This window comes from Salvia hispanica, chromosome 2 (assembly GCF_023119035.1).
Source record: "Salvia hispanica cultivar TCC Black 2014 chromosome 2, UniMelb_Shisp_WGS_1.0, whole genome shotgun sequence".
In the NCBI taxonomy this organism is placed as follows: domain Eukaryota; kingdom Viridiplantae; phylum Streptophyta; class Magnoliopsida; order Lamiales; family Lamiaceae; genus Salvia; species Salvia hispanica.
The window spans coordinates 8546153-8611997 of record NC_062966.1 but is presented as its reverse complement, the minus strand read 5'-3'; the positions used below and the strand labels follow the sequence as shown (position 1 = coordinate 8611997).

The 65845-nt window shown below is 35.9% G+C and overlaps 11 protein-coding genes and 1 long non-coding RNA gene across 18 annotated transcripts; 4 read left to right on the top strand and 8 right to left on the bottom strand.

Moving 5' to 3' along the window:
* Nucleotides 1-11386: 11386 nt before the first annotated feature.
* Nucleotides 11387-14198, bottom strand: LOC125204888 (dof zinc finger protein DOF2.4-like). Of its 3 annotated transcripts, none has more exons than XM_048103650.1 (3): nucleotides 14033-14193; nucleotides 13028-13769; nucleotides 11387-11453 (listed from the first exon to the last, which is right to left on the bottom strand). In XM_048103650.1, the coding sequence occupies exons 1-2, from the start codon at nucleotides 14081-14083 to the stop codon at nucleotides 13053-13055; spliced, it is 768 nt and encodes a 255-aa protein (XP_047959607.1). In that variant the 5' UTR covers nucleotides 14084-14193; the 3' UTR covers nucleotides 11387-11453; nucleotides 13028-13052. The 3 variants fall into 3 exon arrangements, with proteins under 3 accessions (XP_047959607.1, XP_047959606.1, XP_047959609.1); XM_048103649.1 differs by lacking the exon at nucleotides 11387-11453 and adding an exon at nucleotides 12640-12832; XM_048103652.1 differs by lacking the exon at nucleotides 11387-11453 and having other exon boundaries at nucleotides 12640-13769; nucleotides 14033-14198.
* A 3384-nt stretch (nucleotides 14199-17582) lies between these two features.
* On the bottom strand, nucleotides 17583-22854 carry LOC125208311 (beta-glucuronosyltransferase GlcAT14C). 3 transcript variants are annotated; one of them, XR_007174092.1, is made up of 6 exons: nucleotides 22215-22854; nucleotides 22079-22154; nucleotides 21880-21995; nucleotides 19821-20385; nucleotides 18108-18246; nucleotides 17583-17763 (listed from the first exon to the last, which is right to left on the bottom strand). XR_007174092.1 is itself a non-coding variant. In XM_048107893.1 (4 exons), the coding sequence occupies exons 1-4, from the start codon at nucleotides 22714-22716 to the stop codon at nucleotides 19871-19873; spliced, it is 1209 nt and encodes a 402-aa protein (XP_047963850.1). In that variant the 5' UTR covers nucleotides 22717-22854; the 3' UTR covers nucleotides 19760-19870. The 3 variants fall into 3 exon arrangements, 1 of the variants encoding a protein (XP_047963850.1); XR_007174091.1 differs by having other exon boundaries at nucleotides 17583-18246; XM_048107893.1 differs by lacking the exons at nucleotides 17583-17763; nucleotides 18108-18246 and having other exon boundaries at nucleotides 19760-20385.
* An 877-nt stretch (nucleotides 22855-23731) lies between these two features.
* On the bottom strand, nucleotides 23732-26886 carry LOC125203362 (heat shock cognate 70 kDa protein 2-like). The gene is made up of 2 exons (XM_048101688.1): nucleotides 26557-26886; nucleotides 23732-25632 (listed from the first exon to the last, which is right to left on the bottom strand). The coding sequence occupies exons 1-2, from the start codon at nucleotides 26768-26770 to the stop codon at nucleotides 23900-23902; spliced, it is 1947 nt and encodes a 648-aa protein (XP_047957645.1). The 5' UTR covers nucleotides 26771-26886; the 3' UTR covers nucleotides 23732-23899.
* Nucleotides 26887-27310: 424 nt separating this feature from the next.
* Nucleotides 27311-27805, bottom strand: LOC125203363 (histone H4). The gene has a single exon (XM_048101690.1). It carries the CDS (start codon nucleotides 27759-27761, stop codon nucleotides 27450-27452), a length of 312 nt encoding a protein of 103 aa, XP_047957647.1. The 5' UTR covers nucleotides 27762-27805; the 3' UTR covers nucleotides 27311-27449.
* Nucleotides 27806-36352: 8547 nt separating this feature from the next.
* On the bottom strand, nucleotides 36353-36864 carry LOC125203343. Its single transcript, XM_048101665.1, has one exon. The coding sequence runs from the start codon at nucleotides 36825-36827 to the stop codon at nucleotides 36477-36479; it is 351 nt and encodes a 116-aa protein (XP_047957622.1). The 5' UTR covers nucleotides 36828-36864; the 3' UTR covers nucleotides 36353-36476.
* Nucleotides 36865-37214: 350 nt separating this feature from the next.
* On the bottom strand, nucleotides 37215-39968 carry LOC125205989 (pentatricopeptide repeat-containing protein At3g53700, chloroplastic). Of its 2 annotated transcripts, XM_048105235.1 has the most exons (2): nucleotides 37971-39968; nucleotides 37215-37892 (listed from the first exon to the last, which is right to left on the bottom strand). In XM_048105235.1, the coding sequence occupies exons 1-2, from the start codon at nucleotides 39801-39803 to the stop codon at nucleotides 37488-37490; spliced, it is 2238 nt and encodes a 745-aa protein (XP_047961192.1). In that variant the 5' UTR covers nucleotides 39804-39968; the 3' UTR covers nucleotides 37215-37487. The 2 variants fall into 2 exon arrangements, with proteins under 2 accessions (XP_047961192.1, XP_047961191.1); XM_048105234.1 differs by having other exon boundaries at nucleotides 37215-39968.
* Nucleotides 39969-40776: 808 nt separating this feature from the next.
* Nucleotides 40777-41570, top strand: LOC125203454 (histone H2A-like). Its single transcript, XM_048101798.1, has 2 exons — nucleotides 40777-41090; nucleotides 41175-41570. Exons 1-2 carry the CDS (start codon nucleotides 40878-40880, stop codon nucleotides 41418-41420), a joined length of 459 nt encoding a protein of 152 aa, XP_047957755.1. The 5' UTR covers nucleotides 40777-40877; the 3' UTR covers nucleotides 41421-41570.
* A 2372-nt stretch (nucleotides 41571-43942) lies between these two features.
* On the top strand, nucleotides 43943-44715 carry LOC125207189 (histone H2B.9-like). The gene has a single exon (XM_048106429.1). The coding sequence runs from the start codon at nucleotides 44065-44067 to the stop codon at nucleotides 44464-44466; it is 402 nt and encodes a 133-aa protein (XP_047962386.1). The 5' UTR covers nucleotides 43943-44064; the 3' UTR covers nucleotides 44467-44715.
* Nucleotides 44716-44755: 40 nt separating this feature from the next.
* Nucleotides 44756-47508, bottom strand: LOC125207188. Its single transcript, XM_048106428.1, has 2 exons — nucleotides 46800-47508; nucleotides 44756-45076 (listed from the first exon to the last, which is right to left on the bottom strand). Exons 1-2 carry the CDS (start codon nucleotides 47450-47452, stop codon nucleotides 45070-45072), a joined length of 660 nt encoding a protein of 219 aa, XP_047962385.1. The 5' UTR covers nucleotides 47453-47508; the 3' UTR covers nucleotides 44756-45069.
* A 1293-nt stretch (nucleotides 47509-48801) lies between these two features.
* On the top strand, nucleotides 48802-50936 carry LOC125203723. 2 transcript variants are annotated; one of them, XR_007173427.1, is made up of 3 exons: nucleotides 48802-48885; nucleotides 50396-50438; nucleotides 50660-50936. It is a non-coding gene; the product is annotated as an uncharacterized LOC125203723 (long non-coding RNA). The 2 variants fall into 2 exon arrangements; XR_007173428.1 differs by lacking the exon at nucleotides 48802-48885 and adding an exon at nucleotides 50083-50175.
* A 4874-nt stretch (nucleotides 50937-55810) lies between these two features.
* Nucleotides 55811-58053, bottom strand: LOC125207733 (soluble inorganic pyrophosphatase 4-like). Its single transcript, XM_048107200.1, has 9 exons — nucleotides 57873-58053; nucleotides 57292-57435; nucleotides 57177-57205; nucleotides 56913-56978; nucleotides 56732-56839; nucleotides 56582-56647; nucleotides 56393-56513; nucleotides 56231-56312; nucleotides 55811-56059 (listed from the first exon to the last, which is right to left on the bottom strand). The coding sequence occupies exons 2-9, from the start codon at nucleotides 57431-57433 to the stop codon at nucleotides 56017-56019; spliced, it is 657 nt and encodes a 218-aa protein (XP_047963157.1). The 5' UTR covers nucleotides 57434-57435; nucleotides 57873-58053; the 3' UTR covers nucleotides 55811-56016.
* A 4512-nt stretch (nucleotides 58054-62565) lies between these two features.
* On the top strand, nucleotides 62566-63105 carry LOC125206224. Its single transcript, XM_048105510.1, has one exon. The coding sequence runs from the start codon at nucleotides 62566-62568 to the stop codon at nucleotides 63103-63105; it is 540 nt and encodes a 179-aa protein (XP_047961467.1).
* Nucleotides 63106-65845: the final 2740 nt, after the last annotated feature.

Genomic DNA, 65845 nt, shown 5'->3' with positions numbered 1-65845 from the left:
TATTATAATTATATAATGTTGGAGAATCAATTGATTCATAAATCTTCGCGATATATATTTGAGGATGCATCCTTGAATAACTAAACGCCATGGAGTAGTCTTTATTTTTGGAATGGAAACAAATTATAATAGCATAGATTCGATTTAGTACTCAGCTATCAGGTACCTGCATGCCTTCATAAAACTCTTTACATCTATTTCATATTCCAAATATGTAACGAGCAAGATGATAAGGTTTATCCCGTGCAGCACAAATTACTTCGATAGGTATAAAATATCACTACAGAATATTGCGTATGCTTCGTAAATTAGGGATCATTTATTATAAAAAAAATAATGTTGATAGTGAATTATGAGTATGACCCATGAAAATATAATTCCTGATAAATTTCTTATTTTGTGTTGGAAGATGATATGAAAAAAAGTTATTTGCATTAATACTATTTGCTATTATATTATTTAGCAATGATCCATAATTTTATAAATTATACTCAAATTTACTTAGTACTTCCTCCGTCCATGAATAAGAGTCTCGTTTTTTCGTTTTGGTATGTCCACGAATAAGAGTCCCTATTCATAATTACCATAAATGGTAAAGAGACCCACATTGACTCATTCCACTTACATATCATTTAAAACTAATATATACAAGTAGGACCCCTATTCCACTAACCTTCTTCCACCCCTTTTCTTAACATTTCTTAAAATCCGCGCCATTTAGAAATAGGACTCTTAATCACAGACGGAGGGAGTAAGTTATTAAATGACAACATATTAAAATAATACTAATAATTATACCGAATATTCAGTATACCGCAATTTGGTATACCGAATATTCGGTATGGTTAATTTTTTATATCGTTTCCTTAACGTTATTACAATATAACACACTTTTACGGTATAGCGAAGTACCTTATGTATACCGTATTACCGTTATGCAAAAAAATCTACTCTACACACAAAATATTTAAAAGTAAGATTTTCGGAGATTATTTATTTTTAATTCTATTTTACATATAAATATATTAAATAAAATATAATATTTATATAATATTTCAACAAGGGTGTATTAGGATCCTCACAGCTCTTTAGTGTTAAGCTTCAAACAGATCACAGCCCTTGGATCCTTGAATTGGATGATTGTGATCAACTGCATTATTAGACTATAATGCTACATTATTAGTCGGTGTACATTATTAGAATGAAAATCTACCTTATTAGACTATAATGTTATATTATTAGTCGGTACATTATTAGAATGAAAATCTGCATTATTAAATGACACGTGGCATTAATCTAACCGTTAGATGACAAAATCGTGGGGCTGAGATTCAGTTGAATGATTGGACAGTATATAGAAAAAGGATCTGAATACATCCCTATTTGAACATATACCATTTTTTTTTGGTATGCACCAAGGATTCGGTGTACCGCGGTATAAAAATTATGGTATACCAAAAGCCGTTATTTTTTATATTTTTTCAGTACGGTAAATACATTATTTTGGTATTTTTTTCCACCCCTAGATACGACTTAATCTTTGAGGCCTTGGAAAGTTATGGGCTTTCTTGAAGTAGATTAAAGATTGGGCTTGCACCAACCCCTACTGGGATTGGCTTTGCTTCTACAGTTAATTTTCGTTATAAAATAAAGGGCTATTAAAACACAAACTTTCCATCAACTAATATTTTGACCACAAACTTTAAATAGGGTGAAAAATTACATTCACTTTTAATTGATAGTAAATTTTCCGCTCAATCTTAATCCTATGTGGCGTACTAGGACGTCTACATCGTATAACTGTCGGTTCTCTTAAGCAACGTAGTTTATATATAGAATGAACTTATAATATTGTAAAAAATACACAAACTTTAATTCGATGGATAGTTTAATCATAGTAAATTTATTACAAGTTAAAAGTTAATATATTTCTTTCACCACAAAGTTAATGGTTAAAACATAAATTTGCCAAAAATTGATGTATCTTTTGATTATTAGCCCTAAAATAAAATATATATTCCTTTTATTTACTATATTTATTTTATGCAATTAAAATTGCAGCCAATAATGTGTAGACCTCTGAAAATAATACTATTTCTTATATCTCCTTGTGACTGCTCTAATTATTAAGACAGTCACTACTTATGCATGTAAAACCTACTCTCGGAAAATCTAGCTTGTTAATCATACTGAATGGCAAATTAATGCATAATGGAGTATGTTGTAAACCCATACACATTTCATTTTTTTTCACCATGGTAGCCTGTTAAATGGGATCGGTAAAGAAGGGTTGTATTTTCATTGATAATTGATCTGTACACTAAGCACCGTTATATAGGGGCTAGGAAGAATAATACATGGTAAACCTAATTTTTACATTAATTACATTGATCTCATTTCTTCTATAGTTGGTAAGAGATAATCACTCTAATCTCCCTCCGTATCTTGCGTGATCTTCTTCCAACACTCCCCTCAAGTTAAGTAACGGGATTGCCGATACTCAACTTGCATAATACTTCTCGAAATGACTTCGAGTTCACGGCCTTTGTCAGGGTATCCGCCAGCTGGTCTTATGGACTTGACGTATGGCATCTCAACGATCTTTGCTTCAATGTTCTCTTTCATGAAGTGTCTGTCAACTTCAACTTGCTTCGTCCGATCATGTTGGACTAGGTTCTCTGATATGCTGATAGCTGCCTTGTTATCACATAATAACTTGCACATCTGATATGAATAAAGATCCAACTCCTTCATAAGCTTCCTTAGCCAAATTATCTCCGTCATTCCACTCTTAATGCCTCGAAACTCCGCCTCTGCACTTGAAAGTGCCACTACTTTCTGTTTCTTACTTCTCCATGTCATGAGATTGCCTCCTATGAAGGTAAAGTATCCTGCCGTAAACTTCCTATCGTTTAGGTTTCCAGCCCAATCAGCATCAGTGAATCCATGTATCTCCAAGTGCCCATGCTTCTCAAATAATAGACCATTATCCGCCGTCCCTTTCAAATATCTGACAATTCGCAAGACTGCCTCCCAGTGTTCTTCTTGTGGTGCGTGCATAAATTGACTTACTACTCCAACAGCATATGCAATATCTGGTCTGGTGTGGGATAGGTAGATCAACTTCCCAACCAATCTCTGATATCTTCTTCTGTCTGTCTGTTTTCCTCCTTCCTTCATCTGCAATCCATGGTTTTGAGCCATTGGAGTGTCTGCTGGCTTACAATCAAGCATCCCAACTTCAGCCAATAGATCTAGCACATACTTCCTCTGGTTTATGAAGATTCCCTTTTTAGACCATAGTACTTCCATGCCCAAGAAATATTTTAGAAGCCCTAAGTCGTTCATTTCAAATTCACTGAACAAGTTCTTCCTGAGTTCGGCTATTTCTTCCTCATCATCTCCAGTAATAATCATGTCATCTACATATATAATAAAACATGTGATTTTTCCATTCTTCTTCTTGATGAACGATGTGTGGTCTGAATTACTCTGCTTATACTCATACTTCTTCATCACCTCCGTGAACCTCCCAAACCAGGCTCGTGGAGATTGCTTGAGACCGTACAGTGTTTTCTTTAGTTGGCACACCTTTCCATCCCGGAAGTCGCTAGTGAACCTAGGTGGAGGCTCCATGAAAACTGGTTTTGGTAACTCCCCATGTAAGAAGGCATTAGTCACATCGAATTGATGAAGTGACCAATCCTTGTTGGCAGCAATTGAGAATAGTACTCTTACGATGTTAATCTTTGCCACAGGTGAGACAGTTTCGGCATAGTCCACTCCATAAGTTTGTGTGTACCCTTTCGCTACAAGTCGGGCTTTATACCTCTCTATAGTGCCATCTGGCCTCCGCTTTATGGTGAACACCCATCTACACCCAACAGTTCTTGCTCCTTCGGGCAACTTGCCTTTCACCCATGTGTTATTTCTCATTAGTGTCTTCATCTCCGTAAACATAGCATCTCTCCAATGTTTGTGCTTCATTGCTTCCTCCGCTGACTGTGGAATTTCTTCTTCTTCTTCTTCTTCTTCTTCGTACAGTGCAGCTTCGAATGCTCGTGCCATTTTTGTAAGATTTTCTTGCACAAAGTTTGCTACCCCATAACGGCTTTTCTTCCCAATTTTTTCTGGAGAGTATCGTTTTGGCGGAACACCTCTTGTACTGCGATATGGGAGAATATATCTCCCAGTATCGCCATCGACTGCATTTTCTTCGGGGGACTCTATACTACTAGGGTCAGTAGAAACTATATTTCACTGAGATTTGGTCCAGAAATTACCTCGGATATCGATTGAGGAGGGTCTATGGGTTGCGGGTGAGATGACTCTGGCGACGAGACCTGCTCAGCAATAGTGACAACTGGTTCTGTTAGATCCTCAATCGAAGAGTTTGGAAGTGGCACCACCCAATTTAGGTAGTCTGAACTACCTGGATCACTCTCCCCCTGACTACTAAGGTGGGTGTGGTAAAAGAATTCGATTTCCAAAAAATTACAATTCATGGTGGTCACCACTTTTCAGGTGGTGGGATCAAAACATCGGTACCCTTTCTGGTTTAGTCCATACCCAATGAAGACGCATTTATTTGCACATGGGGACAATTTTGTTCTCTCGTATTTTGGGATATGAACATAGACAGTGCATCCAAAAACTTTGGGTTGAAGGTTTAGGTGTTGGGGAATTTTGGTCTGTTTGGATAGAATGTCAAGTGGAGTCTTTTTGTTAAGGATTTTTGCGGGTAGTCGGTTCATGAGGTAAACTGATGTGGCTACGGCCTCTGGCTAGAAATGTTTAGGGACGTTGGATTCAATCATTATGGCTCGGGTTATTTCAAGAATTATCCTATTTTTCCTTTCGGCTACCCCATTTTATTATGGTGTATAGGCACAAGATGTTTGGTTCATTCCCCTTTCCTTACAAAATTGGGTCATGGCACTATTAATGAATTCCCTCTCATTATCTGAACGAAGGGTTTTGATGGTGGTTTGAAACTGCATTTGGACCATTTTACAGAATAACGCAAATTTATCAACAACTTCAAACTTATGTTTCAAAAAATAAATCCAGGTCATTCTAGTGCAATCATCCACAAATATGACATAATATCTAAAACCACCCCCTCCCACAAGCGGTGCAGGACGCCACACATCAGCATGTACTAAAGCAAATATGGAATTCATTCGAGTGTTTGTAAGTTTAAATAATTGTTTGTGGCTCTTGGCCAAAACACAAATCTCACACAAAATATCAGTAGATTCCTTGCTTCTCAGCGCAACGCCCAAGAATCCTCCTCGTTCGAATATCCTGTAATATACGAAAATCAGGGTGCATCAGTAGAGTGCAATTCAATTCCTTTGTCACATGACTTATAGACATCAATCTCTGAGATGAAGTCGGAACATATAAGCAATTTATGAGCCGTAAAGTAGGAGATATCTCAATCGTCCCCGAACCCTCAACAGTTATTAGCACCACACTTGCAGTTTTAATGTAGGACTTAGTCACATCATTTAGGACAATGAAATCATTTTTATCCGGAGTCATAGTATCGGTAGCCCCACAATAAAAAATCCAACAATTGGTCATCTCGTTCTTATTTTGAACATGATATGCAGCGGAAATTTTTTCTAATGGTGCAAATGGGTTTTCAGATATAAAATTGCACATATGAGGGTCTATATGGGATTTATAGTTCCTAAAAGGTTCATTTTCGGATTTATCAAGGTCTGGGGGCGGTTCCTAAACACATGGGGTACTTTTTTCCATAAATCACAATTCTGGGGAGGCATTTGATATTTACGAAAAAATAGGGTTTAGTTTAAAAACACCAAAACCTTTACCTCCTTTGGAGCAGCCACTCCTCAAAGTCGCTGCCCCTCTCGTCACCGTGCGTCTAGCAAAATTCCCGGCTCCTCGCACATTGCCGCCACCGGCTGGAGCCTCCGGGTGTATCATGGTCCCCTGTCCGGCCATTCCCCCATGGTTTCCGGTCGAATTCTGCCGCGGCTGTCCCTCTTCTCCCACCTTCACCGCCATTTTCGCTTGAGACTGAGATGTTTTCGTCTTTTGTCTTTCTTCCCACCACTCTGAATATCCTAATCTTTTGAAGCACGTCTCGTATGTGTGTTTCTATTTTCCGCAGTGGGAGCACCACAATTTTGATGTATCCGGTCGGCTGGTAGCTGCAGGACGCGAAGAACTGCTCCGGTGAGGTGGGCGGTGGCTTTGGGCAGCGAGTCCACTCCCGATGTCCCCAGATGATGAGTTGATGGTATTGCCGCCATTGATTTCCACGGTGGGTGAACGCGATGTCGGTGGCATGATTTAACGTCGAGTTGCCTCCGTCTTCACCCATCCATAGGCTTCCTCGACTGATGGGTAGTATCCCATTTGATCGAATCGTACTCCGGATTCAATCCTGCCTGAAATTTGAACAACCTCTTCTCATTTGAGTGGACTTTGTACTGTCCTACTCCTTTGTCGCAGCACGTGATAGGTTTCTAAGTCGAGATCTCCCTGTCTGATTGTGATCGCCTTTTCTTCCAGGTCGTAGATGAAGTACTTGTCGCCTCATTTTCGAACGTCACGGCAAGACTCTCCCACAATGCCTTCGATGTCTGATGGTGGGTGAAATCGACGATGATATCGTCTTCGATATTGTCGACGATCCAAGAGAAGACCACCAAGTTGTTCTCTTCCCAGTTCTCATACCCCTTACTGCTCGGATCTGGGTGGTTCTTTTGGATGTACGAATAAGCACATCTTCCTCCTATCTTGACTTTCATTAGTCTAGACCAAAGTGGGTAATTCCTCCCATTCAATTTGAATGCCACAGTGAGATTCTTGCAATTCTTCAAGTTTGTGGTTTGTTCTGGATCGGGTTTGTTATCGTCGATGTCTGACATGTTTCTGATGTGTAGGGTTTGGTTTCTTGATCAGGTTTCTGTATCAGCTAAAAACAGGTCGAGAAAGGTATTCTTTGGCTATGATGAGAGTTTTCTGAGCCAAAATCGTTCCTGCTCTGAAGCCATGCTAAATGGGATCAGTAAAGAAGGGTTGTATTTTCATTGATAATTAATCTGTACACTAAGCACCGTTATATAGGGGCTAGGAAGAATAATACATAGTAAACCTAATCTTTGCATTACTTACATTGATCTCATATCTTCGATAGTTGGTAAGAGATAATCACTCTAATCTCCCTCCGGATCTTGCGTGATCTTCTTCCAACATAGCCCAAACAAATTGTATCCTCAAACACATTAATCATGGTTTTAGCCGTTTCAAAGTTTGGTCTACATAGCAAAACACAATTGGAATCCTTAGACATCATTTATTTATCCTTATCACATAAAAACCAACAGAGTATTGAAATTTATGCTTCACAATAACATTTTAAGCACACAATCACGACATATGCAAAATCTATTGGCAAGTTGAATAACACACTCAACTCCAACCAAATGGTTGTACGCTGACAAAGGCCTGACATATCTGAAGTCCCAGGATCACATATTGCATGCGGGATATAAAAATCACTGAGATTAGTCATAGTTAGAGAGAACAGACTCAGATCCTTGCATTTCGAAGGGAATTTATTTTGAATGTCAATGGACATCTCAACTCTCAACTCCAACCTTGCATCACCAATATTGTAAGTATAATGTCATCTTTAGGCCTCGTTTGATTGTCATGTTAGGCCTTGATAGTCCCTCTTATCCGTTCTTTGTTGTTGTTTGGTTGTCTTGTTATTACTATCTCAAAGTCAAAAAATGTAAAAAGTCTGTTGAGGCCTGGTGGACTAACTATAAATTAGAGAATACACTATACCACTCAAATGATGTGATAGTGAACTATTTCTCTACGATAGTCATTATTGCCCCTTTCACTCTCTCTCCGACTACTCCTCTCTCACCCACTTTCACCCTCACTTTCTCTCTTTTCTTCGAGGCAGTGATGAACTTTTTGTTTTGAGCCTCTTCTTAATCCTCGAACTTGTTCAATTTATTTGGTAGGGCTTGTGTTAGTAATTTGGAACTTGCTTCGGTAAGTTGGTCAGATTTCAATTTATTTGGAACTTGCTTGGTGGTTTCCGCTTCGTCGTTATTTTGCGTGATTTTGCAGGCAATGATAAGTTTGACAAAGATACGAACTTCTACATGTAGAATTTCTTGTCAAAATTCAGATTGAAATGTTTTCTTTTGGGGGGTTCATTTGCCGAATTTTTTATTTAATCATTAGGATTTTGATTTATGGAAAATCAATTGTTGCTTAGGTATTGGACGAAGGGGAGGCTTGAGAATTGAAATAAAAAACATGGCTATGAAGATGCTGATATAAGCAAGGAGATTTTACAATAAAGAACTTGTTCAGTTTATCTGTTTTCGACTTCTTTGATGCCAATTTTATTTTTATTTTGAATTGGCACGTTGGGAATTTTCTATAATTTTTTGTGGAACAAAAACTGCAAATTAAAATCTTGGCATAATTTATTTTACTTCAATGACATAATTTTATTTTTGATTGAATTCTTGTTATTTCTTGACTTTAAATTCATTTTTGGCAACTGAATCTGGGATAGTGGGAATGCAGATTGCTTGTTAAATTATTTTGATTATGAATAATCGATCAATTAAAATTAAACAAATTCTCAAAGAGAATGTTAATTTAGCTAGTTGGACATAAGGGTATTTTTGTCATTTTATTATACATTCATGAAAACATTTTGCATACCAAACATCATAAAAACTCTATCTTAACACTATTTTTATCTTCAGCCCGAAAATTGTAACTTAAGTTAGTTTTCTTGCTATTTCCAAACCAGACAATCAAACGAGCGCTTATTATTTTCACTCATACCATGTTAAATCTGATTTATTTTCTTTAGTATAGGATGTCTCTTCATATTGACATATAGAGAGTTTTGTAAAAATAAATAAAATAGTACTAATAAAATATAATTATGTTCCTAAACTCCTCAAATCTATCGGCATGCTATCATAATTTCTATCTTATCACTAGCCCTGGGTGTGTGTAAGAAACCCTCTAGCATTATATAAAACCATGCAATTCGCCGAAGATCAAATCTATGGTGATAAACATAGATTATAAGAACATAAAACTTAATGTGGAAGCATACTCGACGACTCCATGGAATGATGTTCGGATTGATGTGGCTTTTGGATCAATTGTGATCTTCCGGACGATTAGAAACGTTCTTGACAGATTATTGTAGAGAGCCCATTACAAAATTCTGAGACTAATGTTCTAATATTTGGGGACAGCTACCATCCATTTTAATACTAGGTTCTTTTATTATCAATTTCATCCTTCCACAAGTTGAAAATAACAATATGGTACCAACACTTTAAATCCATAACAAATACTCCTAAAGAACACTTTAATTGGGCCAATATTATATGACGAAAACAATTGACTGCTAATTATACAAGCTTTTGCATTCTTCCGAATAAAGCAAAAGAAGGCGCGTCCTCAAGAAAAACAAATTAGGAGAAGAAATGTTTTTCATAAGAGAGATTGTTTTGATGGCGTGCATGAAAATTGTTCGACTTGTTGTGCTCATATTTGGCTCCCGCTAATGGTGTGCTCTCTTTATGTAATTATTGGGGACCGAATTTTGAGATTTCTTTATATCCTCTGATCTCTCTTCTAAAACAACTGTTGAACGCTTTTTTGGGGTTCGGGAATTGGAAGGAATGATATCAAAAGCTACTTCAAAATTGGTGTCTTTTGAGAATTGTGTCCCACCTCTTAACTGCACTTAATCACTTACAAATTCAAACTAAAAGCATATTCCCCAACATCACCATTATTCAGAAATCACTGGTTAATTTCTATCTCGGTTTGTGTTAAAATGACAACACTTCTTAGGCCATCCACAATGAGCATCGTCCGTCGCATAGTCCACCGCTGCAACACCCCGCCCTAAGCCCAATCCTTAGCCCGCGCCCTATACATCGTCCGCGGACTATGCACACATTTTTGCATAGTCCGGCCTATCGTCCGTCCCATTGCAGGGGGTAAGGACGATAGTCCGGACTATGCACACATTTTTCAATTTTTTTTTATTTTTTTGTATTTTCTTCTATATATATCACCAATTTTTTTTACTTCATTTCACACCTTTCACTCCACTCTCTTCCCCATCTCAATTTCTCTAAATTCAATAATATTCCGACGATTTCCACATTTGCAAGCATAAAATATAAAAAATAAAAAATAAATACTGACAATAGGATATGCCTTTAATTTGTGGTGTTTTTATATTTTTATTCTTGCTAATTGATATATTTGCAAATATAAAAAATAGGATTAATGAATTTTTGTAGTGTTTAAATATTCAAATAATAAATAAAATGCTTAGTAAGAGGTGTTGTCATTTTAACGCACCCCTTTCTATCTCTCTTTATATATATGTACGAAAATAAAATTTCTTGGGGACATGTAGAACTAACCTCTAGGTAGATATTCTGATAATCTTGAGGAATCACTCAAAAAGCATTAACATTATAGAGGTGGATCGGTGCTAGGATGGTTAGGAGCAGTGACGTATCCAGATTTTTGATATGGGCGTGCAAAAAATAATTACTAACAGTTTAAAGTTTTAAATTTTAGCTAATCCTTTTAGTTCTATTTGTTTTGTTTTTACAATTTTTCTATTTTTTTAAATGTTCTCTCTATTTTTTTTATTAAAAAAATTGAATTATGCACATAAATACTTTGGTATTAAGACTATATTACATAAAAGATAATTGTATTATTTATTAAGAAGAAAGTAAATACTACTATCATATATTAAATATAAATGAGATAAAATAAAATTTGACAAGAGTATGTCGATGTATATTGAATTAATACAAAATTTTAGGAGAAGTTGTTAGCAATGAATGGAGAGAATATATATTAAAAATAAAATAATAAACGAAAACTAAATAGGAATTAAATAAATTGAGTTGAAAAATATTGCTTTGAATAAATATAAAGTCTTGGAAGAAGTTATCGGGAAAGAAAGGGCGGAAAGAGGATTCAAACCTGGTCCTCCAAGTCGAAATATGTGTTTCTGACCATTGGGCTTTAACTGAATTTTGCTTTTATCTCCAAGTATAATACTCTCTCCGTCCCGGATAATTCGTCCCAGATTTCCATTTCGGTCCGTCTCATATAATTTGTCTCATTTCACTTTTACTATTTTTGGTAGTGGACCTCATATTCCACTAACTCATTCATACTCACATTTTATCTCATTTATACTCACATTTTATTATAAAATTAATACTTTAAAAGTAGGACCCACATGCCACCAACTTTTTCAACTCACTTTTCATTACAATTTTTAGAACCCGTGCCCGGTCAAAGTAACCCGAATTATCCGGGACGGAGGGAGTACTATTAACTACAGGTTTTGGGGGTCCAACAGTACCCCCTTGTTCCTATGTAGATATGCCACTGGTTAGGAATAGGATAACAACACTGTGTTGGTAAATGACATAAGTAACTCGTGACACCTCTGCCAACAATGTCTCAAGTATAAGACAACTTATTTATATGCCAATATATATATTGTCTCCGTCCCATAATAAGAGTCACATTTTGTCATTTCGGTCGTCTTACAATAAGAGGCACATTTCACTTTTACCATAAATGATAGGTAGATCTCACATTCTACTGACTCACTCACATTTTATAATAAAACCTATATAAAAAAATAGTCTCATATTCTACTAACTTTTACGGTCCACTATATTTTTACATTTCTTAAAACTCATGTCAACACCAAATGTGACTCCTATTGTGTCTCCGCATCAATATTGATGAATTGATTTTTAAAGTAAAAATTTCAAAGTAATTAAGGGTAATAAACATGAATTATATGGAGTATAGTTAATATAAGTAATTTAGGGCTAACTCAAAATGAAATACAACTCAAATAAGAGGAAGGAGGGAGTATATATATTGGTGGGGGAGGGTGGTAATCTAAGCAACACTAAAGATCTTCTTCAACAAATAAATTTCCTTCTTAGAACATTAAAATTACCTATTTATAGCTAATTAACTCCACTTGGTTTTTATGTAAGAACGTCGAATGAAAACATGCATCCATACATAAAGCTTACTTCTTAGAGCAAAGAAAAAGCTCTATCAAAATATGATTTGTTGGAAACTACATAAAAATGAAGCTAAAAATCATTGGGATGCAAATTGAGATTAGGTCAGGTAATTATTCAAAATACGTGAGTGTTCACGTGCGCGCTTGATAAAGGGAACCAACAACTAGATGGGGTGTCATAGAAATGAATCTCTCTATCTCCTTATAATACCTTATAAAAAAGAGGATTATCCAATTTCATTTCAGGGGAGTCAAGATTACCTTTAATTTTAAGAGGAGATTTCAATAGGACTAGCTAACAAACTATAGTATTTTGTTGGTCCTAAAATTAGTCATGATAAATGTGGTTCAAATTTTAATAAAAGTGATTAGTGTATTTTGTGTCTGAAAAATTTGATAGGTCTTATGATTGAAGAAGGTAAATAACTGATGTACAAAGAATAATTTATTGTAGGATTATATATATATATATAAATAAAAAGACTCACTTTATATTACGAGTATTTTAATGAAGAATTGAAAAGAGGTCATATATTATAATTCCAATGTGAAACAATATGAAATATAAGGCGGAGTAATATAAAATACTCTGCATGGGTAAAACAAGGTCACCCAATTCTCCAAAATTAAGCTATAAACCTATCCTCTTCCATTACAAGAAAAAGTTGGGTCCAAATATGAAACTTGTCATATTATATGAACCTGAAATTAGATCAGATTTCATAAAATTTTAGTTACACAAGACATTAGATCTCCAATCCAACTAACACAAAGCTACAAGAAATCTCACATATTCTGGATCGATCCATCAGTTTGTCTAAAACATTATCAGGCAGCAAGCACATACATATTTATATTAAGCTGCACATTTGGATAAATAGAAACGAAGAAACCTACCAATTGTATTGCAGGTGGATCAATTCTACAATGGATTGCTTGTGGAAGAAGAGCAAAGATCTGTCCAGTTAGCCATTGGCGGGGCATTCCACTGCTCATTTATTAAGCTGTGCTCTGGATTTTCCTCCATTTTCACCGGCGGCACCATTGGGCTAGCCGATTTCGGGCCGCCTTGAAACTGGTACGACCCTTGGGATGATGATGCATCAAGACCGCCCAAGAAAGGGAATTGCTCCATGCCAAGTAAATTTCCGTGAAAACTTGCGGAGACTGCTATCCCGCTGTAATTCAAGTTCATATCGGCGGTGAAGTTGTCGGTGAACTGTGCTAGAGGAGACATGCAGCGGACAGGTGGAAGAGACGGTGTTAGCCCTAAATTATTGGTCATTTTGTCGCTGGTAGCTGGAGATTTGGAGGTGGAGGACTTGCTGCGTTTGTTTCTCCGGCAGCCTCCGCCGACAGGGACGGTGCGCAGGGCGCCGCCGCGGGTCCAGTAGCGGCGGCAGGTCTTGCAGAAGTGGCGCGGCTGAGAGAGGCTGTAGTTGTTGAAGTAGCAAAATTTTGTGTTTGTGGATTCGCAGCGAGGGCATTTCAGGGATGTTTCCGGCATCGGTATGTTGGCCATCCGAGCTCGCTCCGCCATCGAACCGGGCCGGATTGAGCCACCTCCATGTGGCTGAGGCGGAGGCGGTAAATGTAAAGGGTTGGCGCTGGTGCTTGCAGCTATTTGATGATTGTGTTGCTGCAAATAATTATGAGAGATGAAAAGAGAGAAGCAGATAGCTAGCTAGAGAGATAAAATGAAAAAAAAAAAAACATAGAGGTGGTGGTGGTATATTCAAAAAATTAAAGAGGTAACAAATGAAAAAAATAAAGATCAGGAAAAAAGGGGGGTTGGGAATATGGTTTTTGAATTTTTGCTTTTTTAGCAAAGAAGCACAACCGTGGAAGCATATGATATCAAAGAAGGAAAGCAAAAAAAGAAAGAAAAAGAAAAACATCTACCTGATTCCAGTTAGATGGATCAAGATAAGCAGGAATTGAAGAAAAAACCATGGTTCTTGATCTTTCTCTCTCTTTTGTAAAGGTTGTTTGGTTTTTGGAGGTGTAGTGGAGAATCACATCAACTGGAGGGTTAGCCCAAAGGAAGAATATAGGAGCTAAAATAAAGTGAGGGGCTTTATGCTTGTTTATAGAGAGAGAATACTTTAAGTAGGAGTAATTTGTTTTCACTGTGTCTATATTGCTTTTTAGGGTTTCAGTTTCTTAATTACTTAGCCTTTAAGCTTCTTTTTGTGTGGAGATTGCATGGAAAAAGTGGAGATTTCTTTTATGCGAAATCATTGAATAATTCAGGGAGGGAGAGAATATTTTGATTGAGAGCGTGGGTGCCCAGCATTAACACACTACTTAAGACTATATATATTTGGTTTGACACAAGCATTAAGCAAACCATTCTTTGTGGCTTAATTCCAGTGTTACTTTCTCTGGAAATTAATTAATATATCTGTAGGAATAAAAGAATGCATATGAAATTTTTTAAAAATATCATAAAAAAGGAAAAAAAAAAGGTCAGTCTTGAGGGTTGAATAAACAGTGGCATTTCCGAACAAGATAAAGTTTATTTGAGCTGGGATGCTTCCCCACCCCATTTCTTTTCTTGCATGGGAGTACTATCACATGATACTACCAATTGCACCTACCCCCAACCCCAACACACATGTATATATAGTACATCATATATATATAGTGTATGTTTGTGTGTAGCATAAATTCTCACATTAATTATTGGTGAAAATTTATGTTCCCAAACACACCCTAACTAGAAATGGCTCTCTTTTCGAGAATTAGAATGTTTCTTCAATATGTTTATCCCTTTCAGATAATCGAAAAATATTAGTCCTAGAGTACCACTCCCTCCATCCCACAGTAGATGTCACAATTTCCTTTTTAGTGTGTACTTCAAAAGATGTCATATTTACTTTTGTGAAAAAATTGTCTCTCACATTAATATAAATATATTATTTTCTCTCTCTACTTAACACATAAAACAACACCTCCTAAAATCTTGTGTCATTCTCCAAGTGTGACATCTATTATGGAACGGAGAGAGTACTTAAGATGTTTATTTGATAGAGTTTTCTATATCCATATATCTCTAGTTAAAAGATGCGTGTTTTACACTTTTACTTAAAAATAGGTTCATTAAATTTGAGTTGGACTATTAAGTTACTTGGCAGTCCACTGAGAAAGAATCATTTTGGAGGTGATAATATAAGAATATGTTGTCTAACTATAAGAAGCAATTAAGAAGTAACGGAAATTAAAATCCAATATAAAAACTTCCAAGCCTAATTGATTGATATTCTTTTATGTTCCGATAAACATGAGTATTGTTAATATCATGAATAATTCGGCTTTTGGGGGAGACGGTATATATTATGGGTAAACTTTTTGAATGATCTCGATTAATTGCAAGTGACTATTCTGTGCATATTAGAGAAATATGGAGGGAAATGTTGAAAAATATTGGCAATTTCAAATTATACAAGTATTTTTATTTATTTTTTTGTTGAGTTGAAAGAAGAGCGAGGTCGGAATTTTTACTCTAATCTATCACCTTTATAAAAGGAGAATATATACCTCTAAGGTATAGTAAATTTGACTTGACAAAAAGTAGAAAACAGTGCAGTCGTAAATTCAAAAAATACAAAGACAATGAATTATGAAACTTGTTTCTAGCTTGGGTTCAATTCAATTATAGCTCTATTATTGGCATTTACAAGTACAACAATATAATGCAACACTTTTGTACAAGTAACTAATCTTGATAGCTTTTCTAGTACAAGTAAAATTATGTAGCACATAAGCAGTACCTTACTCTAGTTTTAAATTTTCCTTTTATTTTTATTTTTTCTTATAAAATTAGATTTTACTTTACTTATATAAAGGCCATCATAAAATTAGGCCATCACAATATGAACGAAATTGGAGTTGAATTATCTATAAAAATGTGAGTTTTCATTTCCCTTGTCTCGTCTCCTTGAAGCATGGTGCTCGGTTCGATTTACTGTCTTATCAGATATCATCAAATTGTTCATCACCATATTTGTACCGTCATTCTCCTACACGATTTATCAAACGAACAATCACATTCGTTTGTGGCATCATTCTATCAGTCAACGACTTTTCAATCGAACAAATTAATCAAATCCGTTTAGCGCCATTCTACCCTCCACAATTTATCAGACGAACAATCACATTCATTTGTGGCGTTCTTCTACCTTCCACGACTTATCAAATGAATATTCGTCCTCGTTTGTGGCGTCGTCATTGTACTAGCTAGTCCACGTTATTGAATTTATTCAAGTTGGGTGAACAAGTGATCAAACCCAAATTACAAGGCACATTGAATTTTAGGCATGTTGCATGGGAGGAAATCCATTGCCTAAGTGCGCATGCAGAGTTTGATGTCATTGAAACTATAAAAGTGATAGAAATTTGGATGCGAATGCGATTGGCTTCATGGCATGGGCTCACCATTTCTTCAAATATGAAAGAGAATAGACGCAGAAATAGAATTGTTGGTATGGTTACTGTTTTTTAACTATGTGAAAACTCAAAATCTATAACTATTCAACACTTTTTCACTACAACTCCCAGCTTGTAAGACCATCATGGAAACCTACTTCTCACTTGTCGGACTATCAACTGTCTGAAAATACATTAATAAGCTAAGCAAGTTTTTTTTTTTTGAGTTATCACTCTGTTTTGGCACTTTGCTGTTGCTGATCTCCTCTCAAGGATAGGGTGTCACACTCATCTCCTCTCTTGTCATTTCTCAGATTACCATACACTTTGTGAAACTATAGACTTGTCAATTGTATACAACATATCATTACATATTTATGACTGTACTATATTATTTCCTCAACCAATAAACTCAATGGGTCTAATTAATTAATGGAGCAGACACTACACGGATTGGATATGATCTGTGCACAGAAGCGTTACTAAATCTTCTTCCCATCAATCTCTTAGCAAAAATTGGCTAATACTATTAAAGAATAATTTCTCAAATATTGAATGACAAACACCTTGCATATAATAGAGTAGCAAAAAGAAAACCAATAAGGGTTCTTCAATAACTGATCTCGTTCAGGAGTTGAAAAAATATAGTAGGGACAAGGTAGGCAATAATAGTAGTAGTAGCACAGAGGAGTATGTTTGGAACTTGGAAGGGCAGTGAATAGTCACATTACAAAGCATAATGTTCTTCTTCTTTCTACCGGTAATAAACACTCATAACCTAATACACAAAGGTGGTGTTTGGTTTACTAGATAAAATAGTAGTAAGATATAATCTAGGATTAAGTTGTGAGATTATTTAGTAGGAGGGGGTTGGCTATGACAAAGTACCACATGACTATCCATCTAGGATTAAGTCATGAGATTCACAATCTCTTTTTGAACCAAACATGATACAAATTTAATCATGGGATGTAATCTTGCAAACCGAACACCCCCAGAGTAAAATGGAATAGAAGACAGGCACTACATAAAATTCATGACTCATTACATGAAGAAGAAGATTAATTAGAAAAATATACATACTCTTAAAATCTGATGAAGACTAATTAATCTAACTCTCCCAAGTTTATCAAATGTGCCACTTGAAATAAAGAGAACATATATTAAGTTTGATTACATCGATTACAATAATACATGCTTATTCCCTAGAAATCAACACAAGACAATGAAAAGTTATCAAGCTCATCTCAATAGGACAAGTTCAACGTTAGACAATATCTCCAACCATACACGAAATTTGATTTTTTTTGTGTAAAAAACTTCTCCAATCATACTGCAAATCCAAACCAATTTTTGCGTTTTTCTATGGAACAACATCAAGTATGGGTGTGTACTATAGCTACTGCAAAAAATTTGTGTAACATCCATGCAATGGTGTATAAAATTTAAGTTTGATGTAAATGGTTAGAGATGACCTTATAAACAAAACGCCTCACGAGTAATCAAAGAGAGGTATAATTTAAATTCAAAAAGAAAATAGAATTGATACCGAAAAACGTGTTGGTAGGGTTGCTGGTGACCCGATTCTTAGCCGCGTAAGCAATTAGGCGATGACATGTAAGCAGTTGTGCTGCATGCAAGACTCCCACGCACGAGTAGGTCGTACCTCACGCTGGATCCATCGCCTTCTACACTCGATTTACACACATTTGTAAGCATCATAGTCATAGATGAACTCTACTCTTCAACTACTATCACTCAATGTCTCAACAAATTGGTAATGTGCAAACATTATCGACAGTGATGGTGGTTTCTTCACCTACGCAACCAAATATTGCATTAACTTCCGTTATTTTTCATCCACATTTTAATTTAAATATGTCAAGTTTTATTCGCTCTATACTACCACATTTTTCTAGCTTGTATTCCTTCTGAAGCCTATTCAAAATGAGACATTTTTTTTGTGTGAGTTGACCAAGAATGTTAATGCCTTTTGAGCGCAGCTTTTCAGTTTAAGTTCATTTCCCCATCCAAAAAAATGAGACATTTTTTAAGAAATTATATTTTTAATGAGAATATTATTCTCTTTATTTTATTTATTTCAACTAATCTTCAATTCATGTGCATTAAATTTTGTTGCTAAAAGTCGATCGTAATTCATTATTGGCCTTTTCCAGGGAGGTGATCATATAATAACTCATATTTATGGTGATAACCTAATAAACTATCATTCTATGGACGAAATATATCATTTTATAGAACAGAATATTATTTTATTGATTAAAAGTATCATTTTATGCATGCTGAAAAAATATCATTTTTAGTAAAAATGATATTTTTAACCCATTAAATAATAGGTTATTAGGTTATCACTATAAATATGGTTATCATTCTAACGCACCCCGCTTTTTCCATTTGTAGATAGTAGTACGATTTTGTTCTACTAAATATTACACATAAATAATTGTTTAGTGTGCACAAAATTGAATGGCGAAAATTTGAAGGGAGATAATTCATTGTTGGTCTTTTCCTTTTGTTGATAGGAATTATTTACCTAAAAGATATAAAAATTCCTCATTAAAATATTCAACTACATTTTTCTCTCTATTTATTCCACCTAACGGCTCTTCCTAAAATCTCGAGCTACTCAAGAATATGGACATCTTAAGTGGGACAGAGGAAATAATACGTACGGATATAAGGTTTACTTACTTTGGCCGTAATTGAAAGGTGGAAGTAGTTTTCCATGACTTCTTGTTTTATTCAATAGTCCTTCATTATTATTGCTTGTATTACATCCAACATGTAACGCTTCAACCTATTTACTTTAGCTTAATACTCAACTACCAAAGGTCTGTAATATATGCAAAACTCAATCTTATTGCCGAACACAGAACTATCCTACGGAGATCATTTTTAGATAAGATGAAGGTCATTCTTAGACTGATTTTAGGTCATGATAGTAAGCATGACTTGAAATGATATAAGTACTAACAATGATATCCGTATTTTTCAAATTCGGATTTTATAAAATGACTTAAAAATAAAACAAACTAAAAATAACCTAAAACAAACTAACGATGATAGGTTCGATATTTCGGCAGTAGAAATTATTTCGACATTGATTCAAACCCCAACTACCAAATCATATTTTAGTGCAAAATTAATAAAATATAAGACTTTGATTATGGACGAAGGGAGTATGCAATGATGATATTATCAATTGAAAAAAAATTACTTAGGGAAAAGGGAGCACATTTACCTCTTTGTTTATCGACAGGGGCTTCATTGTTTGGACAAGGATAATAAAGATTATTTACATTGTTTTCCACGAAATTGATCGTTATCGAGCAGGTGAGTCACAAGCATCTCCAACCTTTTCGAACTTGAAGATGGTTTAGTGACATCTGAACTAGCATAAACCAGACAAGAATCCTCCTGTTTACGCCCATAGCTAGCCATACACCAACCCCCAGGAGTAAACTGGCTGGCTGATCTTCTCAGTAGAACTCTGTCGATTTTATTAAGAACAGCGTCGCTCCCAATTTTATGAGCGAATGGGGCCCCGCTTTCCACCATCCTCTCAAAGTCGTCTAGGGTCAAATTCACGGGCTGTTCCCTCCTAGTGTCCTCCCACTTTATGAAGTGCAGGTCGTGGTTCACCGTTGTGTTCTGATAGTGCTTGTGATTGCACATCACGGTGTGGAAATATCCCTCTGACGCTGAGAGGAAATTTGTATAGTACATGAGGAGAGTGCGTGGGAGATTATCCCATCCCCAGATGCAAAACTCGAGAAACGACCTTGAAAGAACCACCCAAGCAGAACCTGAGAAAAAACAAGTTAAAAGAGAAACTGGCAATTCCTAAAGCAAAATGCTATGAAACCAACACACACGATTGTAAGGCCGATGGAGACAAGTTATTGAGTTCTGTGCATAAGTGTTGCTGATAGGAACTCTGGTGTTGCGAGTGTATGATTAGTTATGGAGCATATTAAGCAATATAAACAAGAGTGCACAGTAAGATATATTGCGAATTGGCCGTGTAACTTGGTTCTAACTTCAAGCTAGCATTAGTCGATACAGCTCCTATAATAGTGTAATTTAAGAATGATTTACAAATTCCAACATTAGCTATGTGAGTGTAACATGACCTTAATTTTTTGGGGATTTGGTGGGACTCATAACAAGTCTTGCTTCTACATTGGATATACAGTTGTTTCTACACTCATCTTACCCAACTTTGTGTCGCAATAACAAAACTAAGTAGTTTTAGTTGTAATAATACTTGTACCCAAAGGATGCTATAAATTTACAAGTCACCTAACTTGAACATGAACAATAACAAACAGAGAAGCATAGAAGCACACAAGTTTTGAGCAAAATTGTTATAAATATCCTAATTTTAGGTGTTGTAGAAGCTAAATTGGTAGCCCCTATACAAGACTAAAACAGCACAAGACTGTTTTTGCAGTCTACCTGCACAACACTTTGTGGGTTGCTTAATGATATAGCTATAGTAACTGTTTCACAAGCTAAAGATGAATAGGCGTGTATATACAAGATTATCCATCCTCAAACCTTCATGATATAAAGAAGTTATATAAAAGAGATGAAATTTGAAAAAAAAAACAACGTAACATGGCTGATTTGGTATCTACCATTAAATTGAACCAAGGAAGAAGTATATTTTTATTTATTTTAAACAGTTATGAGCTGGTAGATTTAAAAACATAAGAGTTTAGAAAACTGATGACCACACAAGAGGATGCAGTTTCTCATCAAGAGCCCCCATAAGACCATAAGTAATTACATGATATGCCAAGCCTGGGAAAGCAGCTGTTTAAATATAACAACTGACGGATAATTGTCTTTATCTTTCTCATAATATGCCAAGCTCACTACAGCAAAGTCTATACTATAACTTATAGCTAAAGAATTTGGTAAATTATAGGTATACACAAGACTCAAATATTAATGTATATCTAAAGCAAGCAGGAAACAACTGATCATATTGATATTTTGAGGTAATACTAATACCCAAGTGATGGGATAGGATAACACAGAAATCAAATGCAACTGATAGCATAGAAGGATCAAGTTTTGTGTCAATGCCAAGAGGAAGCATTGCCAGAGCTTTATAAATATTAGTAGTATTTGATTATAATTAGTAATTACATGATTTACATCACACACTGTATCTCATTCTCATTCATAAGATATAACTATGGGCTTTGATATTTATGGAAGTTATTAGACTTGAGCTTTATACACATAAAGTAGGAAAATCAGTAGAAAAGTGTAAAAGATTTCAGGAATACCAGTGAATAATTTGAAAGAAGCAGGCAATGATCTTTTCTCCTTGGCCCAGAAAACACCAGATTTCTTTGAGTGATACAATCCAGGATCAATTATTATAGGCCTAGCTCTTTGGTGTCTGCAAATAAAACATAAAACTGAATTATAAAAAGAGATTATTAAACACCAATACAAGTGAATGTGTACAAGTTAAGTGCTCACTCTTTCCAACCAAAGTCACTAGTATGCTCAATGAAATTCAGATCCCTAGGCAAGTAGGAGAAAATGTGCAGCAAATCTGTAACAAAAGTGACAAATAAGAGATATGATCTACAAAACCAAACACCAAAAAGCTCACCATCCTGAGGCATAAGCGGATAATCGGAAGCACCAAGGTTAACAAACCAATCCCAGCGCTTGGGCTGCTTGAGAAGAATGGCGATGGCGTGCAGCGTGGAGGCCATCTCCGTGGGGCCCTTGGGGGTGAGCAAGTCGCCCTTCCCCATCACCATCACATTCCTGAAGCTCCGAATTAGTGGTGCAGACTTGACATACTTGGCGAGGTCTAGCCTTTCGGAGTCGGAGGCCTCCAAATCGAGATGAAGGAGATAGTAATTGCGCGGATGGTACGAGGCCTGAAGCAGCCGCCTCAGGCTCGCGCCGTCGCCGCTTGTGCCGGAAATGAAGTAGGCGAATCGCGGCAATTGGGGGAAGTCTGGGAGATCGGAGATGGGGGTGGGGAAAGAGGAATTATTGGGTTTGAGGTGGGATAGAATTGAGATGAAGATGAGTATGAGGGCTGAAATGGATGCGAAAATTAGGGGCAATGAACATTTTCGGTTGATATGAGCTCGTTTCATTACTGAATCATGTGTTTTTTTTGCAAAGTTTGGCGGAGTGGAGAAAATGGGAGAAATGGAGTGATGAAAACTTGGATTAGAAGGGAGAGGGAAGCAGTGGGTCAAGTGTTGCTGTGAATAAAAATTCCAACAGTCTCCATATTGAAAACAATGTTGTTGATATTATCTTTTCTGCACTACTTATTACTATTTTTTTAGTATATTCCATTTTATATTTCTAAATTTTTAGTAAATTCCATTTTTTAAAAAATATACGGCCTTTTTATGATTTTAGTTCAAATATTAATTTATTGCTGTTTTATGATTTTAGTTCATATATTTCTTTATTGATTTTTTAATCCTAGATAAACAAAAACGGTTTGGAAATGGAGCCCTGCCCCACTCACCTATATCGCAATCGGTGATACGGAAATCTGCGTCAATATCATTCGAAGAAGGCTTCAATTTCGCTTGTGGCTTGACGCGCCACAATTCCCTCAGCATCTGCTGGTCGCGGCCAACAAGCTTCCGCTGCACAAGACTCTTTCAGGCCCATGCGTTGCCACAACCGTACTTACTAAGGATAGTGAGTCCGTCTACAAGGTCTTATAAATTAGTTAGACGTTATCTTTTAGGGAGGCGGCAACTGGAATCGACCCACAAACACAATTCATAGTTAAAAATGTATCTACATTTAATCCCATCAATAACATAACATGTCATCACTTCTATCAATAATAATACTTTTCACATATATTACATCAGTATCATTTACCTCTTCAGAGCCCCAAATCTCAATGGTAGATAGATAGTAAAATGGCATCTAATTATACACATCGACTTAAATTGCGTTGCATACACGATAATGCTAATTGTCCTGCACGAATACATCCTTCCAAATCATGTTAACAGATCCCGTGCTACACGCAGCTTCGTTCAAAAATCATTAATACTACTGAGGTATGATAATCAACCAAAAAGAACTTCTAAGACATGCACTCAAGCAGCAGGCAGAATGGCACAAATGACACCATAATTAAAACCGAAACCTCATATGCAATGCAGAGGTAAATATTTCAGGCAAAACCATAGTTGTGTGAATAATAGCAATACAAAGAAATATCAAATGTTAGGTACCAAAATGCCTATCAACAAAAATTAACATATAAGATATGATAATAACCAAAGAGAGCAACCATAGGGTTTAGTCGACCTCCTCAATCTTAGGACCAGCTCCACCCCCTCCACTGGGAGCAGGAGCATCATCATCATCCATGGCAGCCTCTCCACCTGCACCCTGGTACATCTTGGCTATGATTGGGTTGCAAATGCTCTCCAATTCCTTCATCTTGTCTTCAAACTCATCCGACTCTGCCAGCTGGTTAGCATCTAGCCACTGGATGCCCGACTCAATAGCATCCTCAATCTTCTTCTTGTCTGCTTCAGACAGCTTTGAGGCAATCTTCTCATCCTTGACAGTGTTCCTCATGTTGTAGGCATAGTTCTCAAGTGCATTCTTTGACTCCACCTTCTTCTTGTGTTCTTCATCTTCAGACTTGTACTTCTCCGCCTCATGGACCATCTTCTCAATGTCCTCCTTCGAGAGCCTGCCCTTATCATTAGTAATTGTGATCTTGTTTTTCTGCCCAGTAGTCTTGTCCTCCGCAGACACGTTCAAAATGCCATTGGCATCAATGTCAAAGCACACTGTAATCTGGGGAACACCTCTAGGAGCAGGAGGAATTCCTGAGAGCTCAAATTTTCCAAGCAAGTTGTTATCCCTCGTCCTCGTTCTCTCTCCTTCGTATACTTGGATCAGGACACCAGGCTGGTTGTCAGAGTAAGTAGAAAATACCTGCTCCTTCTTGGTTGGAATGGTAGTGTTCCTCGGAATCAACACAGTCATGACACCACCTGCTGTTTCCAAACCAAGAGATAGAGGAGTAACATCAAGAAGCAAAAGATCCTGAACCTTCTCATTACCCTCACCACTCAATATAGCTGCTTGGACAGCAGCACCATATGCTACAGCCTCATCAGGGTTGATGCTCTTGCAGAGTTCCTTCCCATTGAAGAAATCTTGCAAAAGCTGTTGAACCTTAGGAATTCTAGTGGAGCCACCAACAAGAACAGCATCATGAACAGTGCTCTTGTCCATCTTGGCATCCCTCAAACACTTCTCAACAGGTTCCATGCACTTCCTGAACAGGTCCATGTTAAGCTCCTCAAATCTGGCACGAGTAATAGTGGAGTAGAAATCAACACCCTCGTAGAGGGAGTCAATCTCAATGGTGGTCTGAGCAGTGGATGAGAGGGTCCTCTTAGCTCTTTCACAAGCAGTTCTCAATCGCCTCAAAGCCCTTGGGTTACCATTGATGTCTTTCTTGTGCTTCCTCTTGAATTCCTGAACAAAATGGTTCACCATTCTGTTGTCAAAATCTTCACCTCCAAGGTGAGTGTCACCAGCAGTGGCCTTTACTTCAAAGATACCTTCCTCAATGGTCAGAAGAGAAACATCAAAAGTTCCACCCCCAAGATCAAAAATTAAGACATTCTTCTCACCAACACTTGTGGCCTTCTTGTCAAGACCATAGGCAATTGCTGCTGCAGTAGGCTCATTGATTATACGCATCACATTAAGGCCAGCAATTACACCAGCATCCTTGGTAGCTTGACGCTGAGAATCATTGAAGTAAGCTGGAACAGTGACCACGGCATTCTTCACAGAAGAACCAAGATATGCCTCTGCAATCTCCCTCATTTTCATCAAAACCATAGAAGAGATCTCCTCAGCTGCAAATTGCTTATCCTCACCCTTGTAGCTAACTACAATCATGGGTTTCTCAGCAGGACCGGGAATGACCTTGAAAGGCCACAACTTAATATCACTCTGAACGGAGGCATCACTAAATCTCCTTCCAATCAACCTCTTAGCATCTACAATAAGCAAGCAAAAATGTTGATATTAATTTCTGAAATATTGGAAGACAAACACCATACATACAAAAGAGAGAAAAATGGAACCAGCAGGGTTGATACTGAAATTTCTATTTTCATATATTGGAAATAAATGGCAGCCAAAAGATGGCAAAATTAGTTTCACGCTATGGTTGGAAGGCCAAGTAAACAGAAAAAGAAACTCAACCTAATAGACGGAGAGGAACATGGAAAGGATCGCATATCAGAACAAGCAGTATAACATGAAAACCAAGTAAGTATCATGACCAGTTACACCAAGAATTAAGCACAACTTGATAACCACAAATCTGCACTCTGTAAAAAATTTTAACACTACTCTAACTAGTAACTATGCCATGTTAATCTAATGTGCAGACGTGGAACTTCAATTAAGAGAGCATATGTTAAAAATTATGAACCGAGTACATAAATAATAATGATGAGATTAACAATATTATATGCTTATTACCTTGAAATCCAAACAATATACAGTGATATTCAAATTCGTCTCATATGTTAATTAACCCTCACACTCGACATGAAAGGCAACATTTGGCAGTTTCTGTATCAGATCAAGGTTCAAATACTAACATTCACAAACTCAAACAAATCGCACACCCTCAAATAAAAAAATTACAGATCCCCAACTAACAAGACATATTCAGCATAACGTTACACCATATCTGGTATAAGTGATCCAAACAACGAATAGATGCTGAATTGAACAGTAAATATCAAATTCTAGCAGCAATGTAAGATCCAGTATTGTTACAAACCAAACGCAACAAGGAGAATCAAACATATTACCATACAGAGATCTACTACAGTGATACATAACACATCAAAACAGCAGAGCTAGATGTTAATTTAATATTTTCAAAACAACATATTAGTAATTCTTACCGAAAACAGTGTTGATAGGGTTCATGGCGACCTGATTCTTAGCCGCATCACCAATTAGCCTCTCAGTGTCAGTGAAACCGACGTAAGACGGCGTGGTCCTGTTGCCCTGGTCATTGGCGATGATCTCCACACGGTCGTGCTGCCAGACGCCGACGCACGAGTATGTCGTGCCAAGATCGATCCCGATCGCTGGACCCTCTCCTTTTCCGGCCATGGCTTTCTACCACTAGATCTGATGAATTCGGCGATAGAGAAGAATATGGTTTACGTGAGAAGAATAACAAAATTGGGGCGGGTTAGGGTTTTACTTTCGACGAGTATGAAGTGAAAGTCGCGAGAATTTATACCTATATATAGTGCATGCAAAGCTGAGGTTCACATTCTAGAATGTTCGAAACAAAGAATTAGTTGTCAGCCGTTGGATGGGTTTATAAGGGGAAATAATCAACGGTGATGGTTTGATTCAACTTTTCCAGTGAGTTTTGATTGGCTGATTGATTCAGAGTTGCCCACCACAAGCAGAGCCTTTTCCTTTTTGCCCTTCCGCTTCTCGGATATTTTTTGTGGCGTAGAGTGTTGTTAAAGAAAATACAGATTTGGAATTATTTAATGCAATATTTTAATGAGACTTTTTCTTTTATTGACTAAATTGGAATGCCAACTTATGCTAATTATCTAAAATAAATTCTGAAACACTAATTTGTAGTCTGAAACAAATCAAGCAATTGAGTAGACAAAACATTACTCATGGAAATAAAAAGAAATTCGAAAGAAACATTCATTTCAATTTCAAATGAGATCTGAGTAACAATGATACTAAAATCTAAAAATTTGGAAACAGCATGACACTAAAATCCCCAAATTCTAGGGCATTTACAAGCATTTCCAAGATCTCAGCCGCCAAAGCCGTAGAGAGTGCGGCCCTGCCTCTTGAGAGCGTAGACAACATCCATGGCGGTGACGGTTTTCCGGCGAGCGTGCTCAGTGTAGGTGACGGCGTCGCGAATTACATTCTCCAAAAAGATCTTGAGGACGCCGCGAGTCTCCTCGTAGATGAGACCGCTGATGCGCTTGACGCCGCCACGACGAGCCAGGCGGCGAATGGCCGGCTTCGTGATCCCCTGGATGTTATCTCTAAGCACCTTACGATGACGCTTAGCTCCACCCTTTCCCAAACCCTTTCCTCCTTTGCCGCGCCCAGACATTTTCCTTTGATCGAGATGAAATCTTTTAGTTTTGTGTTGCAGTAGTTGGTGAATGGTTCGTTCAAAACTCGACTGCGTTTATATAAGAGGCGGGTGGAATTGGATTTTACTGACAGCCGTTGGATTAAAGATTTAAGGAACGGCTACAGATGGCAATCCGTGTTAACGTTGATGGGCTTTCTTACACCGTAGATAAGAGACGGATCAAGGGTGGGTAGTTGGCAGATGGATGCTTGCTGCGGATTATGGTTTTTTAATGTTAGAGAAAAGTAGATTCATCTACGAAATTTGAATATTTCGAAATGGTCCACTCTACTCGTGGGTGGGAATTTCAGAATCCAAAATTCAATTTTTTTAATAACAAATGTAACATTTTATTTAAATAAATCCAAAGTTATTACATTATGATAAAAATCAGAATACTATACAATCGATACTTGCTATGATAGTATTAAAATATTAATCCAATTTTATAATAAGGCTTTATAATAAGTCGAGAAATGAACAGTATTATTTTATTAATAAGGCTCTTTTTGTTTGTATTTGTGGTTACAGGGTCGCGTTAAAGGTAATATTAATTATCAATAATAATTGATTACTTTTAATTATGTGTATTTAAATTATCAATATAAAGACATAATTTTATCAATATAACATATAAATTTAAATATCAACACAATGACGTAAATTTATCAACACAAGATAATTAATAAAATTATATATCTGTGTTGATATTTTTAACATACAAAATTATAATTAGTTATAAGTTATAGTTATTATTGTAAATTAATTGAAATTAGTTAATAGTTATTACTGTAAATTAGTTAGTATCTATACAATATATAAAAAGGGAGTTTTGGAGATATTTAAGAAAATAAGGGGAGTTTTAGGGATATTTAGGAAAATGCCCTTTTAAAATAAATTTTATTATTTAAATATAAATATAAAAGGCCATTTAAATATTTGATTAAAAGAGTGAGTGGGCGGTTTTAATTAAGTGGAGTGAGTGGAGATTAGCAAAGATAATTTGATTCAATTGGCTGAAAAGATTTTAATCGAGATCCTTTATATGCAGCTTTACGGTTTCTTTTGTGATATCCATCATCTGAACTTTCTAAGTTTCTTATGCATGTATATAAACTATTGTCGGACTAAATGCCGTCCTCACCTCTCATAGTCTAGAGCATCTAGATTGCAGGAGAGCTACGTTAAAACCAAAAAGGTAGGTGGCATACTGGACTTCAATCTTATGATGCAAATATATTCCTATTATTAGCAATTGTAATAATACTATTACTCCCTCCGTCCCGGATAATTCGGGTCACTTTGACCGGGCACGGGTTTTAAGAATTGTAATGAAAAGTGAGTTGAAAAAGTTAGTGGAATGTGGATCCTACCTTTATATATTAGTTTTATAATAAAATGTGAGTAGGAATGGAGTTAGTGGAATATGGGGTCCACTGCCAAAAATGGTAAAAGTGAAATGGGACAAATTATGTGGGACGGACCGAAATGGAAAACTGGGACGAATTATCTGGGACGGAGGGAGTATTTAGGAAATGAGAAGAATACGAATAATATGTACTTTAATAGGTATACAACTTTAATAAATTATACTCCTTCCGTCCCTAATAATTCGTCATCATTTGACCCAACACGGGTTTTAAGAAATGTAATAAAAAAGTGGGTTGAAAAAGCTGGTGAAATGTGGGTCCTTCTTTTATATATTATTAGTTTCATAATAAAATGTGAGTGTGAATTGAGTTAATGGAATATAGGGTCCACTACCAAAAATGGTAAAAGTGAAAAGTTACAAATTTTAAGGAACGGACGAAAAAGGAAATAAGTGATAAATTTTCAGGGACGGGGGGAGTAGTATATTGGATATTAAGTTTGATACCATGCTAATCCCAACCTACTCATACAAGTTTGAGATGTGGTCTTAGTTGAATTAAGTCTGTGATGGTCGGAAACCATAACTTCTTGGTGTTTGTAACAAAACCATAAACATGTCTAGACATATATGTAACAATAAATTATTCGCAAATTTAAAATACATATTCAAAATATGATCAAATAATATACGGAGTATATATAATTAAATAAATATATAAGAAAAATATTCCTAAGATTGGCCAACCCTACAATTTTCTATATAATCTTTTAAATCCAAAATTTATATAGTAGATTGAGTTAATGTTTTTAAATTTATGACTGTTTTAATTAATTTTGTAATGTCAGTGACAGTTTGAAATCCGTGAATGAGTTCATTCCTATTGAAGTTGCTCCAACATGCTCTCTGAATTTTGATATGATGATGTTGGGGTTGGTTTTCTCTCAAGTTCGTTATGTTTTTTTCATTTCTGCAAATAACATTCGATTTGCTTACCATAATCGATGATGATACCCAGGATAATCGAGGCAATGATGGTGGTGATCAGCCATGGAATCAGGAGAGGACGCTGCTAATGTATCTGTAGAGGAGAAATCAAAATCGGCTACTACGAGGCAGAATGAAAAGCTCTATGCTGAGGAAGGGATGCAAAATACAAAGATGAGAAAAGCAGATAAGAAAAGGCGGAAAAACGAAAACCAGACGAGTACAATGGAACACGATTGAGTCACGGAAATCCTCCGCCATGGAAACTGGTGATGAAGACGAAAGTCACGGAACAAAGAAAAACATATTCGAGCTACCTTGTGGGCTAGACTTTGGATAATGAATAGCTAAAAAAGAAGACAAAAACAATTTTGAAGGCATTTTTTGCCAATGTCACAACCAAAGAAAAATGGGTCGGATACTCTTATATGATTGCTGAAATTTTGATTTCATGAAGATAAACTAGCTCCAAATTGACAAATAGTCCTAATTGGCAATTCATCTATTGTTCACTTGATTGTTTGGTCTGCTATAAATGGGGTTGTCTTCAAAATTTGTATTTTGCCTTTTTTCAAAAGCTGGCATTTGTAGTCTTCTCATTCCTATGCCAAAGGAATCTGAAAATGTAAATATGTATTAGTACAAGAAGTGTACTATAATTCATGAGAAAGATAAGAGTCATAAAAATAAAATCTTTGAGTAACATAATTTCGAAATTATGTGAAATTAATTCTGTATGCAAAAAGTGAAAATATTCCCAAAACTGTTTTTACTGTAAACAAAAATAGAAACCCTATTAAATACAATAATTTTTCCTACAATCAATTGAGTTTTTAGTATCAATATATGTAATCTAATTTATATTTTGGTAATTAAATTGAAGATGCAGTATTACATGCTTCAGATCTTACTCTAAGTGGATATGCATTTTAAGTATGCTATGAGAAAAGGAGTAGAGGATAATGTAATATTATGATGTATAGTGATTTATATGCATCCATTAAGGTAATACTCCCTCCGTTCCATATTAATGGAGGCGAAACTTTTTGGCACGGAGATTAAGAAAAAATTGTGTTAGGTAAGTTAAGTAAAGAGAGAATAAAGTCGAAAATGAAAAATGTAGAGAGATGAAGAGAGAAAAAAGTAAGAAAGAATAAGGTAGGTGTGGAAAAATGTGTTGACTTTTACTAAAAAAGAAAATGACTCTATTACTATGGAACGTACCAAAATGGCAAAATGACTCTATTATTATAGAACGGAGGGAGTATATAAGACCTAAATCTTTATATCGATTTTGTTTGATATGCAGAGAAAACATTTGATACCTTTTTCTGTTATATGTTGCTGAAGTAGAGTAGATCTTAGCCAACCACGCATTATTTGATTATATAGTTTTTATTGGTATAATGAATTGTTATTGTATTTATTTTTGGGTTTAGAACTTGATGTAACGATTTTGTTTCTCATATCTTAAATATGAATTCACAATTTTTAGTAAGTGCAGATAGAAAATTAGTTGGGATTAGTTGGGTCGTGCTATGCGCGGGGGAGATAGTGAATCACAAATAGATAATTGTGCTAAGATTCAAAGCTCTACATATTTTTTTTGTATTATACAAACACTCAAATGTTTGAATTCATGTTCATTTTTAGCAACTGAAACCTAATTATGCATATTAATGTTGATATAAATTTTAGAACAATATGCTTAGCATTAAATTTAAAGTATTAACGTACACACATAAATCACACTAATTCATCCCCGCCCCCCCCCCCCCCCCCGGCTAACGACATTCGTAGTAATCAAAGAGTACATGATAAGGTATCTATATAATCTATATAATTATATCTATATAAAGCCACGATTTTTTTGGGGGAAATCAGATGGATTTTCACTCATTTATAATACTCCACATCTAACCAAGTTAACCAATAGTTATAAGAATTACTTAAAAAACTGCTTTTACATCTTTTGACCAATAGTTAATAGTACTAATGCAGGTTATCAATCATTCAAAGAAATCAAATCAGTTTGCAAATTCTGAATTTTCTTTATTTTAGTTTATGTATAGAAAATAAGTAGACAACTTAGATACAAATGATCTATAAATATTAGTTCGAATGATTCTCTCTTTACCATCTTACAGTTTTTCTCTCTCTACGACTCTACCTTATGGTGGATACAGTAAGTTGATGGAAGCTTGGAGGAAAGCTTGCTTTGAGCCTATGTTGGCCCTCCTTCGCCGTTTCGGAGCAAGATCAAGCATGGTGAGTTCGCCTCATTCTTATTAATTAAATAGTAGTGTTGTTTTTGGTTGCTGTAGTGATATTTGAATGAATGAACTAAATCTACAATAATAATTTTTTGGTTGATGCAGTGAGATTTGGAGAAGTGAGACAAATAGAAGTTCTGTATCAGCGTAACCTCCACTTCGTCACCATTGCTTTACTACAGAGAGTTGGAATTAAGTTTGAGATTATTTTTATCATGGGCTAGGCTTAATATGTATATGTTGCTATAATAATAGTCTGATAATCATTTATAGCTGTAAATCTGTTTTCATATATTTAACTCTATAAAATTTGATAGGTTTATAAATTGGTGCAAAAATGTTTGGATGCATCTTAAATTAAAAGATGGGTGATTTAAGTACAAAGTTGTGTATCGTAATTTAAATTCTTTTGATATAAATTGAATACAAGATGCAATATCTTGATGAAAAATGCCATTAAATTGTCTCACTCTCAATGATGTATTCCTACTATGAGGCCCTTATAATTTATGTGTTTCGAAGTAATATACTCCTCCCGTCTCAAGATAAGCAAGTCATATTCCTTTTTTGGAATGTCCCACTATAAATGAATCATTTTTCTTTTTAGCAAAAAAATCTGTATCCTACTTTATTCTCCACCTACTTTATATGGAATTAAAGAACAGTTTTTCGATTAAAAAGACTTATATATATGGAACCGCGCATAGCACGGGTCGAAAACTAGTTATTGAAAACCATGAACTTTACAGTAGCGTATTGTTGTATACTCCTTTCATCTCACATTAGGAGTCCAGATTGATTCCGACACGAATTTTATGAAATGTAAATGAAAGTTGGTAAAAAAAATAAGTAGTAGAATGTGAGTCTCATCTATCATAATATAAAGGAGCAGTTTTTGTGATGCCACCGTGGCACCATTTGGGCGGGAAACTAGCATTAAAACTTACAATCATAGCTATCATTCTTGAGCAATGCGAAAGGTTTTCTAGAGCAATAAAATAGATGTCATCTTGAGCAATGCATAAAGTAATCTAGAGAATTGTAAATAGCAGATTCATCCGTCTAGCATGTCCTTTATAGACTAAATAAATGAGTATAAATTTCTTTAGAGCATCAAGTACTCCATCTTAAAATTCTTCTATAAATAGAGAGTGAATATGTGAAAGATATTTATGCTATAATAAATAAAGCAGATGCAACGGGCTGGAAATTTGAGGGTGATTAGGTTTAAACGACGAAAGACGGCTACACAGCAGAGAATGGTGGAGGAGATTGTCCGCTTTAGAAGATTTGTAGGGAAAGCAGGGAGGAAATCGGGCAGCATGAACTGGGTGAAATCTGGTGTCGGTGCGGTGGCTGCCGGTATTCGACTGATGGCGAAGCAAGGAAGGCGATGAAGGGGATTTGCTGTGCGGAGAAGTGGGTGGCGATCCAAGGAGACTTCTCCCGGCTGATTTTCCCTCCTTGTTGGGAAATTGCTGTCGTGCCTCTTCCTTGGTCTCCAGCGCTGCCCCGGAGAAGAAGAAGATGTTGATCAATTTGCTCTCTACAGAATGATGTTTTGAAGCGAGGTTTTCAGCGCGTCGCTCTTTAATTACACCCCATCCGATCCATTTCAAGTTTCTTAATCGGCCACTAGAAGTGGGGGGGTCGCAGAGAGAGAAAGAGGCAAATAGGCGAGGAGGGAGTGGAATATTTGTTGTATTCATTTTTGTTTATAAACTTTCCCAAATGTAAGTATTCTTCTAGAGACATTCCATTCAGCCTAACATATCGAAAAAACATTGTAATGTGATTAGGTGGCGCTGAGATTTCAGGATAATATGTGGATAATGAGGTTTTAATGGTTTAGCCCCTTTTGTAGTCGGTTATGCTGTTTCCTCTATCTTAATTTCTGTAGAAGCAGAGGGAGGGATTGACGGCGTGGGTCGGGGATGAAGGAGTTGTGTGCTGGAGAAGGAGATGGTGTGTGGCGTGTGGCGTGTGGGTGTGTTTTTTTGTTTAACACCATTTTAGTAGTTAAGTATTATTTTTTTCGCTTTAATCGTGTTTTCAGTTAATAATTGCCTGCCCATTTTTTTTAATTAAATCTGGATTATTTATGTATACTCTCAAATATTTTTATTATATTTTGACTATAATATTTAGTCTCAAATACTTCCTCTGTCCCTCAATAATATGCACTATTTTCTTTTTAGTCGTCCACAAGAATATGTATTTTCTAATTTTGGAAAGTTTTTCTCTCTAAGACTATCTCTAACCATTTACACCAAACTCAAAACCATTTTTGAGTATACGTCACACTAAAAAGTAGTTATACTTCACATTTACACTAAATTCAAAAGCTACACCATTTTTGAATTTTTGTCTCACAATATTTTTTCAGTAACACCATATTTGGTGTTGTTTCACAAAAAACACCAAAAATGAGTTTAAGTTTGGTGTATGGTTGGAGAAGATTTATAGACCAAAACTCATTTTTGGAGTATGGTTGGAGATGGTCTAATGAGGTGAGACTATTCTCCACTAACAATACTTTATTTATTTTGTCTTTCTACCTCTCTTACTTTACCAATTTGTATTAAAACCCGTGTCGATCCTAAAGTGCATATTCTTTGGGGTCAGAGGAAGTATTTTTTACTCTCTCTGTCACACAATGTTTGTTCCAGATTGATCCAGCGCGATTTTTAATAAATTGTTTTACTTTTAATTAAATGAAGGTGTGTAGTGGAAGAGTGTATTTAAAATTAAAATGGATTGAGAGAAGTACAAATGACTTTTTGTTGTTATTTATAAATGTTTAAAATTATTTATAATGTGTTGAATACTTATTTTAGTTAGTTTATATTCTTAATTATAAATATATTTTTATATTATTTACACTATATTTTCTATTTAAATTATTTAGTAGAGTAGTTGTTAATATATCTTCGAAATTTTATTGTCCCGTGCATAGCACGGGTGGTAACACTAGTTTTTATAATAATTGAGTTTATTATAAAATGTAAGTGAAAAGAGATTAGTGAAATGTGATGCTTATTACTACTACTATTTATGGAAAGAGTAACCCAAGACTTCTAATGGATTACAGTCTACCGACGAAAAAAATTGCTACAATTCAATACCGACAAGTAGGTATGCTAATGATAGGAGAATAAAAGGTGTAAATTATATCAACATAACTTTATTTCTTAGTATAATTTACTTGCCATTGAAAACAGTTTAAATTGAGACAAGAAAGATAAGAGAGAGTAAGAGTAACCACATTAGGGCCGGCCCCGGTGGCCTACTGCTGGACGAGGGGAGCCGGGGCGGGGGTGTGCAACCGCGTGCACTGCGTGAAAGGGGCAGTGGGGGTGGTCTCGCGGCGACCGCCGCCTATTTTCTCTAATTATTTTCGTCCAATAATTTTTATTCTAGTCCAATTAAAAATAATGTGATTCGTGGTTGTGGCGTCGTTGTTTATTGGGTTGGACAAGTTTTTGTGGTTGTGGCGTGGTTATTCCGTCTTATTGTGGACACTCTAAAGTAGGTAAGCGAATAATGTACAAGTGATTAATGGTCTTGGCTTTTTCCAAAAAAAAAAATGAAAATAACCAAACTTCGTTAAGATCTCAAAAAAATAATTCAATTTAATTGGGACGGATAAGAATTTTTTTTTCACTCACAATTAAATTGAAATTAAATCAATCGAGTGTTTGTGATTCCCACCATTCCAATACCACCTTCTTTCTATGTACATGGTAACAATAGATATTATTCTATTCTTAATTAAGATGGAGAAAATTAAAAAAAAAAAAAACTTCATTTTATGAAAAATTATGACATACTTTTAAAATGATTCTAATGGCATTTATAGATTCAAATTGGCCGTAGAGCCTAAGCTTAATATGATCACAATGGTATTTTACTCCCCTTCAACTAGAAAGATTACCACATTAATAATTAATTCAATTTTACTTGAATACAATGGTAACACAAAATAAACCATATCCGCACATATGGACGGAATACATGCACAAAAATGCCATACATAACAGTTAACCAAAAAAAATGAAGTGTTTAATTATCTTGATCCTCTTCCCATAATCCCATAGCTTTGACAACAAAAGCCGAACAAGCAACAATGGTGGCTGCGAAAATAGGCGGCACAAACATATCGATTCTCGACCGCTTAAAAAGCGAAGCATGGAAGCACAAATTCTCAGCCGGAACATCTAACGGCAGCCTAATGGAGGCAGCCGCTCCACTGCACGCCTGCGATGTTGGATTAACAGCCGAAACAAACGCTATCTCCGGGGTGAAGGACGCCACGGCCACCGTCGCCGTCAATATAGTCGTCCACGTGGCGGCGTAGACTAGCACGGGCCACCTTGGACGCGGCAGCAGCCTTTCCAGTATTGAGTTTGCCATATTTAGTGCACGAATTGTTGTTGTTGTTTACTAGAATGAATAGAATAAATAGATAGATGATCGTGGACCTAATCTCAACTAATTTTAGGAATGGTTTGATTTGTTAGTTGAGTTGGATAGGGTAGTGGCGAATGGCCCTCTAACTCACTCCTCAATATCCACCCTCTCTCTCTAAATTAATATAAGTAGTACGGAGTACAATTTAAAATTAATTTAATTGTGTAAAAAAAACAACAACAAAATTGATAATATAAATTTCAATTGTGCATCCTTCAAAGAATTTGTTGATAACCCTTTGGTTTTTTATGTTTTTGTGCTTTTGGTAACAAGTGAAAAACGTGAAATAATCTCACTTGCTAAATGGATCATCAAGGAGAGCAAAAGCGATTAGCAAATCAACTGGATTTCAATTCCATCAACTGTGGGTACCCATAATTTAATCAAGATGAAAGACTGACATAACATACCAACAATTTATAGAGTTTAGTGCAAGTCAAATTACAGCAACACTTCATTGCATTTGGATACCAACTTATATAAAACATTCCGACTGTTTCAACACAAAAGCCTCGGCACCTCAACCGTTTCCCCTAACCTCTCAGGCTTCAGCACCAAAATTTCATAACCTCTGCAATTCAAGAACTCTACTACCAACGTTTATCATCGCCAGTAACTTTTTCTGGGTTTTCGGCTCTCCAAAACCCGGCCAAAACCAGCCAACGCATCTGAAAATTTACGGATTTTAAGGAAACCCCTTATCATAGCTGCCTCATTCTGTGAAAATCTTGCTTTCACCATTATCTTGTCAACGAGTTTCACTAGTGTCTCCTCCATGTTCAAAGAACAAAGCCCTTCAGCCAACATATTGAATGAAGAAACGTCCGGGAGATAGCCTTTCTCAGCCACTTCAAGTGCAAAATCAACAGCTTCGCCTATGGGGCCACCACCAGAGCAGAGCCCCCGGAAAACAATCTTGTACGATATAGCATCGGGAGGATCATTCTTCTCCTCCATTTCCCTGAAGAGCTGCATCGCTTCTCTCACTTTTCTCCTCCTGAAAAGCACCTGCACCACAGGATTATAAGCATGCGGAGTCAAAACCATTCCTTTCATCTGGAGGCTTCTGAGAAGCCTCGTAGCAACCTCGACTCTTCCAGCTTTACACAGCCCTTGAATCAAGGTTCCATATGTCACCACATCTGGCTCACACCCGTTTGAAGTCATTGTCTGCACAATATCCGCAGCCTTTTGAATATCTCCTTCTCTACAAAAGTAGGAAAGGAGGGAATTGTAAGTGAACTTATCTGGTTTCAGCCCCTCCATTATCACCTGGTCCATAAGCTGAGCAGCCTCATCCACCCTCTTGGCCTTGCAGAGACCATCAATCAGAGTGTTATACGTGACCAGATTTCTCGAGACCCCTTGAAGTTCCATCTGATCAAAGATCTCCTCTGCTTCTTCAATTTTCCTGATCTTGCAGAATCCATCAATCAGAGTGTTATAAGTTATCACACTTCTTGCACAGCCACTCGATTCCATATCCTTAAGTAGCCTCAGTGCTTCCTCAAGCTTGCCTTTGCCACACAGGCAGTCAATCAATATGTTGTAAGTGAACTCATCTGGTTCACATCCTTCCATCTTCATCTCGGAGAATAACTCCATTGCAATGTTGAAGTTGCTGGTTAAACAAAGACCTTGTATGAGAGAGTTAAAAGTCGATACATCAGGAAGAATACCCTTGCTAGTCAAGCTGCGTGCAAGCTCAGTAGCTTCTTCTACCTGATTGTCTTTACACAAGGTGCTGATTATGGCATTATACGTGACAGCATTCGGAGAGCAATCTCTCGAAAGCATTTGATTGAGAACTTCCATTGCCTCTTTGACTTCACCCTTCTTGCAAAGTCCAGATATCACCGTGTTATAGGTGAAAACGTCGGGATCAAACCCCTCTTGCAGCATCAAATCCAAGATCTCTAGAGCATGGCTCACATGCCCTGCTTTGCACAAACCACTTATCAAAGTATTGAACGTGAACTTATCTGGGCAAAACCCCTCATTAACCATCTTTTGCACAAATATCAGAGCCTCCTCGATCCTGCCCTCCTTGCAGAAGCCGTTGATCAACACATTTATAGTCACACTACTCCACTGGCACTGAGCCGCCACCATTTGCTCCCTCACCCTCAAAGCCCCCTCGAGATTCCCTTCCTCTATGTAACCCTGCATTATTGTGGTGAATGTCTTCTCATCCGGCGCTAAACCATACTTAGGCATCTCCTCCATCAACAAAATCGCAGGCCTTATCTGATGCGCCTTGCACAAAGCCTTTATCAATATATTGAAAGTCGAAATATCAGGTTTAACGCCACTGTTAATCATCTTAGAATGCACACTTTCCACTAATTTCAACTTATTCCCATCAACAAGAACATTCAATAGAAAGTTATAAGCATGAGTTCCTGGCCTCACTCTAAATTCTTTCTCCATCACATCAAGCACACTAACGGCTTCATCATAAAGCTCAAATTTTGCATAACTACCAATCAAGATAAAGAATACGCGCTCTACAACATCAATATTCGAGAGCTTCATATGATTCAAAACTTTCCTGATGGAATCAAAGGACCCCACACTCCCTAGCTTTTCAAGAATCTCCTCGTATATAGGCAACGCGGGCACGAAATTTGGCTGCTCCGAGGCCCACTGGAACAGGCGGAGGGCCAATTTTTCATCCTTCTCGTCGCGAAGGCAATCCAAAAGTTGCTTTGGAGTAAAGTCCGGCGACAGTAGAGCATTAGATATAGCCGAGGGGACGGCAGAAGAGAGCTTTGCCGACGGCCGTTTTGCTGAATTTCTAGAAAATTGAAATGTGATTAGGTATGGTGGGCTTGAAGGATACGAAGCGAAGCGGTGAATGAGATTGTGGGAAAAAGTCCATGGGTGGCACTTGAGGTTGAGAGAAGGAGAGAAAGCCATTGCGGCAATTAAACAAACATCTGGCGGGGTAGTTGGGTATGTTGGAGAGAAAGATAGTCGGATAAGCTCGGGCTTCAGCCCACTGTAAGAAGCACGAAATTCTCGATTTCGACGGCGAAAAAAAGCGTAGAGTTAGAGGCGATATTTCAGTTGATTTCAATGTTGCCGATTAGCAGCAAATGGATAACTTTTCTCCCTTTAATTTCTTTTTTATTTTTATCAATATGGAAATCTATGTCAATGTGACCAATTTCTAAAGACTAGTTTATTTGAGAAAAAAACCAATATAAAACATATGAACACATATATAGAATATAAAACGTGCATAATATTGTTATCATATATTAATAATTTGTATATAAATTTTTTATATTTTTGGAACAATAAAACATAATTAATACATATTTTAATTCAAATTTAAATTAGCTACATTTATTATTATAATATATACTTAATACATCAAATTACTAATATTACTCCTTGTATTGATTTGATATTATTCAAGTTTTATGTGCCAGACACACCATTTATTGAAATAGTAATATGACAATTTCCTAATGCAATGTTAGCATTTTATCTTTAACTCATCTCAATTTTCACATCACTATCTCTATAATTCATTTTAATTATCCGACACATTATTGTTGGTGTTTAAGCACGCGGCAATTGCACTCGACAACGCCCGCTTGGGCGGCATTCGGCGGTCTCCCCTCCCCGCAATAAGCATTGATCGGACTATTGATTGGCAACGAGACTCGTTGCGAATGCTCTCACTTTGAAAAGAATGAAACAAGCTCAACAAACGCTAATCCCCAACGTGCTGGCTGTAAGAGCAACATTTGATTGGTCCAGTTCAAGTCATGCGGATCGCCCCCCTCTTTATCCTAAGCCGTTGATAAATATAATCCGACGCTCCAAATTTCCCCCCTTTTTCATCTCATCTCAATCCCACTCTGCTACTTAAACCAACAGCAGCGCCAAGTAAATTTGACACGCACCGCATCTCGCTCCACCTTCGCATAATCACATTCTTGTTCTTCGAATTCGCCGATTACATTCTAGTGGCTCCAAGAAATGGAAGCAGGAGGAGGTAAACTGAAGAAGGGAGCTGGTGGCCGGAAGGGCGGCGGTCCAAAGAAGAAGGCGGTCTCCCGGTCCGTCAAGGCTGGCCTCCAGTTCCCCGTGGGAAGGATCGGTCGGTATCTCAAAAAGGGCCGCTACGCCCAGCGGGTGGGTTCCGGTGCCCCCGTTTATATGGCTGCTGTGCTTGAGTACCTCGCAGCTGAGGTGCTCCCCTCCCCTCTCTCATGCATTTAAGCCCTAATTCAACTAATCCACATTTTAGGTTTTATGCTGGGTATTTTATTTCAGGTGTTGGAATTGGCAGGGAACGCGGCGAGGGACAACAAGAAAAACAGGATAATTCCGAGGCACGTGCTGCTGGCGGTGAGGAACGATGAGGAGCTCGGAAAGCTGCTCGCCGGAGTGACGATTGCGCACGGCGGAGTGCTGCCTAACATCAACCCGGTGCTCCTTCCGAAGAAGTCGGACAAGGCTGGGGCCGCTGAGAAGTCGCCGTCCAAGGCTGGCAAGTCACCTAAGAAGGCCACTGCTTAGTTTTCGATGATATGTCAATGTTTTTTTGGAGATTGGGATTGGGATGTTGTAGAGGTTGATTTGCTGTTGTTATGTAGGATTGGATGTGTTTATAATTGTAGTTGTATCCTGCTTTGCCATCACTCACCAAATACTCCATTTCTTTTCTAAGCCTCCTCTCATGTTATTCAATACTGTTTAACAACTATGTTAACGCATACGCGCATATTTTCTGTTGTTGATTCATATGTTTATAAAAGAACCTGATGTTGGAATTAGAGATTAGTACTCCATATCCGTATAAATAGTATTATCGAAAGAGTGGTGTTTAGTTTGAAAGAAATAAGACAGACGAGAGGAATTTGGGTTAGTGTTTACCCATCTTTACCAATAAACGCTACAAAGCTTTACAATGCAAACATCTATATGAATACTCCTGCATATGCTTCAAAAATTGTCGGTTTTGTTTTACATGCAAAGATCTATACCAACACACCTCCACACAGTTCAAAAATCGCTGGTTTTAAATAAATCTTGAACTTGAACTGGCTTGGCAAGGTGTTCGGCGGTTTTGGTTTTGGTTCTAGTTCAAAAAACCACTGGTTTTGGGCATGCCCATATTTAATCGGATAAATTGTCATCATATGACGGATGAGAGTACGATATCCCACCTTCATTAAATTCGTAGACTTTATTGCAATAGTTACAACGTGCATTAAATTCTGATGTCATCTCTTGAGATAGCGGATCAACACTAATTGAGACATTCTTGTAATGTTTAACAAATAAAGAAATAATTGATGATAACTTAGACTTTTTTACTGCTTTGTGGTACGGGTGGAGGAGGGGGATGTATGTCCTGAACAAGAAGAAGATATATTGAAATTGAAGTATGAGAATGAGAGTTAAAAATAGAGATTGAGAAGATTATTCATTGTCAACACAAGAATAGGATGAGTAGAAATAATGGAGAATGAGTATTTATAAGAGAAACTGGCTGTTTCTGACCACTTTTCTGCAACACTACACTGGAAAAGCTTGAAAAAGCCTACATCGTAGCCTGAAACCTACTTTGAACTGTTGAACCGGCAAACCGGCGGTTTCGGTTTCTCAAATTCTTGAACCTGAACCAAACCGTCCGAAACGCCGAACTGTTCGGAGGTTCGTAACCGTCGCGCCGATTCCGAGTTATGAACCGGCGATTAATTGCCAGTTCAGTTCGGTTTGTGCAGGTCTATATACGAATAAGGAGGTGTTTGGTTAGGCTTTTTTGTTTCACTAGAAAAGGAATAACTCTTGTTAATGTTTCTATTTTCATGGCATTCATGTTACATAACAAATGTTTGGTTTGACCATTATCATTTATGGAGTTCAATTTCCTATGTTTGGTTTAACTTTCCTCTTTTTTTAAACAACCGACTCTTATTTTGTAACATGAAGTTTGGGCAGTGAGCATAACTAAAGGAATGACTTTTAATTAGGCGGGCCAAAGCAATTAATGCGGGCCTCGCAGAAACGGTAAAATGCAAATCAAACAATAGAAATGGATTGTATTGATACATTTAATGCTACTAAAAGGCAAACCATGATTAAAGTAAAGTAATGTAGCAGGCTAAGTGTTGTATAGTCACATAGTAGTATTTTACAACACAAAAGACTCAAAATCACCAACACAAGATCACACACATTAGATTCTGCTATGAAACAACCACACAGAACTTTAAAAAAAAATATGATTCGATTGGTAACAGTTCTTAATATCACAAAGAAAACACATTTCAAGCTCCTTTAGCTTGTCAGACTTCAAATCCAAGGATCGTAGTAGTTGACATGTGAGGTCAAACAATAAATCGGAGGGAGAATGAGATTTAGAAAACCCGAATTTTAGAGAGAAAGAGGGCAAACGTGATCGAAGGATGCTTATAAGGACACTTGGTCTTTGAGGCCCAAACAAAAAGACATCAGAGCAGGTCGGACTGGAAATAGGGATCAGTAATGGATTTGGGTAATGAGCTTGCAGTGTTGCGCTGAGATTAATCACACAAGTATACTATTTCCTCCGACTCTGAAAAGTATGAATATTTGATTCGACATCTATGATTGGTAAAGTAAAAGTGATTAGATATTTTATTTTTAGTAAAAAAAAATGACTCATCTTAGCTGGAAATCGAAAAAGAATACGAATCAACTTAGTCAGTGAAGAGAGGAAGTATTACCATTCGGATTCATTTAGCGACAATTATTCAAAACATTCATAAAAATTACAAATTCGAAAGATATGACGTACTATAAGCATCACTAAAATATTTGGCTTTATTAAAATATAGTACTAAGCTAACGTCATTTCTACGTTTCCTTTAGAGTTAATAATTATCGTTTTTTAATAGTCTTGTCTATAATTTTCAAAGATGAAAATGTAACTCTATAAAAACCAAATGTATTTCTTAAATTAGACAATTGCATTTTGATCGGATTTGTAGGCGAGGTGAATGGACAATAGACATGTAAAAGCCAACAGAAGGACCCAAAGTAACGGATCTTAAATCAAATGTAATTCCGTACGGCAGATATCGAAGCCTCTCTATATAAACAATCCCAGCACCACTGCAACGAAATCAACTAACTTCTTTCCCCTGAAATCAATCATCCCCACAAGTATCCTGAAATGGCGCCAAAGGCGGAGAAGAAACCAGCTACGGCAGAGAAGAAACCGCCGCGGCCAGAGAAGAGTGTTGGGGCGAAGGAGGGCGGTGGGGAGGCCGGGAAGAAGAAGAAGAAGGTGAAGAAGAGCACGGAGACGTACAAGATCTACATATTCAAGGTGCTAAAGCAGGTGCACCCGGACATCGGCATCTCCAGCAAGGCCATGGGGATCATGAACAGCTTCATCAACGACATCTTCGAGAAGCTTGCCATGGAGTCCTCGCGTCTCGCCCGCTACAACAAGAAGCCTACCATCACCTCGCGCGAGATCCAGACCGCTGTCAGGCTCGTTCTGCCCGGCGAGCTCGCCAAACACGCTGTCTCCGAGGGAACCAAGGCCGTCACCAAATTCACTAGCTCTTAGCCTCCTCATTTTTACTCTCTTCATTTCATTCATTCCATGGATTATATATCAACATTCTGGATTTCCAAAAATGACATTCCTAATAAAATTAATTTCGGATTACCTGGAATTCTATATGTTTTGGTTTTGATTAGGTTGATACAATGAACATGGCATTAAGGTAAAGGAAAACAAATCAAGTATTCATAGCTTTTATTGAAAGCGTAGATGACACATGCTGTGTACATCATAAACAGACTGAAACCTAATGAGGAGATTGAGTTATGATATAATGTGATGAGCCATTGCATTCCAACAAATTCAAGCGCATTTATTTACGAAATTATTACATAGATGAGACAGCAATATAGTATTTGAAAAGCCACTTGCCATTAGCAATAAGCAAATTCAACATGGTCTAAAAGTAATAGCATCTGGTTTCTGCTACTCTTGTACTGTAAAAACAATAAAATGTCGGAAAGTACCCGTCTCCAGAAGCATCCAATTGGCGACACAAACTCAACGAAGACAAAGCACAAAACTTCACCACAATGAAACTAATCCATTGCTTCCATCTTCTTTTCCATAAAACGGTCATGATTCTGATTTTTATCAATCTCCTACCTAGAACCTGCCATTGATGTAAAATGCAACATTGAACATTAGGCAACCGCAAATAAGCTTCTGAAAAACAGCTATGTGCCCAGCTATTAAATGAAAAGGCATGAAATTGCATGCATGCGGAGTTCAGGAAATCTCATCCCACAGAGAGATTGTGCATTTGTATAAGAAGTCCTTTCTAATTTCAACTAAATGCTACTTTATTGGTTACTTTGCTCCTCTTTCTCTCAGAAGTGGAGTATATCAATTTGGAAATTAAAAACATGACAACAGTTAACATTCAAGAATTCTTGGAATCCTAGTTCCATGATTTGTACATATTCCCCATACAAGAAGATGTTAAGGATTGTATGAATGCACATCGACTTGCCTGGCTAACTAAGGTCAGGTAAGTGACAACTGCATAAAGGCTGCTTAGTACTTAAAAGAAGGCAACTTTACATTTTAGCTACCTCAAAATTAGTTAAGCAATATTTACATCTGAAACCACTTTTTGAACTATGGATGTAAGATGGTTCCCAAGGAAATCAATTAAGATAACCTATTATTTATACTCCCTCCGTCCCACTAAGTGATGCATTCCTTTCGGTAATGAGATTTATTAAAATAATATTTATTGAGTTAAGTGGAAAAAGAATTAAATAGAGAAGTAAAGCTAGAATAAAATAGGAAAGAATAAAAGTGTTATTTTTTTGCTAAAAAATGGATATTGATAACTTGTAGTGGGACAACCAAAAAATTAATATCAATCACTTGTAGTGGGACAGAGGGAGTATAAATGAGTAAGCAATTTTCCAGTAAGGATGAAGTAACTAATCCTACAGCATAGTTTCAATAGAGTTAAGGATGAAGTACCAGTTGCATTGGCATTAAAAGCAGGACACCAACACTTTTATTCACAGAAATGAAAGGAACCCGAACCACAGAAAACGCCCTTCCCAAGCAATATCTGGTGCAGAATGTTCATGATAATCCACTTGGCAGCTTGCCTTATTTTTACACCCTAATACCCGGAAAACTACTAATCTACTAGAATGATTATTACTGTTCGAATAACATAACGATAATTTCCTTCTAAGAGAGTTTCATAACCCTCTAACTGCTTTCTGAGGCTTTCAGGCACCTAGTGTAATACTCACTGAGGAGGTTCCATATCAGTTTATGATTCTGGAAAATTACTACATAGACCACCTTGTCACCCATCCTAAGACTACGAAATCATTATTATGCATACATCATACTTACATGAATGCCAAGCTAGATTTCCAAGTGAAAGCTGTGATGTAATGAATCTTTTCGATCATTTCTCATCCAGCACTTCACCTGGATATTTTTCCTTTTATGACCGTCTAAGTACGATTAGATCAATCATAAACATGTATTGCAGCCAACAACTAAGAGCTCCTAATATCAATTCAACTACTGCACAAAGAACACTTAGACGGATAGATAAATATACGAAATACACATCTAATAGATATAATCAAATTGATACATGATTGCAAAGGGTTGGAAGCTGGTATAAACCCTATGTAAAGAAATGGTCGCACGAAAACTTGAACCGTGTCTCGTAATTAATAACTACCCTACTGGCAAGCATTGAGCAAACGAGCACGCATCAGCGAACGGCTTACTATATCACTACAACCATTACTACGAGCTCAATCATGTGCATCTTCCAGCATAAAACAGAACGCATAAAAACGGAAAACAAAAGTTCATCTCATACAAACCTCGGCGGCTCAGAATTGGCATTTAAATTCCGATGAAGAACTCGTCCACTCCCTGAATTTCCACCTTCAATAAGCTCCTTCAACCCTACATTCCCCACCTTGTCTTTCTCACGGTCGTCATCTCCGCCGCTCCCCATCTTCACAGCCTTGTTCAATTTCCTCTTTGGCGCGCCAAGCCTTTCGAAGTAATTGCCGTATATATACTCCGGTGTGTAGCCATTCTCCTCATCAAACAACATAATATGCCCGTGCCACTCCCAAACCCGATAATCGGAACCAGTCTCCTCCTGAAAACCGACGCAGATATGGTGCTCGCCTATCGCGATAGCCTGGCCGGAGTTAGGTTTGAGTTTCTCGATTTCGCCGCTGAGGATGGTACGGACGATGTCTTTCTCGAGCTTGGATTCTTCCTTGGCTAACTGCGTCTTGGAGGAGGAGGATGAGTCGTCGATTTCCGAATCGGATTCGGATTCGGAGAGGTTGAGGAGCAAATCGGAGAAGAGGAGGTCTTCGAGGGATTTGGCGGCAGAGGAGGGGGGCGCGGGATTGGGCGACGGGGAGCGGAGTTGGAGGCGGGACATGAGGGATTGGAGCAGCAGGTTATCGAAGTTGGGGGTGGCGGTGGAGGAGTTGAAGCCGCCGCTGCCGTTCATGTCTATTGGATTGAAGGTGAGAAGAGGGGTTTTGGAAACGGGTTTGGGGTTTTAGTTTTCTGTGTACTTTTTGCGAGGAAGATATTTATATGAAAAATGGACTAGTATACATTTTTAATTTAATTATTATTGCATTATAATCTTTTATTGCTAAATGTTATGCAAAATGTTTTTTCTTTAAATATCTGTTTTTTTTCATTTTATCAAAGTGATTGCGTTTGATTATGATCAATTGAATTCGTCTCTCATTTATAGTAAGTTTTTCTTAGGGCCACGACGAATTCGTCCAATAATGATAACTTGGAATACGAGTTATAATAATCAATTTTGATAAAAAAAATATTGACCTGAAACTGTGTCACAATTCACAAATAGCCAAATAGGAAGAATAAAATATGGAAAATTTGCGCTTATCGTATTAAAATTTAGACTAAAGTTCAAGTTATATACATTTGCTAAGAATATTTTGGTGCGTGTGATAGTATTAATCATAAATAATTATATTTTGGTTTTAAAAAATTAACGGTCAATTATTTTTTAAAATAAAAAATGGTCTCGTACATTTGCGCAAAACAAAATCTATTTAGTTCCTTGTTAATAGAGACATTTTTTTTCGGCATAGAGTTTAAGAATAGTGTGTTAAATGCAGGGGCGTAGCCAGGATTTGACTTGAGGGGCAAAAATATATTTATAAACAAATTTTGTAGTAGTAGAGAGAAGGGCATTTAAAGAAGAATTTAAATAAATTTTAAAATTATTAAAAAAAATTCTATTGATGTAACCTTTTGAGGACCCAAAAAAGGTGAAAATTATATACACATTCCAATTTCGCTTAGACTCTTCACTACAAAAAAAGTCTATATTAGTGGCGAAAAAATAGTGGCGGAAATATTCCGCAAGAGGTATCGGCAGATGGCGGATAATCCGTCAAAGAAATTTAGTGGCGGAATTAACGGAAAAGTGGCGTATTTTAATTTGCATATCTGTAAGTGATTAATTCCGCCACTACAAATCATTTTTCAATAAAATATATAAATATTATAAAAGAATTATAGTGGCGGATTTTCCACACCGTTTTACCGAGCCCGAGCAAATCTAGCACATTTACGCTTTTCATTCCCTTCACTATTGCGCTAAATTCTTCCCCGCTCCGCCATTCCACGCAGCCCCGCCACCGCCATATTCGCCGCTCAGCCTTTCCACCGCCGTTTCGCGCTCTCCAGCTTCATGTTGTCGCCCACTCGCGTTTCACAACAACTGTCGTCGCCACCAGGTAATCCATGTACCATTCCATGCCATGGTCTTTGTGTGTGTGTCACGTGTTTAGTGTAAAGTGTAAAGTGTGGAAACTTTATTTGGGTTTGCTTGTAAAAATTAAACATTGATGAATGTTGTTGCAGGTTATGGCATGGAGTGTAGTAATTTCATGAAAGGTATGCCCCATACTATATATAGCAACTTCATTATTTCTTATTTTACTATTTCAGACAATAACAACATCTGCATTTCAGATATTTCAGTTTTTTAGTCTTACTCATATCTAAGATTTATTAGAGTAATAAAATTGGATTTTTAGTCATGATTTCCACTATTAGGCAACACCAACTTTCAATAATGATCGCAGTACTTTTTCAATAGTGTTATTATTTTCCCTTAATTTAGTGATTTGTTGCTTACAACAATTTCCTTAGTGTATAAGAAAACATGAAATTAAGGTATGTGATAAGAATTTGAAAATGAGTTTGGTGGCTTACTTTGGTTGATCTGGTAAATGAATCTTGAATTCATCGGCGAAGGAATGTATATCTGTTGTACAGTATTTCTTTTCCCATGCAGTTGCGAATGCTGAAACTAGGCGCTGCCCTTTCTCCATAATTTTTGTCCAACACATGATTAATTTTATGAACTCACATTCAGTAGAAGTGAAAGTTGTATACATTGTTTTACTGTAGGAGGAGATTGTTACAAATGACTAGGGATGTCAATCGGGTCGGCCCATCGGGTTTCGGGCCAACCCTATTCGGGTTGTGGGTCAATCGGGTGCGGGCTTGCCGGGTTGTGATTTCTTTCGGGTTGTAAAAGTTCGGCCCTAACCCTAAAAGCTCGGGTTTCGGGCTAGCCCGACGGGTTAATCGGGTTGCTACCGATAAGGTTAAGGCTCGAACAATCCAATAAATCATGATGAAAATTAGTATATTTAAAAAATATAAAATATTTTATTATGATAAATTTGATATATATGCTTAAACTCAATCATAAAATACTATTATTTGTGATATTTCGTTAAATTTTAATACATGTTAAAAATTTAAATATTCTTTTAGTGAGATTAATTTATTTAACAGTTATTATATTAATAAAAATTCAATATAATTTATATATTTACCATAAAATTGAAAGTTATCTTTTTTTAGTTATCTATGTCATAAAATTAATCAACGACGTGTCGAATTAGGAGTAAAAAATTGAAAAATATAAATTTTTTCGGGTTATCGGGCCAGCCCATCGGGTTTTCGGGTCTGGCCCTAACGGGTTGCGGGTTAATCGGGTGCGGGCTTATCGGGTTTTATTTTTATCGGGTTAGAAATTTCCGACCCTAACCCTATAAATTTAGCGGGCTATTCGGGTCAGCCCACGGGTTGCGGGCTATATTGACATCCCTACAAATGACTACTTAAAGTATAGCTGCTCAACCAATTCATTACACGAGAACTTCTATTCAGGTATTTCCATTGTAATAATAAATAGTGAATGCAAACTCTTAGATCATCACTTATGCATCCAATACATCTTTGTGTGAAAGATATTGACAATATATTACATACTGTTATCATCTATGTCATGACTTATGGGTATTTTTGTATTGAATTTATTATTGTTATTGTTGTTGTTGTTGCTATTACTAATGCTAAAGATTTTTGTCTCTGTGTTTGTGTGCTTTAGAGAAAGGAAGCAAATATCACTTGCAAAAAGCTCTAGCTAACAGGTATTTGTTATTGCTGGTCAAAGAGTAGTTATTATGATAAGTTTAGGAACAAGTTTTATAATCTTTATCATTATTCTGAATGCTTATATGATCTGGACGTCGTAGTATTTTATTATTCTTCAATTTCTCATGTGAATCAATAAGATATGTTAGGCCTATATATATTATGCATTGCAAACCTAAGGTTGAGAACTTTTCTGGTTTCTTACCAACTCTTGTAGTTTCATGTATTAAAAGCTGGCTCAAGAGATGAGTTTGATCAAAGATTTGGAAAAGAAAGAGACGGAGTACAAGGACGGAGTTCAAGAGACTGAGAAAGAACAAGATATGTGTAGATGATAAATTTTCCAACAACATTTCCACTAGACATGAGACTAAGAAGGAACATGAATCATCATTTGTTACTATTAACTAAAGTTTTAGAATTTGTATTGATGCTCAATAGTATTACACTTTGGTCTTATGAGTAATTAAAGAGTATTGGTGTATCTATTGTTACTTTTATCATGAAATATGTATTGATTTGTTGAAAAAATTATCGCAACAGGGTAGGTATAAAATAAAATAAATAAAATAAAAAATCTGTATAAATTGTGGCGGATTCGTTCTGCCACTAAATAGTATTATGTACTGGCGGAATAGTGGCGGAATTTCAGTGGTGGAAACAAGTTCCGCCACTAATAATGGCTCACCCAAATCCGCCACTATTTTAAACTTTTAGTGGCGGAATTGCTCTGGCGGACTATTTTCCGTGGCTAATCCGCCACTACATTTCTGTGGCGGAAAATATTCCGCCACTGATATTTTAGCGGCGATTATATTGCCACGGCACTAAATCCGCCACTAACTCGTTTAGTGACGGAAAAATCACTATTTAGTGACGGATATTTCCGCCACTAAATAGCGATTTTTTTTTGTAGTGCTTGATGTAGGATGAGTTTGTACTCAACAAACCTCCCCCTCAAACCAAGTCACATCAGGAACAGACACACGCAGTCGACACATTGAGACATTATGGGCTCGACTTAAACTTGAGTCATCCGGGCCTCATTAGACCTGGCTCTGATACCACTTGTTCGGATTGCCGACTGCAGCACTAGTTTAATATTGTTCACTTTGGGTCAAGCCTGCACAGATTTGTTTTTGGCTCGACACATCGAGACATTACGGGCCCAACTCGAGCTTGAGTCATCCTGGGCCCCACTCAACCTGGCTCTGATACCACTTGTTCGGATTGTCAACTAGTCCGCTTTGGGTCAAGCCCGCACGAATTTATTTAGGGCCACTCCCAAAAGGTCTCAAATTAATTGAGTTCAAACTTCCCTCAGACTCCCGATGTGAGTCTGGATTTGTACTCAACATATTAACCCATCAAATAGGTCAAACGACTTATCGTTATGTTTTGATGAAAGCATTAAATATGGAGCAAAACATAATGTTTTGGGCCAAAAATTGACAAATTTAATGTGTATGACTAGAAAGTTTTGTTGAACAAATGTATGTGACCAATTTTAAACTTTAATCTAAAATATACTACCTCCGTCCACCAAAATTTGTCTCACTTTGACCCGGCACGAGTTTTAAGAAATGTAATGGAAAGTGAGTTGAAAAAGTTAGTAGATTGTGTGTCCTACTTTTATATATTAGTTTTATAATAAAACGTGAGTAGGAATGAATTAGTGGAATATGAGGTCCACTACCAAAAATGGTAAAAGTGAAATGAGACAAATTTTGGGGGACGGACAGAAATGGAAAAATGAGACAAATTTTGGTGGACGGAGGTAGTATATAAAAATGTCATTAAGTTCGACATGGTGGTGAACCCGGTGACTGGTTGTTAAGCGTCTGGACCGTTTGTGTGAGTCATTGGATACGAAAAAGTAGTGAACTTGGTGATTCGTTGATAAGAACCTGGAGTGCTTACGTGAGTCAGCGGGTCGCTGGGTTCGACATAGTGGCGACCTCATGTTCTTTCCCCGGTTTTCGGTGGCTCACAGTTTCTATCCCACATGAATTTGAACACTACTTTCGGCTTACGGATCTCTAACACTCAAGACTTCCTCTTCAATGCTCAAGTGTTGGATGAATGTATTTAAGACATTTTATATTTTGCTGGTTATAACTCTCATCCGCGACCAGTGTAGGTCCTTGATCAGGTTTGCCACATTATGCGTGTTGGCTAGATTTGCAATAATGCTACACATAAGTTATTTTTGGTATTTCGAGCTTCAAATGAGATAATGCTCAAAAGTTAGTTCTTGCGTTTCAAGTTTTAATTTTAAAAGAAGATACTCAAAGTTAATTATAATCTTGAAATAAAATGACAGAGTAAGTGATGTGGATCCAAGTATTACAAGATCCATTTCCCAAGAAAAACCCAAATTGTAGGTGATTGATCTAATATTTTGGTGAAGTAGATTTTCTATTAATCAATAAAAGGCAATCCAACAAGAAATAAGACAACTAAGATGAATAAAAAAGGAAATAACATTGGATAATGTGGAAATTGGGATACATAGTCATTGATGAAGCAAGCTTAAGCACTTACAACATAGCGAACAATGCAACCATGGCTAGTTCAAGAGAAACAACAAACCTTGAAGCATACCTATACTCGATCCATACTTCATTAGGAATTGATGAAACAAGCAACCTAAATCTAGGAATTAGATAGGAAACCCTCTTCAAGAGGAACAATTCTCTCAAGCATATAGTTTCAGCCAAAATCTAGGAAAAGAAATGACATCAAAAGATATTTATACTAAGGGTCCAAAAATAGCAAATTTGGCCCACAAAATCTAAGTATCGGACAATTCACCCGGTCGGGTAAATTGGCGGGTGCAAAACACCCGGTCGGCTGTTCTTTCTGGACTCCCCCTTGCCATTCGCCATTTCACCCGGTCGGGTGATTTTCAGAGTGCAAAAAACCCGCCCGGGTGTTCCTTCTGGAGCTCCCCGCCTTTCTCTGCGCGGCTTTAGTAAATCGTCTATAACTCTCTCCACCGGACTCCGATCGAGGCGTGCAAGGTACCCACGCGAAGCTCTTTCGAGGAGGAAGACATTTGTGGCACTTTCAGAGTATTTGGACGCCATTTCGATAGGCGGAATACTTATTGAATCCAGCTGCATGTGCAAATTTTGACTTACGACTTCCTCCTTCCCCGGTTGGCCTTCATTTTTCAGCACGATCTTCACCGGCGGCTCCTCCGTCTTCATAGGCCCCTCCCACGTGGTTTTTTGAATGAACGTGGCAAGTCCTTCTCGAAGCCGCCTCGTCATGGCCCTCGTTGTGGGTCCGCCACGTGAGTTCGTATCAGTAAGTAGATTTTCTAAGCTCTAGATGTGATTTTATCCATATTACGTAAGTTATACTAGTCTTTTCTACATTATTCTCTCTCTTATTTTACATTTTCTTTATTTTAATTATTTATTATCATTTTTATAAAAACGAATGTAAAAAAGTCAACATGAGTATTAATGTAGGACAGAGGGAGTAATATTTCAACTTCTGAATGAAATGATGCTCAAAAGTTCCACATTTAATCATATACGAATAGTTAAAAGCAAAATATATCTAATGGTCTTTGTACTACATTTTAAATCATATATGAATACTTAAAAGGAAAAATATATCTGAGAGCATAGCAGTGGTAGCCGATCGCAAGGGCCGAGCGATCGGCCATCGGATCGCCTCCGATCGGCTCTGGGGAGGGAGCCCATTGCCCTTCCCCAACGCCTTCGCCCCATGCCCTATCAATCGCCCCAGCCGATTTTCATTTTTTTTTTAAATTAAATTTTTAATTTTCTTTTCCTATTATAAATACCTCAATCTCCACTCCTTCATTTCACACCCACATGAATTTTTCCAATATTGTAATACATCAAAGAATGAATTTATTATGTAATTTTATTTATATAATTTAGACATTTATGCTTTACTTAGTTTTTAAAATGAAATATATTTTTTTCCGTATATTATGTTGTCTTTAATTTACATCAACAATTAAAGTGGAATAAAATAGTGATGATGTAGAAATGAGATAGGCTATGGGAAGGACTCTCATTGCAGAGAGATAGACTCTGAAATGAGCTTGCTGATGTGACAGAAAAAAATGGAGATAGACTCTGAGATGGACTCTAGAAATAGGTCACTATTGCTAATGTTATAAAGATCTTTGCACTAATACATTTTAGTATTTCATTAGATCATTCTATAAATATTTGGTTCATTAGATCATTGTATAGATGCATTTTGTTTCATTGGGTCCTTTTACTAATTTTCGTTTAGTTAAATTCTTATATTAATGTATTTTGATTTAAAAGATTTATACCTTTAATTATATTTGGTTGGATATTTTATTTAACTTCATTATTTAATTTTTTTTTTTTTGTGTTAATTACATTTATCTATTTATTTTCTTATTTATTTTAAATTAATTCAATTGTAATACTAACTCACTTAACTCAAGAATCATTGGAAAAATTAAATACAATATTTATTAATATTGTCTGTTATCAATTTATAATTTTTTTCATTTTTTCAATAATTTTTTAGTTAATATCGCAATGTTAATTTTAAAATAAATAAGAGAATAAATAAATAAATTTAATTAATTCAAGAAAGTTAATTAAATTCTGAAATACTATAAATACATTACTATAAAGACCTAATGAAATGAAAAATTGTAAAACGATCTAGCGAAACAAATCTATTAATATAATGACTTAATAATGAACCAAAAATTTGTAGACCAAATAAATTGTATTAATACAAGTTTCTAAATGTGTTTATCCATCTTTAAATGATGAATGTAGTCTTAAATTATTTTAATTCGTAATTTTTCCTTCTCTAGATAAATATAACATGGTCCGTCTTTTAGAAATAAATTTTTATTTTATTTTAAAAAATAAATGTCATAATCCACTAATACTAATTCCACTTCTTTTTCTATCTTTCTCTCTCTTTAACCATTTTTTATTTTTTCTCTATTTAACTTACAAATTTTGCATTAAAATTTGTGTGAGATGAAGAGAGTAGCAATTGATTTTTTTTTTTTTTAAATGACTGAATGCTAGAGACTTGTAAATTGTAATTAAGGTACAATTATCACACACATCAACTAGGGATGTCAGTGTAATTACAATCCGATTAGTCCGAAGTCCTAGTAGAACTGGTCTAATTAGTTCACACCCGATTAATCCACAACTCAAGTAGGATTGATCCGAAATCCCCTGGCGAGATCGGATTAACAACCATACAAGCATGTGTGTAAGAGGGGAATAGATAACTAACGGTGAGATATGAATATGAGAGTTGGTAATAGCAATTTGACAAATTAAAATCATATGGCCTTAGAAATACATACCTGAGCTGCAGGAAGAAATGGAATAACCATAGAAATAGTAAGGTCGTATACAGATGAAGAAAGGGAATAATGAATCAGGCCAATCCCATTTTACATGGAGTAAGTAACAAATAAGCTATCCTATTCGATCAATTAAAATATTATTCGTCATCATCTTATACTGTATAGAAGTGTTGCAATCTTATCAAGTATACATCATTGCTTGTGGAAAACTACCGCCTTAAGCTCTCCACTATATACTCTGCATATAGATCCCTGCATCACACAAGCCATTGTATCATATCAAAATGGTGAAAATAATGAACTGGAAATGTTTGGTCAAACTAATTTAAATGAAAATCCAGAAAAGCATTCACAAAAGGTTACTAAGTTGATGGACAAGCTAAGGCTGAGGATGCTGATACATTATCAAATATGAGCACTCACATGGAAGATTGGACTGCTTCATAAGCTACCGTGGCGGGAAGAAAGTCATCGACTGCAACGTCCTTATTTTCATTTTTCTTGTCTGAGTGATTCACAGTTAAGATGACAATATAGAAAAGAACAAACAAACAGAATTAGTATAGTATTTTCTCAGAAGGATACAGTCTTCAAAGAAGCGGCGAATTTCAGCCAATCGGTGAGGCGGAAGCTCACTAATGTCTGTGTAATGCCGATACTCAGGATCGTCAGCACACACAGCAATTATCTTGTCATCTTTCTCACCCTGTTGTCAATAAACCAATTTCATGAATTCTGAGATGAATGTGGTCCAGGGGCAGTAAGTAACTGTACCTGATCAATCATGGGCATAAGACCTATTGCTTTGGCCCTGAGAAAGCAGCCTGGAAGGACAGGTTCCTGAATATACAAAATCACAATCACAATTACTTTTGCAAAGAGTTGTTCTTGAAAGAAGGTATCACCATAATATACTGGGTTTACCTGCATAATCACCAATACATCGATAGGGTCATTGTCTTCGCAGAGAGTGCGAGGGACGAAGCCGTAGTTGTGGGGGTACACAACTGATGAGTAAAGAACACGATCAACCTGTAGGTGCGAATAAGTTGACGATCAACCAAATATATCTTGCTTTCGATTTCGAAGATAGTAAACCTCATACCTTGATTAGGCCTGTTTTCTTGTCAAGTTCATATTTCACCTTACTTCCTTTACTTATTTCAACCACCTGCAATGATGATACAAGTTGAGAGTGGACTGAACTTCTGAGTAAAGCAAAGCAAAATCTGACAATCTCATAACAACAAGAAAGGGCAAACAACAAAAACTACCATTTCCATTTGGGAATGTATTAACAAGTTTTTTGGTACAAATGATGGAGATATTCACAATTAAACGCCCATCTAGGTGAACGAAAGTATCTTACACAGTTGAAGATAATTGGTGCTCCGGGTCCTACATCGGCAATAATGGGAAAAAAGAATAAGCATAGCAAGGCCAACTGAGTAATGGCAAATAAGGTAGATAGTCAAGATATGTACCTATCTCAAGTTCATGCCAGGGATGAGCAGCAGCAGTTTTCCTCGTCATGGAAGAGAGTATCCTTTCATTAAGAGGCAGAGGCGCACGTGAGGCCTTCTGGACGGCAGGAGATTTGCTTGGAATTTCAATTGGTGGAGCCATAACTGCAGGTGAAACTGATTAACATAAGCTAACAAGCTTGACAAAGAGTTTACTAAAACTCTGAAATGGATCACATTAGCTGTTGGTGCATTGAGATAAGGAGGTTTTGTGCTTCAGTTTTTTGCAGATGAAATGAACAAGATCTACCAAAAAAAAGGTTATCTAACTACCAGCCAAATGTACAAAAGAAACAGCAATAGATTAATGTTAGAGAATAGTGGAAGAGAGCATGCATGCAGATTCAAATGCACATTGTACTTCAAAATTAACAAAAAAATCGTTGATTTCGGCAAAAAAAGACGGGTGGCCAGAGCTGGAAAAATTCAAATACATTTTATGCATCGAAATTACCGGGAACAGATTAATGCACATCGTGCAGCTGAATAAAGCCTAAACAACGGAAGAAGTGCAGAAAATGGTGAGTAAACATGGAACGTACCCAAAACAATTACTCCTACTAAATACTGCTATACAAAAGCTCAGATCTGGAACATAATACGGAGCGTAGGAAGGAAGGCAGATTTTATACAGGAAATGGAAGCAACTATGGAGACAAGGCGGTTACCGCCATTTCAGACAGCATATTCTATTCGGGGAAAGCATCAAATACCAAAGTAAAAGGAAATTCGTTGTGTGTCTTATGAGTTATGACTATTTAATTTTATCGCCATGGAACTTTGTTGAGTTTTTCCCACAACCTTTGAAATTGACAAATAATATCACAACTTTCAAAAATTCTATCTATATTAATAGATTTAAGAATAAATTTGGAGGGTGTGCTTAAAAAAAAACTATTCTCAAAGATTGAAAATCTTGAAACTCTCAAGTTATTGTCGAGAAATTACGAAAAAAATCCGTATCATGATATTATTTACCGGGATTTTTTTTATCGGTGAGAAATAACAAACTCGGGGTAAAGTTCGTAATATTATTTGCAAAATGACGTGGCAAAGTGTCATTCGGTGGCATGGGACCTGTTTGTAGCTGATTTGATAACGATGGAAATTCCGACGGCCGTCACTTGCTAGTCTCGTTGCAACTGTAGTATTTACTGTCTAATTTCTTAGGCTCAGTTTATTGTCTAATGACTTCACTTCACTAGTTTACTTTTAAAACCGCCAGCTCCAATTAAACTGCAACTCATTCTTGCCATATAATAGTACTCCATGTCTTGTGGGAGGAGAAGAAGTCCAATTTGGTTAAATTAAAAAAAAAAAAAAAAGAATTTAGTTTGTTACACGGAATCATTTGATTAGATACATTTAGGGTCATGATTTTGAGATATAATGTCTCTACTAGAATTTAATTAGTAATTTAATAGATATTTTAGGTTAGAGGTGCCTTATATTACTAACTATTTAAATTGCTAACTCTGCTAACTAATCAATATAATATATTAAAAATATCAACACGGTGACATCAAAATGTCAACACATAATATCAATACATTATATTGAAGTTCAACAAAATTATGTGTTGAAATTTTAATATCATCGTGGTGACATTTTTAATATACTGTGTTGATGAGTTAAGAAAGTTAACAATTGATCCACTCCTTTTAGGTTAAATGTTATAATAAGATTTTATTTTAAATTTGCAAAAAACAAATCTGATCTATTTGATAATTATTTAAACTAAATATCCTATAATTATGAAAATGTATATTTTCAGATAATATATTGTTGATGCCCGATTATTTTGCATTATTTTGTGTATGATATGTTGTTGTTTGTACACCTTAAGCTTTAAGCTAATTACATTCTAGTATCATCATTTTTCGTTGTTCACATTAACAATGTGACATATAAATTCTTCTATAATGAGCACCCCGTTAATATTAACTTTATTTTGCTGTAGTATTTAGCATGAAAACTAATTTATACGATGCCCCAGAATTCTTACTATCGATTTTTTTAAGAAGATTAAATTAACCGATACAGAGAAGGTGACTTTTTTGGTTCATAAATTTAATTATAAAAAACTTATATATATTGCAACTAAAGATTATTTATTTTATTTAAAAAGGTATTGAAAGACAAAAATAAAACATATGCTGTGATAATCTTAGATGAAATTGTTATTCGGAAAGTGACAATGTTGGGGAATACAGTAGTATTTTATTGGGCTATACAATTTATAGTTTGAACGTATATTTCATGGCTAATAATCAATGTTCTAATTCTGGTTCTTGTGTTTTGTTTGTAAATTCAAAACTAAAAATAAATATGATTTCCATAATTCAAGAGATTTGTGGAAATTGATCTACCTATAAAAACTAGAGATATTACATTAATAAATCAATTCCCATAAATTTAAACGCACAGAAAAATACGGGGATGGACAAATTACTGTAAATTATATCTCTAGTTTAAAATCTTATTTCGATATTGGTGTCTGTGCACGTTATATATTCATGATATTGATTGAAACGAGAAATTGCTCAATATTTTTGTAGACAAAAAAAATGGAATTGGAAGTTGGAACATAGCTTCAAAGACTATGACTCGGTTCACAACTCGCTTTCACATAAATAAAACAAATACTAAAATGCTAAAACTAATTTGGCAAGTAATTCTGTCCCTAACTATCAAATTTTGATTGATGTACTTTATCCAACAAATCAACGATGTGACATCTTATGATCATTTCCTTTAAAAAAAGATTTATTGGTTATGATGTCAACAATTTAGTTTGGCAAATGCTTCTTCTCACGTAATCATATTATATTGTTTCATTATATTACTAAGTTTGTGTTAGGAGAAATGACAGATTGCAACCAATAAAATATGAAAGGAACTTTCACTTATGAGGAATGATGAATAATTCCAAGCACACTTTCATGTCGACCACACAACACACAATATTCAAGAATTCGCCCGCTAATAAAAGCATTCCCCGGATTTGATTGAAATAATGAATTTAAAAAACAAATAAACTTACACTATCTTCATTAATATTTAAATTATTATCTCGATCAATTTAGATCATACCAGTCACCGGTACATATGTGTGTTTCTCTGAGATCCAAAAGTATTGAATTTATATTTTGAATACATGGACAAAGTCTAGTGAAATGAGGAACAATTCCACATGTTGAAACCATGTTATGGCTTGTTACTTTTGAAACAATCACATTTCTATGGACTATGAATGCTTAGGTATATTGGCATTATTTGTGTTTGAAAAACTATTATATACAAGTGAGATCCGTATTCTATTAATTTTTATTGTATATAAGTGAAATCCATATTCTACTAATTTGGAACCCATATTTCATATTCCACGAATCATCATTCAATAGTTTCGACTTATTTGAAAAAAAAACTCACATTTCACTAACTTATTCCACTCACATTTCATTTGAAACTATTATATACAAGACTTATAATGCATTAATTTTTTTCCACGTACTCACTTTTCTTTACATTTCTTAAAACCCGTACAGCCAAGATTGAGACTCCTACTGACAGACTAAGGGAGTAGTAACTAATATTGCCATTATATTTGGGCCTCATTTTCATGGGCTCAAAATCCGTTTCACCTTCCTTTCCTCATGCGCCTAAAGTATAAATTCCACTTTATATTTTACTATCTTCGTCCCATTTTAGGAGTCCCGGTTGAGTTCGGCACGGATATTAAAAAATGTAAATGAAAGTTGATGAAAAAAGATAGTGGAATATGAGTTCTACTTTTTTATATTAGTTTTATAATAAAATGTGAGTGAAAAAAATATTAGTGGAACGTGGGACCTAATATCATTTATAGAATATTCCAACTGAGACTCCTAAAGTGGGAAGGGGGAGTACAATACTATGTGATTCTAACCAAATTCATCGGCCAAGAGAAACTATTGTGCATTTTTTTTTCCATGAGACATTATTGTATTTTTGAACGATGATTTTCATAACTGATGTAGCGTCAATATTGGCCTGTCACCAATTGAATGTGATTTGGGACCCAGCTGATGTGTAAAATTAAAATTAGAGCATTATAAGTATTTAATATTTTCACGAACATAATATGTATGATTATTTGATATCGTACAGGATCATTGTCTTGTTTGCTCGATCGATCTCAGAGCTCCCAAATAGTGTATGAATGTGTAAAAGGTGTTATGGTATTGTGTATGATAATTGAGAATGTCACAAACGAGTCATATGTCCCTATTTATAGTTCAGAAAGATCGTACTTCAAAGGGCAAGAAATATGGCGACATTGCGTTTCCCGGATGAAACTGCCAAATTGGTTCTTGTGCAAAGTCCAGGGCCACAAAAAAACTTGTCCATCCTAATGGTGGTGTACAAGCCCAATCCACAAATCCAATTATTTTTTTCATTCTTGGTATATTTTAATTTAACTAGAATAAAAATTATCGGACTATAATAATTAAAAAATATATAAATTAATTTTAAAAAAATTGAAATTACAAGTAAATATATTTATTGAAAATTTGAATTTCAATTATTTCCGTAATTAGGGTGTGAGTTGAAATCACAATCCTTAATTAAAAAGTTGACCAATTTTAATTGGGATTTAATTTTACAGCATATAGATAATTTGTTTCCTTAATTAATGCTAAAATAATGATTTGAAAACCGCATCCCGTTTTAATTATTACACACACTCTCCCTCTCCATATGTATATATTATGCAACTATTTCTCTCTCTTTCACTTCATCTTCTCCAAAATTTGTTTCCATAATAATTTGCACAAAAACCGGAAAAATTTGAACTACTTGGAGCGCCCATGATCCCCCCCCCGCCGCCGCCCCCGTGTCCTCAGCTATAAGGAGGTGCGGCCCGGCCAAGCCCCCGCTCGGGAGCTGCGGCTCCCTATTATGGACACTCTTATATCCTCTTGTCAACATTTCAATGAACCGCTAGGTTCGCTAGTGTGAAGTCAGCAGACCATTTGCTTTGTAAAAATTGAAATTCCAGCTTCAAATTCTACACATTTCAATTGTTTATCTCTTTTAAACCGTTTTTACTATTAAATCATTAAAAAAATTGATCAAACAACCAGTTGATACAAAGACACCCACCCAACCGTTGTACTCGAGGTCGTTGCCGACTACAAGCTATAGATTTGGCATTCGTTTTTTGGTGTCTCTGTATTGAACAACGTCGTCAACATGCTCAACCAATCCGACCTCTTTAGCGAAGTCTTGAACGGTAAAGCGTTGGCCATCAACTTCATCGCTAACAATCGCCAGTATAAAATGGGATACTATCTTGCCGACGACATCTATCCGAAGTGGCCAACCTTCGTGAAGACGTTCAACAGGGCGGCCGATGAAAAACAGGCTCTTTCTGCGCTGAAGCAAGAGGCTGCTCGCAAGGATGTGAAGAGAGCGTTCATGGTTCTCCATGCTCGATTCAACATTATCAAAGCCCCGGCTCGTACGTGGTTTACGCTCGACATCATGTATACGTGCATAATCTTGCACAATATGATTGTCGTTGACGAAGGACCTGAGCTAAGAAATTGGTTCTACCCTGAAACCCCGCGAAGCTCTACCGCAAGTAGTCCGCCTCGCAGTGGAGTGCATCCTTCTTTGCAAGAGCGGCTGTGTGTTCGGACAAGGACACATGATTCTATCGCCCTCGCCCAACTCCAGGAGGATCTAGTGGAACACATTTGGGCAAAATTTGACACCGTTAGACGCACATGATCGTCACTAGAGAACTCCTTCTTCTGCTTATTTGCCTCCATTTTTTGTATGATTTGAGTTTTGAGGTTTTGAATTTAAGTGTGCAATTTTTAATTTCTAGTATTTTAAATTATGTGTTTTATGTTTTTAGGATTTTAATTATGTGTTTTTTTTTAAAAAAAATTTAGGATTTTAAATTGTAATTTTCTTTTATTTAATAAAGTGTGTTTTTATTAATTGAATTTGTTGGAAATAAAAATAAAAAGTGAAATTGAATGTATAGTTAAGGGTAGGGGTGGGTATTCGGTCGGTTAACCGACCCCAAAATTCCATCAAAAAACTAACCGGAACCGAACCGATCTTCGGTTCTGTTACTTAATTAACCGACTCGGTTAGAACCGGTCGGTTATCGGTTATAACCGAACTAACTGAATCGGTTAAAATTTAAAATACTTTTTTCCAATAATAAGTGAAGATTATTCTATTTTTAACATACTAATTCTTAAGCACTTTATTAACTTAAAGAGATCTTATTTTTAAAATAATGTTTAGACACTTGACTTTGAGATATTTGATAGTGACACAAATTTAAATTTGACTTTTTTTAACATTGCAATATGACTTATGAGACTTTAACAAAATTTGGAAGTAAATTACAATTTCTTCTATTGTGACAAAATTTTGTAGTAAATTGCAATTTCTTCTATTGTGACAAAATTTGAAAGTAAATTACAATTTCTTCCATTGTTAGTTAAAAATATAATAAAAATTAAAATTGTTTATGGTTTTAATTTTTAACTTGTTATTTACTTTTATTATTATTATTATTATTATTATTATTATTATTATTATTATTATTATTATTATTATTATTATTATTATTATTATTATTATACTCCTATTTACAAGCAATACATATATTGTTTAGGCTCTTTAATAGACTTAAACTTTAAACGATCTAAAATTTGAAAACCTTTCTCTAATAATAAGTGGAAGGTTATCTTATTTTTAAAATAATAGTGTTGCTTAAGCACTTGTTAATTTTGAGAGAACTTATTTTTAAAAATATATTTAGAAACTTTATTGAATTTGAGATATTATAAGTATAAGTAACTGATAGTACACAAATTAAAATAGACTTTTTTGACATTGCAAATTTGTAATATGAGACTTTTACATATTATAACAAAGTTTAGAAGTAAATTACAATTTCTTTTATTATTACTTAAAAATATAATTGAAATTAAAATTTTTTATGGTTTTAACTTTTAACTTTTCATCTACTTTTATTATTATTATTATTATTATTATTATTATTATTATTATTATTATTATTATTATTATTATTATTATTATTATTATTATTATTATTATTATTATCATCATCATCATCATCATCATCATCATCATCATCATCATCATCATCATCATCATCATCATCATCATCATCATCATCATCATCATCATCATCATCATCATCATCATCATCATCATCATCATCATCATCATCATCATCATCATCATCATCATCATCATCATCATTATTATTATTATTATTATTATTATTATTATTATTATTATTATTATTATACTCCTATTTACTAGTAATACATAAATTGTTTAGGCACTTTAAAGGACTTAAACTTTACATGATCTATAAGATAAAAACTTTTCTCCAATAATAAGTGAAGGGTTATTCTATATTTAACATATGAGTAATGCTTAAGCACTTAATTGACTTTGAGATATAAATTTATAAGTATAATACTATAATTGATAGTGATACAAATTAAAATGGACTTTTTTGACATTGCAATACGAGACTTTGACAAAATTTAGATTTAAACTACAATTTCTTCCATTGTGACAAAGTTTGAAAGCAAATGATAATTTATTCTAGTATTAAATAAACATATAATTGAAATTAAAATTGAATTTAATACGGTTACCGGTTATAACCGATAACCGACTTAGAGCAAAAACGAATAACCGATACCGAACCGGTAACAGTAAATGTCGGTTATCGGTTAACCGATAACCGACCGGTTTCGGTTCGGTTCTCGGTTAACCGAAAACCGTTTACCCACCCCCTGCTCCAAACATTGTCCTAATTAGGGATGCCAATCGGGTCGACCCATCGGGTTTCGGGCCAATCCTACTCGGGTGAAGGTTAATCAGGTTGTGATTTCTTTCAGGTTATAAAAGTTCAATCCCAACCCTAAAAGCTCGGGTTTCGGGCTAGCCCAACAGGTTAATTGAGTTGGTGCCGATAAGATTAACATGCGATCAATCCAATAAGTAAGATGAAAATTAGTTATATTATAAAATGTAAAATATTTAACAATGATAAATCTGAGATATATATGCTTAAAATCAATCATAAACATGATCAAATACTAATATTTGAGATATTTCGTGAAATTTTAATACATGTTTTAGAAATTTAAATATTTTTGTAGTGGATTTGAAGTTTTTAATTTATTTATAAATTATTATATTAATAAAAATTTAATATATAATTTGTATATTTAAATATAAAGTTAAAAACTATTTTTTTAGTTATCAATATTATAAATTAGTCAGTGAAGTGTCGAATTAGTAGTAAAAAAAAATAGAATAATATAAATTTTATCGGGTTTTCGGGTCTGGCCCTAACGGGTTGCGGGTTAATCGGGATTTAATTTTATTGGGCTAGAAATTTTCGGCCCTAATCCTATAAATTTGGCGGGCTATTCGGGGTCAACCCACGAGTTGCGGGCTA

Bases quoted from the DNA above. Each gene is read 5' to 3' on its own strand.
- LOC125204888 (XM_048103652.1), bottom strand. From the start codon at position 14,083: ATGGTTTTTTCTTCAATTCCTGCTTATCTTGATCCATCTAACTGGAAT. The intron at 13,770-14,032 runs GTAGATGTTTTT...AATTATTTGCAG, and splicing joins ATCCATCTAACTGGAATCAG to CAACACAATCATCAAATAGC.
- LOC125208311 (XM_048107893.1), bottom strand. From the start codon at position 22,716: ATGAAACGAGCTCATATCAACCGAAAATGTTCATTGCCCCTAATTTTC. The intron at 22,155-22,214 runs GTGAGCTTTTTG...CTTTTGTTACAG, and splicing joins TCCGCTTATGCCTCAGGATG to ATTTGCTGCACATTTTCTCC. The intron at 20,386-21,879 runs GTATTCCTGAAA...GTTTTTTCTCAG, and splicing joins TTCTTTCAAATTATTCACTG to GTTCTGCTTGGGTGGTTCTT.
- LOC125203362 (XM_048101688.1), bottom strand. From the start codon at position 26,770: ATGGCCGGAAAAGGAGAGGGTCCAGCGATCGGGATCGATCTTGGCACG. The intron at 25,633-26,556 runs GTAAGAATTACT...TGCTTATTGTAG, and splicing joins CCCTATCAACACTGTTTTCG to ATGCTAAGAGGTTGATTGGA.
- LOC125203363 (XM_048101690.1), bottom strand. From the start codon at position 27,761: ATGTCTGGGCGCGGCAAAGGAGGAAAGGGTTTGGGAAAGGGTGGAGCT.
- LOC125203343 (XM_048101665.1), bottom strand. From the start codon at position 36,827: ATGGCAAACTCAATACTGGAAAGGCTGCTGCCGCGTCCAAGGTGGCCC.
- LOC125205989 (XM_048105234.1), bottom strand. From the start codon at position 39,803: ATGGCTTTCTCTCCTTCTCTCAACCTCAAGTGCCACCCATGGACTTTT.
- LOC125203454 (XM_048101798.1), top strand. From the start codon at position 40,878: ATGGAAGCAGGAGGAGGTAAACTGAAGAAGGGAGCTGGTGGCCGGAAG. The intron at 41,091-41,174 runs GTGCTCCCCTCC...ATTTTATTTCAG, and splicing joins TTGAGTACCTCGCAGCTGAG to GTGTTGGAATTGGCAGGGAA.
- LOC125207189 (XM_048106429.1), top strand. From the start codon at position 44,065: ATGGCGCCAAAGGCGGAGAAGAAACCAGCTACGGCAGAGAAGAAACCG.
- LOC125207188 (XM_048106428.1), bottom strand. From the start codon at position 47,452: ATGAACGGCAGCGGCGGCTTCAACTCCTCCACCGCCACCCCCAACTTC.
- LOC125207733 (XM_048107200.1), bottom strand. From the start codon at position 57,433: ATGGCTCCACCAATTGAAATTCCAAGCAAATCTCCTGCCGTCCAGAAG. The intron at 56,648-56,731 runs GTAAACCCAGTA...TTGTATATTCAG, and splicing joins ATGTATTGGTGATTATGCAG to GAACCTGTCCTTCCAGGCTG. The intron at 56,060-56,230 runs GTGAGTGCTCAT...TGTGTGATGCAG, and splicing joins GAAGCAGTCCAATCTTCCAT to GGATCTATATGCAGAGTATA.
- LOC125206224 (XM_048105510.1), top strand. From the start codon at position 62,566: ATGCTCAACCAATCCGACCTCTTTAGCGAAGTCTTGAACGGTAAAGCG.